The sequence below is a fragment of the Alexandromys fortis genome, unplaced genomic scaffold, assembly GCF_014885135.2.
Source record: "Alexandromys fortis isolate MF-2015 unplaced genomic scaffold, M_Fortis_MF-2015_v1.1 scaffold_146, whole genome shotgun sequence".
Lineage (NCBI taxonomy): Eukaryota > Metazoa > Chordata > Mammalia > Rodentia > Cricetidae > Alexandromys > Alexandromys fortis.
In genome coordinates this window covers 1,262,912-1,317,848 of record NW_026068042.1, presented here as the reverse complement: position 1 = coordinate 1,317,848, position 54,937 = coordinate 1,262,912, and the positions used below count along the sequence as shown (strand labels likewise).

Below are 54,937 nucleotides of genomic sequence, written 5' to 3'. Positions count from 1 at the left end.
TATTTTTTTTGGTTTTTCGAGACAGGGTTTCTCTGTGGTTTTGGAGCCTGTCCTGGAACTAGCTCTGTAGACCAGGCTGGTCTCGAACTCACAGAGATCCACCTGCCTCTGCCTCCCAAGTGCTGGGATTAAAGGCATGCGCCACCACCGCCCGGCTTGATATGTCTGTTTTGAGGCTGACTTTGAACTCATCCTCCTACCAACAACTATGCCTACAGATGAGCCACAGCTGACAATACCACGTCTTCCCAAACCTCCCCTCTCTGATTCCTTTTTCTATGTAACAATTACCACCATTTAATACGTAATGCATTTGACTTGTTGGTTTATTTTCTGTTAGAATATGAATTTTGTTCCATGCTTGTCTCTGACTTACAGTGTAGACCACTCTATCATGCTCAATTACTATTCCAAAAATGAATAAAGGCAGAGACGAACTCGTTCTCATTTGGACTATCAGATTCAACCAGTTTTGCTCAGGGTTGAGCTAACTTTACTCTTTCCTCGCTCGACAGTTATCTCACTCAGTCAAGAGTTTCTATTTTAAATTCTCAGTTTCCTCTTTGGAGGATCTTTGCTACTTTCATAGTCTTTGAATGCTGCTGTTTCAGGCAGGTTGTAACCCTGCCCCTCTTTGAAGTGTTCTTTACCAGGCAACTGAAAAGTCCAGGGAAGGTTTAGTTCTCCCATTCTCATTATCTCTAAGTCTCGAACAACCTCGCTGATATTTTGGAGGGATCGGATTTGACCTGACGTTTGTAACAGGAAGGGTGGAGGGCGAATGTATATTTGGAGCTGGTCATCCAAACCACAAGCAGTTTCGTTAAGGTTCAAAAACTAACATCCAAAATTTTTATCTCGTCTAGAATTTCCATCACTGTCAAGTTGAGGCAAAAGAGTCTAGATTTGATTCATCTATAGGAGTGTGTATCCAGGGCCATAAGGGGACAGAAGTGGACTAGGTCTGTCTTTTGATCCATGAAAGAGACGTTGATTGTGTTAAGAATTGTGTTAAGTACAAGACAGAGCAAGAAGCCATGTCTAAGGGAGGGGGACTAGGGAACCAGTGTTGCTGCTTCTGAAACTAAACCAAGTTCCTGGGGCTCAGAGAAGAGGTCCCGATCTGTACCCTGGGAAAGTCTCCCAACAGTTAGTGATACATCCACAAATGTGCAATGGCTCACACCTGTAACCCCAGAACTCAGGAAGCTGAGGTAGGAAGAGAGCCTCAAGTTTGAGGCTACCCTGGTCTAGAAAGTGAGAAAAGCTCTGGGAGTGGTGGCACACACCTTTGGGGGTTTGTTGGTGTTGCTGGTTGGTTCGTTGGTTGGTTTTTTGTCAGGGGAACGATTGGGATTTGTTTGTTTGTTTGTTTGTTTTGGTTGTTTTTGATTTTTCAAAACAGGGTTTCTCTGTGTAGCCTGGCTGTCCTAAAACTCTCTCTGTAGACCAGGCTGGCCTCGAACTCAGAGAGATCCACTTGCCTCTGCCTCCAATGTTCTGGGATTAAAGACTTGTACTATCATACCCAAAAGTGGCATACGCCTTTAATCCCATCACTTGGAAAGCATTCAGATCTCTGAATCTGAAGCCAGTTTAGTCTACATAATGAGCTCCAGTACATCTAGAGCTACATAGGGAGACACTGTCTCAGATAGATAGATAGATGATAGAGAGATAGAGATAGAGATGATAGATAGATAGATAGATAGATAGATAGATAGATAGATAGATAGATGATAGATAGATAGATAGATAGATAGATAGATAGATAGATAATAGATGATAGATGTATGGATGAATGCAAGATGCTATCTCAAAAACAAACAAAAAGGAGCCAGTTTAGTCTACATAACGAATTCCAAAACAGCCAGAACGACATAGTGAGAGTGTCTCTCAGTAATTAAGGAGTTAATTAATTTAAGATGCTATCTCAGAAACAAGCAAATAAATGCACGAACAGTGCTCATTCCTTCCTTATGACTGAATATGTGCAAAGAGAAGCACAGCTCCCAGCAGGCTGCTACCGATGCACGCCCGTCCTAACCCTGATATCACTAACTCACTCTGAGCACCCTGGGAAAATCACCCATGTCAATGAGCTTCAGCATCTTCAGCCACAACAGCAGAATGTGGCCATGGTCCTGGGGATATCATGATTAAAGAGGCCAAATAAGTCAGCGGTGGTGGTGCTCATCTTTAATCCCACAAGTGGATCTCTGTGAGTTCGGGGCCAGCCTGGTCTACAGAGAGTTCTAGGACAGCCAGGACTGTTACACAGAGAAACCCTGTCTCAGATAGGTAGGTAGGTAGGTAGGTAGGTAGGTAGGTAGGTAGGTAGACAGACAGACAGATAGACAGATAAACATAAAAAAGAAAAAGTAAACAGACATATTATTATATTATAAAAACAATAGAGACATGGAGGATCCAGGGGGAAACCAAGGAAAATCCATTTTGCCCAGAAAATAAAAATAGCAGGGAAGGGCAGGATGAGAACAGAAATTAAACAAATGCATGATGATACCCTAGGTTCAACCACAGCTTTAAAAAGAAGACGGGAGCTAGACTATGAGCCATCGGCCCTAGGCTAAGTGCTCTTGGGCATCCCACCTGGGTGCCCTTTCCCTCAAAGAGAAGCACAGAATTGACAGGTATGGAGGATCGCAGCCTAAAGAGAGTTGACATTACTTAGAAAAGGTGACTTTCTAAAGACGGTGTATTTATTTATCTGTGTGCATTGGTGCTGTGCCTGCATGGATGCCTGGGTGAGGATGCCCTGGAACTGGAGTTACAGACAGTTGTGAGCTGCCCTGTGGGTGCTGGGGACTGAACCTGGGTCCTCTGAAGAGCAGCCAGTGATCTTAACCGCCAAGCCATCATTTCTCCAGCCCAAGAAGGTGACTTCTCCTGTCAAAGGACAGGCTCTGCAAAGAGAACAGAAGAGACGAGAACCCGAGCAGAATAAGTGCTCTACCATAATCTGAAAGCCAGCGAGACAGAAGAACCACAGAAGCTAACACAGGCTCTCAAAGGCCAAGCCAGGGAGCCTGGACTTGCTTCTGAGGAGCCTGGTGAATCACAAGAGTAGAGAGGGGCAAGATCCTTTGTGGAGGTTAGGAAGATGTGTCCTTTTGGTGGTAATGAGCTGAAATTTTTTGGAAGAATAGGGATTAACAAGGAGCCATAGGAAGCTTTATGAGTCAGGGACACTAGTTGTCCCACGATGGTTGCTACTGGAACACCATGCCTCAGGATGGAGACGCTAATCCACAACTTAACAGTGTTAAGAGGTAGAACTTTGCCCGTCCTGGTGGTGCACACCTTGATCCCAGCACCCGAGAGGCAGAGACAGGTGAATCTCTGAGTTCTAGGACAGCCAGGGGGGCGAGTCTTAGGCCAGATGTGGTAGAGTACACCTGCAATTCCAATTCCAGTCATCATGAGACTGAGCAAAAGGACCATGAGTTCAAAACTAGCTTAGGTTACACACCTAGACCTTATCTAAAATAAATAGGCACATCCTTAGGTAATGTCTCTGTGGCCTGCCCTTGGCACAGTCCCCAGCATTGTAGCAACCTCCCCCAAAAGAAATCCCAAGAGCTACAAATAAGTAACTCTGTTAACTAGCAGTAGCTTGTAGTATCGTCTGGATGGGTAGATGGGGAGGGACTCTTAAGCCTGGTGGATGAAGAAAATGTTTAATAAGTATGCCTGAAACGCTTCCTTTTTTCTGTGGCATTAGGGGGCTTAGTGTTCTAGCTGTTACAATTCTAATATACTATGGCATGTGAGAGGATCCTAAGATCTGGGAAAGTGAGATTTTGAGTGTCTAGATTTCCAAGATTTTATATATATATATCCAGTAGTAAATTCAGAATAAACAGAAACAGGTTGCTGTTCAGCGCCAGCTTGTTTACAAGCAAGAACTCCTGAACATCTCCCAAAAAAAGCCAGAGAATAGCAATTTACTCCACCCCCCCCATCCCCATTCCACCACCTCCAACACACCTCCCCCGTCTCCCTCTGCTGCCTAGCCAAGAGTGGAGTCTCAAGTCTTAGCGCGGGAACCAAAACTTGCAAGCTGGGGAAAGAGAGGGAGCAGTAACTGGAAGAGGGTGGGGGAGTCTCGGCCCGCCCATCCGGATGCCTAGGCTGCTGACTTCCTGGTCTCAGCGGCCACGGCACGGGTAGCAGGCCACCGCGGCTGCGAATCCGAGAACCATGGGGCTGGCGCGGGATGCCATCCTGGACGCTCTTGAAAACTTGACAGCGGATGAGCTCAAAAAGTTCAAGATGAAGCTGCTGTCGGTGCCGCTGCGCGAGGGCTATGGACGCATCCCACGGGGGATCCTGCTGCCGATGGACGCCATAGACCTCACCGACAAGCTCGTCAGCTTCTACCTGGAGTCTTACGGCACGGAGCTCACAATGACTGTGCTTAGAGACATGGGCATGCAGGAGCTGGCTGAGAAACTGCAGACAGTCTTTGAGAAATGTGAGTGCGGCTGCGCCTGTCTGGCTTCAACTTCCTGCACCCCTCCAGAAGGCCTGCCTCTTTGGCTCTTGGTTTTCTTCTCCTCCTACAAAAGCAAAGAAATCTTCCCTTTGTAGCCTTGAACTTAGCACCCTGGGTGGAGGGGGAGCCTGCTCCAGACTGTTGATAACTGAAAAGAACCACCCGACATTTCTTTACAGCCTCCGGAGCCATGGCAGCTGCAAAGAGTGCCCCTCTTCCAAAGGGAGCCCGAACAGGTGAGGCCTCCCCACCCTACCACACCCTTGCACAGCCTATCTGTTGTGCCAAGGCCAGAGCCAAAACTAACCCTACCTACTACCCACGCATTCCGGGGCAGGAAAATAGTTCACCTATGTAGTCTTGATTCCCCCACCCTCACCCCTAAAACTACATTTACTAAAATTTGAAGCAGTGCTCAACATTGTTCTGACTTCTGTCCCCAGCACATTTCATTGACCAGCACAGGCAAGCCCTCATTGCCAGGGTCACAGACGTTGACGGTGTCCTTGATATCCTGTATGGCAAAGTGCTGAATGAGGAACAGTATCAGGCAGTTCGAGCAGAGACCACCAGTCCAAACAAGATGCGGAAGCTCTTCAGCTTCGCTCCATCCTGGGACCTGACCTGCAAGAACCTGCTCCTCAACGCCCTGAGGGAAACACAGCCCTACTTGGTGTCGGACCTGGAGAAGAGCTGAGGTATTTTCTCCAGCTACAGCCCCTGCCCATCTAGTTTCCTAACTTTGTATACACAATTTAGAAAAAAAAAGTTTGTACTTGTGTTTTCTCTGCTCCCTTGGATGTTCATGCCTAGTTAAGGTTTCTAAAGGTCAAATGGGCTAAAGGGCGGGTTCAGTGGCAGATCATGGTCCTACCATGCACAAACCCCTGGGCTCAACCTCTAGCCCCAAAATTTCAGAGTTCTAGTTTCACTGTTCTAGTGTGTAAGACTTCTCAAATGATTCCTGATTCCCCATTTGGGAGCTCTTCCCAAGGAACTACTCATGGGAACACATCTATCCAGACCAGGTGCTGCTCTTCCAGAGGAACCAGGTTCAGTTTAGAATGTCCACAAGAAGGCTCAGTCTTTAATACCTGTTTCAGGGAATGTGATGCCCTCTTCTGGCCTTCTCAGGTACTGCATGCACATGGTGCATAGACTTGGAAAAAAACGCAATCCTAATAATAAACTATTTTTTTTCTTTTTTTTTAAGATTTTATTTTGTACACAGTATTTTGCCTGCCTGTATTTCTGCAGGCCAGAAGAGGGCACCAGATCTCATTACAGATGGTTGTGAGCCACCATGTGGTTGCTGGAAATTGAACTCAGGACCTCTGGAAGAGCAGACAGTGTTCTTAACGGCTGAGCCATCTCTCCATCCCATAACTATTTTTAAAGACAAGCTTGGCCATGGCCCCTGATACAACTAAAGGCCATACAATTACCCAGGGTCTGGGCTATCACCTGAGCCCAGAGTGGGCCCATGTTGCAGCTAGGGCCATAAAGACCTGAGTGGCCTATACTGCCACAAAGTGCCATGGTGACATCTGAGACTGAGCCATACATGGTGAGGACCATGTGTGGGTCTTTGTTGATGTTCGTGATCCATGGTACAACCAAAAGCCACAGATACCTGGGGTCTGTGGCCATGATGGCAACCAAAGCCATGCTACCACTAGGGCCACATCTATCTGAGTGGCTGGCATTGTCACCTGGAATAATGGTGTCATCCAGGCCAGGGCTGTTGCTGAGAGCCATATCTGGGTCCATGATCCTACCGCTGCCAAGATATATGTTGATGTTTGTGGCTCCTGATACCATTGAAAGCCATGCCAATGCCAGAGCTCTGGGCTACCACCTGGGGACGTTGGTGTCTAAGTGCCACTTTCCTGCTGGATCATGCCATCCTGAGTGACCTGCACTGCCACCTGGGGTCATGGTGACATCAGAGCCCAGGCTACTGCTGGGGACCATGTCTAGATTCATGGTCCTACCACAGCCAGGATCTGTGTTGATGTCCATAGTCTATGATGCCACCAAAGGCCACACAGATCCTGTGGTCATGTTGGGGTCTAAAGACTTTCACCAACAAGGCCATGCCAATGTGGCCTGCACTGTTACCTGGGGTGGTAACTAAAGCTAACCCACAAAAAGCCCCACACATGCCCAGCGCCTTGGAGCACATCTCAAAACTAGACGTTTGGTGGAACACTGTGAAGAACTAGGATCAGTCCTGTAAAGACAAACAAGCCGCTTTTGGAGGCAATGGACAAAGTGACAGAACTCAATGTTCATTAGTAGTCCCAACCAGGAGTCCCAACCAGGAGTCCCAAGGAAATTTCCAACATCATACTTATGCCAAACTCTCTAAGACCCACCCCACTCCAATAGTGTTTCTCTGTATTGCCCTGGAACTCACTCTAAACCAGGTTGGCCTCAAACTCAAGATATTCGTCTGCTTCTACCAACATGCTAGTGTTGGGTTTAAAGATCTTTGCTACCCGTCTGACTATGCCGAACTTTTAATGATGCCCAACCCAAACTATTTTTAGTTTTTTGGGGGTACCAAGTTGGCTTTATTGAGACAGAGTTCTATGTAGAGCAGGCTGGCCTCCAACTCAGCGATCTGCCTCTGCCTGAGTGCTGAGATTAAAGATGTACCAGGGTAAAAAAAAGCTTTTCTTTAAAGATTTATTTAGGGGCTGGAGAGATGGCTCAGAGGTTAAGAGCACTGGCTGCTCTTCCCGAAGCCCTGAGTTCAATTCCTAGCAACCGCATGGTGGCTCACAACCATCTGTAATGAGATCTGGTGCCCTCTTCTGGCCTGCGGACATACATGCAGACAGAATACTGAGAATACTGTATACATAATAAATATTTTTAAAAAATTAGCCAGGCAGTTGTGGCATGTGTCTTTAATCCCAGCACTCACGAAACAGAGGCAGGGAGATCTGAGTTCGAGGTCAGCCTGGTCTACAGAGCTAGTTTCAGGACAACTAGACAACTAGGGTTGTTACAGAGAAACCCTGTCTCAAAAAAACCAATATAGTCACATGTGTATACATATATATACCATTATATAATAAGTGTTCTGCCTACATACCAGAAGAGGGCACCAGATCTCATCACTTATGGTTGTGAGTTACCATGTAGTTGCTGGGAATTTAAACTCAGGAACTCTGAAATAATCCTGTACTCCACCTCTCCAGCCCCAGGCTCTAAAGTTTTTAAGAGGACTCAGTGCATCACACTAGTGATTTTTCCCGTGTCTCCCACCCAAGTGTTAGGACTAGAGGTGGGCACCATCCCCAATTCAAAATGATAAACCTTCTCAAATCTGTTCAAGCTTCAGTTTCTGAACAATAGAAGCCAGCCCAAGCTAGATTTGTGGTATTTACAAAAATCTATATACAGGCTGGGCATGATAGCCTATAAAATCCCAGCAATTGGGAGGCAAAGGCCTAGTCTACAGTGTCTCAGGACAGTCAGAGTTCAAGTAATAACACACATACAGAAGAGATAACCCAGGAATTCTCTGCCTAACTTCCTCTTCCTAAGAGTTTTTTTTTTTTAATTTTTCGAGACTTTTTCTGTAGCTTTTTTGGTTCCTGTCCTGGAACTAGCTCTTGTAGACCAGGCTGGCCTCGAACTCACAGAGATCCGCCTGCCTCTGCCTCCCGAGTGCTGGGATTAAAGGCGTGCGCCACCACCGCCCGGCTTGAGTTTTGTATTTTTTATATATATATATATATATACACATACATATATATACACACACACACACACACACGTCTGGAGGGCTGTGCATGTATGTGGACAGAGGCTTTGAGCTGTTTGATTTTGGTACAAGGGACCAAACTTATCTCTGCAAGATCAATGTGTGTAAATCTTGCTTAGCTTTTTTTAAAAAAAAAAAAAAAAAAAAGGAGGGGGTGAGGAAGTGGAGACAATTCAGCAGGTAAGCATCTAGATTTGGTTTCCAACATCCACACGTTGTCTTGCAACCATTCATAGGCACATACACTTAAACACTTGGGCTGGAGAGATGGCTCAGAGGTTAAGAGCACAGGTTGCTTCAAGAGGTCCTGAGTTACCACATGGTGGCTCAGCAGATCTGGTGCCCTCTTCTGGTCAGCAAGCATACAGACAGAACACTGTATACATATTTTAAAAAATATGTAAATCTTAAAAAAAAAAGATTTATTGGCAGAGACAACATAATATAGTGAGGCGCTGAAGGAAGTACAACCTGAGGCAGGGATGGGAACCACGGAAGAATTGTGGAGCTGTCACAGTCGGGGCTGGAGAGATGAGTCAGTGGTTCGGAGCACACACTGATCTTGCAGATTTGTTTGGTCACCTGTACCCACATCACAACTTAAAACCACCTGTAACTCCACCTCCAGTGTGATCCAAAGCCTCTGGCCACATAAAGGTACACTCCTCAGACACACATGTATATACATAATTAAAAATAAATCTTAGGGGCTGGAGAGATGGCTCAGTGGTTAAGAGCATTGCCTGCTCTTCCAAAGGTCCTGAGTTCAATTCCCAACAACCACGTGGTGGCTCACAGCCATCTGTAATGTAATGAGACCTGGTGCCTTCTTTGCCAGCAGTACATTGTATGCTTAGTAAATAAATAAATCTCTTAAAAAAATAAATAATCTTAAAGTCAGGCAGAAAATATGACTGGGTCATCTCTTCTTTATGTTAACTGGTATCCTAGTTAGGTTTTTTTTTTTTTTTTTTTAATTTTTGAGACAGGGTTTCTCTATAGTTTTTGGTTCCTGTCCTGAAACTAGCTCTTGCAGACCAGGCTGGCCTCGAACTCACAGAGATCCGCCTGCCTCTGCCTCCCTGAGATTAAAGGTGTGCACCACCACCGTCTTTGGGTTTCTATTATCTGCGATAAACACCTTGATCAAAAGCAACTTGTGGAGAGGCTTTATTTGGCCTATACGTACTACTCTTAGTCCATCATGATAAGCAAGAAATAAAGGTAGAAACAAGGTAGAATATGGAGGTAGGAACTGAAGCAGAGCACCTGGGATGCAGGAAACTCCCAATCTGACTAAAAGCAATGGTATGGTAGTGGGCCCAACAGGCAGCAATATCACAAGTTCAAGGCCATCCTGTGCTACATACAGTAAGTGTCCATTTTAACACCTGATCTCACACTGGCAAGTCACCATCAAAGCCCAAGAACACTATGAATGCACAAAATTACCTTTCATGAAATTATATACCTAAGGTACATATGGAACAAGAAATTTCACATTTCCAACCCCACGAAACAATATGAACATTCCCAAACTTAAAAATACCAGAAATTGCTGGGCGGTGGTGGCTTACACCTTTAATCCCAGCACTCAGAAGGCAGAGGCAGAGGCAGGTGAATCTGAGGCTGACCTGGTCCACAAGAGCAGGTTACAGGACAGGCTCCAAAGCTATGGAGAAACCCAGTCTCAAAATACAAACAGCGAAACATTCCTGATCCTATTATGGATCTTGGTTATTAAACTGATAATCCATACATTAAAGTGAGGATTATTCAGTCTGAACTATGCCAAAAGTTTAGAGGGTTTCCTGTCGCAGGAGGTCCTTCCGCTCCTCCAACCAATAGCTGCTGAGATACCAGCCCATTGCAGGCGTGGTCTCTCTCCCTTTAAAAAAGGGCTACTTCCCTCTGCTTGCTCTCTCTTCACTTCCTGCTCCGCAGGTGACTAGAATCCCTTCCTGGTTGGGCAGAGGGCTGTTGTCTGGGACCGTGATCTGTAAGTTTTTCCCTCTTTAAATAAATACCACCCTATTAATCATAATTCCAAACTGGCGTGGCATTGTTTGTGACTTACGCCTTCAGTTTCCCACCATGAGAATTCCGCTTTTATAGTTTGGAGATCAGCAGTTTTGATGAGGAAGGCTCCCAGTTAGAACTATTTGAGAAAGATTAGTTGTCTTTGAGGCTCCAGACTTGTGCCATTCCCAGTGTGTTGACCTTTTTTTTTTTTTTTTTTTGGTCTTTTCAAGAGACAGGGTTTCTCTGTATAGCCCTGGCTGTCCTGGAACTCACTCTGTAGGCCAGGCTGGCCTCAAACTCAAAAGATAAACACCTGCTTCTGCATCTGTCTGCTGGGATTAAATGCATGCACTGCCACCATCTGGCAGAACTAAAGTTTTTAAAGGATGCCCAGCTTGGCTTTCCACTACAGCACCAGCACATTTCTGTGTTTATCCCAACAAGCTGGATAGCCCAATGGGTTCCTAAAATCCCTTCTCTTCCCTGGCACACACAATACACCAATACTCAAGACCAACACCATGAGAGTTCTGAGCACACTGCACATATAAGAGCTGTATCTACAAAATCCCTTTTATCCCAGATTTCATCAATTCTAAACAACTTTAGATTCAATTATTTCCCATCTAACCTCTGCCAATATGCTCTTAGTTGTCTATTCTTTGTATGCCTGGAACTTGTGGTCCTCCTGCTTTGGCTTCTAAATACCAAGATGACAGGCATGGGCTTACAACTGGTCTCCAAAAGCTCAATAAAGGCATTACAACTAAATGTCATGGCAGTATAACTTCTGGGCACACAACACACACACACCAAAAAAAAGGAGCATACAAAACCATGTCCACTCTCCACTCTTTGCACTACTGCTGTAAGACACCAACTAATAAGTTTGTCTGGAGTGTTCTGAACACATACAGGAACCACTATGCTCACCCAGAAGCTGAGCTGCATGTGATTTACTAACGTGTGCACAGCCCTCTGCAGGGCCAGATAGTACCACCAGTTCTTCTTTAACAGTTCTGGAACTCTAGGCCATCCTCAGAAACTAACAAACTCAAGACTAGCCTGGGATACCTAAAACCATATCTAGGCTATAAACAAAAACAAATTTGTCAATGATAGTTTTGCCATCAATGATGACCTACCTGGGCACCAGAACCAACTGTCTTCATCTACCTATATTCTATACACTATACCTAACCACTACTGGGCACCTGGTAATAAAAAGCTTCAACCTCAGGGCTGGAAAGATAGTTTCAAGGTCAAGTTGCCAAATATGGAGATTACGATGTTTTAAATCCTGACTCCACCCCTGCTTCTTTGGTCTTTAGAGTTTCTCTACAAACAGTTGTAGCTCTCCTGAAACTCACTATGCAGAGACCAGGCTGGCCCAAGAGATGCACGTGCCTCTGCTCCTTTTGTTATTCAACTTTCCTTAAAGGGAGGAACTGTAGCCAGGAATACCACACATCTTTAATCCTAGCACCCAGGAGGCAGTTTAGGTGAGCCATAGTCATAGCAAACAGCTGAAATTGGACTAAGTTCAAAGCATCAAATTTCAAAATACCAATGACCTACAGATGTCAGGGTTCAGGCAGAATGTAAAAGTGAATCACCCAGAGCACTGTATCCATGGTCCTCTTCCTGAAATCTAGGTACCAAACATTCACTGCTTTCCTAGAAACCAAGAATTCATTCCTGTGCTAGATAGAAACAAGTTATTCAAATTCCTGCTATGCAAGATGATCTGAGAGGAGTATTTCCTCACATTCTTAACACAGACCCCACCTCCAGAAAGTAAACTGGGGGCAGCAACAGAATTTAACTAAAATGATGTTTTTTAATGAGAACCAAAGATATGGTTACAATTACGGTCGTCTGACACACACACACACACTCACACACACACACACACAAAAAAAAATCCATGGGCAATTCTGAATTGAAAGTTTACAAAATAACAAGGGTAACACTGGGTACAGGAAGAAGAGCTGTTCCAGAACTTCAGAAGCCAAGCTAATATGGCCTCTCCCTGCGATCCTGTCTGTGCTCACCCCTGAAAGAAGAATTATCAGATATGAGTTACCAGATTATTCAATATTCTACTTGTCCCCTGTTACCCAATAAATGACTTTTCTTAAGTAAAACAACCTTAAGACTTGGTTCTTAATTCTACTCCCCCTTCCCAATAAGGTGACCAGCTATGTCTTTATCCTAGGAAATCACTCAGTAAAACCTTTTTTCCTCCCAACCTCTGACCAATTTATTTGTTTTGATTTAGACTTACCTGGAGTCCATCTTGCCAGGGCCAAAACCGCCTCTGTCCCCACCACCCCGGCCCCCTCGGAAGCCCCCACGGTCCCCGCCTCGGCCCCGGTAGCCGCCCCGATCATAGCCTCCTCTGCCACGGCGATCATCTCCGTAGTTACCCCCTAGAAAAGAAATGACAATATCATCCTCATTCTTCTACTTTCCCACCCACTACCCTTCTAAATCAAAAGCAGAGTTCTTTTGGGACTTCCATATAACCAGTTCTGCTCCCTTCTTACCCATATGAGAGCCTCCTGGTCCCCCTCCTGGGCCATCTGGCTTAGGGGCCTTACACTGGTTGCATTCATTTCTCCAAGAGAAGTTCATGTTCTCACATGTACTAAAAAAATGAAAGGCGAATTAATTTGGAGGAGTACAGTCCAAAACATTGAATTCACAAGACTCTGAAGGCTTGTTTCTCAGCAGAAGCTTAACAAAAGTATTAGTAAGCCTAGACCACTACAGCCTCCTTTTCTGTAGTTAAGTTTATCACAGCTCAGTTTGAAACACATTTCAATACTTCATATTTGAAATCTTAATCTCACTTCAGTATGTCTGAACATGAATCATAATCACCTTTCTGTTCAGCATATTCATATTATCCTACAATATCCGACCCACTTAGAATCTCAGTTCTAAGTCTCATTTTATACCCAGTACTTTAGAGTACATAAGTGTAGCAGTTTGAATGAGAATGGGCCCCCCTTAGGCTCATGTTTGAATACTTGGTCCCCAGTTGATGTAAAGGTGAAAATGGGCAGGGCATGGACAAGAATGAAATTTCAAAAGCCCAGTTAGTATTCTCTTATCTCATAGAAGTTTTTGTCTCATGCCATGCCTGCCTGTTAATATGGTCCCTACCATGATGTTTATCACAGCAACACGAATATAACTAAGATAAATAGAATTCTGTACTCTCCAAAATACTGTAGTTATTCAGATTCACTCTAATCTTCCCTAAAATAAACTATTAACTCAATCTTCCATCTACAGTATTTTAATTAAAAGAAAACATCTTCCTAACTCTTAACGTAGTATCAAGGACCAAACACATTATTTAAAAAAAAAAAGACAAATTCACTCACGGATTAGGACACTTCCAATCCCCAGCTCGTTGCTGTCCACCACCTCCCCCACCTCCACTGGGGAATCCTCCACGGCCACCGCCACCACTGCCACCTCCTCCATAGCCTCCACGGCCCATGGGTCCTAAAATACAAACAGAATTATGAATCTACTTCCTTCATGTGGTTAGCCTACTTTTTTCAAACTTCTTTTCTTCATCTTCCACACTGTGCTTCATGACCTCTTTAAACCAAAATAAATACATGGCTCACCTCCTCGCCCTCGGCCTCCACGACCATTTCCACCACCCCGATTGAAGTCAGCTCGGCGAGTAGCAAATGAAACCTTTATAGGATTTCCAGAGAATTCTTTACCTAAAGAAACAAAGGTAGGTGAATTAACCAAAATAAAATATATTTTAATTTGAAAGCCCTACGTTGGAATCTATTACACTTATTAAGATTTTGTTCTGGAGTTTGACACAAGATCTCACTATGTAGCTATGGCTGTCCTGGAACTATGTAGACGAGGCTGACCTCAAAAATTCTATGATTTACCTGCCTCTGCCTCCCAAGTATTGGGATTAAAAACATGCTTCACCTACCTAGCTCCATTACAAAGTAATTATTTCAAAGTCAGCTTATTAAAAAAAAAAAGTAGATATAAAAAGATTTTGAGAGAGCTGGAGAGATAGCTCACAGCCATCTGTAATGAAATCTGGTGCCCTCTTCTGGCCTGCAGACAGAACACTTTATACATAATAAATAAATCTTTGGGGGGAGGGGATTTGGAGAGTTAGAGATGGCTGATGGCCGAGTATTAAAAGCACTGGTTCAATTCCCAGCAAACACCTGGTGGGGCTCAGTCATCTATGAGATCTAGTGCCCTCTTCTGGCATACATGGAGGTAGAATGTTGTACACATAATAAATTTTTTAAAATATATTTGGGAGTGGAAATATAGAATGTAGTGGTTCAGATCCCCAGCACCATAAAAATAATCAGGAAGAAGTCAAGTGTTGGTGGTACACGCCTTTAATCCCACCACTCGGGAGGGATCTCTGTGAGTTCGAGGCCAGCCTAGTGTAGAGTTCGAGAACACAGAGAAACTGGGGGGGAGTGGGGGGACACGACACGACAAGAGGAAGATGGCTTGGTGGGTGAGAATGCTTGCCACCAAGCATTATGACCTAAATTCAATCCCATGAGCACACACGGTGGAAGGTGAGAATTAACTTCACATGGTTTTTTGCTCACTGACCTCTATGCCTATACCATAGCATGTACAGGCCCTATCTAGATATACAGAAAATCTTGATTAGTTCAAGACTACAGAGCTAAAACATTTTTAGAATTTAAGAGAAATGGGCTGGAGACATGGCTCAGTGGTTAAGATCACTGGCTACTGTCTGAGTTCAATCCCCAGCACCCAAAAGGCAGCTTTAACTCCTGGTTCCAAGGGATCTAAAACCCTCAGACATATATGCAAGCAAAACACCAATGTACAAAAAATAAAAATAAACACAGGGAAAATAATTTTAAAAAAACTAAGAGTGGATTGCCTTCTTAAAATGATTTATAAACTAATGGACATGAACAAAGGAGACTACACTGAAATTACAGATAAATAAGTGCCAAAGGCCTACAAGATGGCTCAGCAGGTAAAGCTAATTGCTGGCCAACCAACCGGGACCAACCCAAGTTCCATTCTCATGGCCCATGTTACAAGAACCAAACTGATCACTCCAAGTTGTTCTCTAAAGCTGCAAGTTTTTCCATACACAGTATTAAAGACTCAGTACCAATAAGACCCAAACTCCTCAAACAGACCCTGTCTCCGTAGCCCCACCCCTACCACCACCACCGTGGTTTCTTATACATACCATCAAACCAATCGATAGCTGCTTTAGCAGAAGGTGGGTCATCAAATGAGACTGTTGCCTCACCCTTCAGCTTGCCAGTTTCCCTGTCCGTATACAAATTAATCATAGGCTGTCCAGTTTTCTTATTTGTCTAAACAAAATAAAAGAAATCATCACTTTTTAGAAGATACAAGCTGGTTTGGCTTAGTGTTTATATATAACCTGCACACACCCTGTACATCCCTATAGGTTGAGTGTTTTATACATAGGTTCAGTGGTTACAGTACTTTCTTAGCAAAAACAATGGTATAGGGCTCAATCTTCATCATGGCAGCGAAAACTCCACATTACTTGCAATACCTAAATAATGTTAGTTATATTGTACTGTTAGAACATGGTTCTATAGTTGTTAAGTTGTACCATTTTAGTCTAGCCAAGTTCAAAATTAAACACAATCTAAAGTTGGTACAATCTACTAATATAGTGCCTATAGAAACTTCCATCATTACCAAGACTTAGTTCCAAACTTTGACTCTTTCCCAGTCTCACAGAAGCCCTGCCCTGGTTTACACTGTGCCCTTGAGTACCACCTTATCAGACCAATTTTTTTTGTGTGGTTTCTTTTAGAAAAGTGAAACCATGAACTGCTCTCTGCTCAATGTAAGTTGAAGTGGCAACACCCATTAGACTTTGGCTCTGCCAGATATTAGAGGCTCATACTTGCAATCCCAATATTCAACTGAATTTTATTTTTTGAGACATGGTCTTTACAAAATCCTGGCTGTCCTGGAAGATCACTTGTTTCTGTGGGGAATAAGGGTGTGCAACCTACATTCAACTGAAATTTAAAACAGTTTAAGTATACAAAACACAAAACAAAACCCAAGGATTATGCCAAGTTTAAAGCCAGCCTGGGCTGCACAGTGTACACCCTAATCTTAAAAAAAAAAGATTGCTTTCACTACTAACAATAAACAAGACCTTTATTTTTCTTTTCCTTCATCTCTCTTTAGAGTCTTGACTGTTCTGCAACTCACTCTGTAGACCAGGCTGGCACTGGAACTCAAGAGATCCATAGTGCTGGGATTTAAAGGCATGTGCTGTCGCTACCACCCAGCACCCAAGACTGTTGTTTTTATTAACATGTAAAATCTGAGAGCCTGTAAAGAAGCGCTTATTATTTCACAAGTACCTTAATAATTCCAATCTGCTTGAAGTAATCAGCCACAGATTCTATTGTAACATTCTCGCCCAGGCCTTGCACAAAGATGGTGTTGTTGTCTGAATTATCCTGTTCTGTTTGTTCAAAACGGGGCAAAAGGAAAATTGAAGAGCACAGGAAAGACAAAGGTAAGTATTAGGTATATCAACAGTGAAGATTTCAAGCAAATGCTCAGAATTCTGACCAACTAGTCATTCAATTATTATATAAACCAATGGTACTCAACGGTCATGCTCCTTTGGGGAATCAAGCAACCCCTTCACAGGAGTCTCCTATGGCCATAGGAAAATAGATATATACCATTTATAACACTAGCAAAATTACAGTTATGAAGTTGTAGTAAGAGTAACTATGGTTGGGAAACGGTTTTAAAGAATCACATAGTATTGGGAACGTTAAAAAACCACTGAAATAAGCAATCCAATCCATCCTTATTCTAATATTTGAATATTCATCTACCTCCTTTAAAAAAGTTACATCTCACAACTATCCTTGAAATATTTGACACCTGATACAATACAGAAACCAGTTTCCCAACTTTCACTTCAAGGTGCATAATGGAACATGCCTCTAATCCCAGCACTCAGAAGGCAGAGGCAGGTAATCTCTGAATTCTAGGACAGCCTGGTCTATTATACAAATTAAGAATATCAAAAGAGATACTGCTTCCCTTACACATCTTGCAATCTGGTCTTTTATTCACTGAATATTGTTTGCTCAACAATTTAGGTGTGTGTCCTTTTTTCTTGAGTTTAAGACAGTCCCCTGTGTAGCCCCTGGCTATCTTGGAACTAGCTCTGTAGAACAGACTAACCCAGATCTGAATTCAAGAGATCAGCCTGCTAGGAACAAAGGTGTGCATCATCACACCTGGGTTAATTATGCGTGCATTTTAAAACCACCACCACTAGTGAGGGCAGTGGTGGTCCACACCTTTAATCCCAACACTTGGGAGGCAGAGGCAAGTGGATCTCTGTGAATTTGAGGCCAGCCTGGTCTATAGAGCGAGTGCCAGTGCAGGTTCCAAAAGTACAGAGAAACCCTGTCTAGGGAGGGGGAGGAGTGGGGAGAGGAAGGAAGTGGGAGGAAGAGAGGAGGTGGAAATTTTTAGTAATTTTTAATAAAATTTTTAATTAAAAAAAGCAAACAAAACACCACTACTAATCTTAAATGAACACTGCGACTTACTAGAAATAATAATTACCAGACTCACCCTAGACCTCTGGATCCAGTATTCCTAGTATTTATAGACCACTGCTGCTGACCGGGTACAACTAAACCCCCTTCCCTTCTCTCTACTCTTTCAGCTGTGTGTTTCAAAGACTACCAAGGTGAACACTTCATGAAAACGTGAACTCACCAGAATCATGGCGTGATCCTTGATCCCGAGGGCCTTAGTTACATGAAAAAAAAGAAAACAAAAACAAGGAAAGGGTGCCATTAGCTAACAGGAAAGGACAGTTAAGGCAACAAATTCACATCTAATCCAAATTCTTGCTTCCAGCCTCTCTCCAAACCCTATCCTGGGGCCTGCCCAGTAGAGAAAATTCTAGGCAGGTCTCAGGGAGACACAACACAGGCCCTTTTCTTAAGAACTGTTATTTTGAGTCCCCAGAGATAATGCCACACTTCAAGAAAATGCTCTCTCCCCCAGCTAGAGCTGGGAAATGTCCTCAGCACAGATGGGGGGTAGGGGCAGTTCAAACTCAGTAACTCATTTATATTAACAAACCAACTCATACATTAACTTGGTCCTGGTTCTCCCACCAGAGACAGAAGCTCAACACCAGCAATGTGATGTGCATCCATCCAGTTTCTCCAAACTTTTAACACCAAAGACAACCCTTGTAGAAATTTTTAATTTCATCATGAAAACCATTCTTACCCATACTGTTTCCCCAAAGCAACATGAAATAAAAACATACATAGTAGCTATTTTAGTTTAAAAGCATGTCCCAGGGAATAGACCAGAAATCTTGTTTTCATAATACAGTCTCTATTTTTTCCCAGATACCATCTTTAACCAATGTTTATCTAAATTCATCATATATAAATATTGTACCTGTACACAATGACACCTAAGTCATGAACCCAAGCCTTTGGCTTTACGTGTTTAGATAAATCAAAAAACCATTTTGTTTAACAACCAGAAAAGTTCCAGCTTACTGGGAGACTTCTCAAATTTGACGTTTTTCCATGAATTCAAGTTTGTGCTGTTTTAAACCTGGTTATTTCCCATGAGCAAACACATACTCTCAAGATCTTTCTTGAAGCAGTCCATACCACACCTTCCTTTCCAGATCTAGTTTCTAGGTGCTTGACTGAGTACATATGTAGAATTGCATTGACATCACTTGGTATTTAATATAAACATATATACCAACTTTACCAGCCTCAGGGTAGGGCAATAATTCATGTCCCTCTCCCTGATTAAAACATTTGGGAGGTTGTGTACATAAACATACATACACACATACACACACACTCTCTTCTCTCTCCTTGGACACACTGATCAAAAGGATCCTAAAGTCAAGTTGGCACCACATGTTCCAGAACATTTTCCAGTTGCTCATGATGGTGTGGTCACTAAGTGCTAGAAGTGGCAACACTCATCAAGAGGCTTAAATACTTGAGTAAAACCAATTCAGTTGCAAGGCTGCTGAGAAGTTATCCCTGCCTGCCTCCAGGTTAGCACAGATCTGGCAGCAGGAGGCATTCTACCCCACCCCCTTCCTGGAGGTGGTTACAGACACTTTAGAAACCTTTGACACTTAACAAGCTAAGACATCTGCAAATGAACAATCAGACAAAGCATTGCTGGGAGTTGGGAATTTTGGAAACTCTGTTCACTTACCACCAAATTTATTGAAGCCACCACGGTCACTTCCGCTGGAGAAGACAAGTTAGAAGAAAGGACATGAAGCTTCCAACAGCTACAAAAGGGTTTTGTTTTGGTTTTTTTGTTTCAACGTTCCCCAAACATGGGTAGGTGTTTTGGGAAAAAGATTCAAGTGGCTACTAAAATATACCCCTTCCTGACCACCCTTTGTCTGATCTTTGAGCTTATCACACACGTGTGCAACTTCTCAGACACGGTTAAGGATTTTGCTTTAAAAAGTTGTATCTATATATCCCCTGGAAAAATAAAAAAGCTCATTTTTCCTTGGTTGTTTTGTTCTTCTGACGTAGATTTTTTTCCTCTTGTTCCAAGTGGTGGATAACCCAGCAGTTGGTTTAAAAGATCTACCCCAAATTACCCAGAAGACATTTCACACCAGGCCCCTGGGATAGCCCTGAACACATTTTGTGTGTGTGGTTTTTGCTTTGAAAGCAGCAAGCAGACTCAACCCAATTCCATAAAAAGTCATAACCAAAGGCAATTTCCCCTTAGAGCAAGACACTCACAGCTAAGCCCTGCCCTAACTACTGAGCTGTTTTTGATCACCCTTCACCCCCGGGGTCACCCCTTCTACGCTTTGAGAAGAGCGAAGTATTTTGCAATGTCACCTTTCATACCTGTGGCACATAAAATGCAGAGCAAGTTAACAGTCACATAACAGTTCTTTGCTTTTTAAAGTTTTGCATTAAACACACGCACACAACTAGAGTTTTCCATACTTTCGCGTTTTTTGAGATTACCCCCACCCACCTCTGAATACTTACCATGTACAAACTCAAAAAAACCTACTTTTTGCAAAAAAAGGAACATCACTGACAATTCTCCCCTTTTCAAAGATAACAGGGTCCTTCAAAGTCACCAAGAGATTTGACAAACTGTTTTAACATCAAATCTAAGGTTTTACTTGAACAAGAGATTCAGTTGGACAAGCGGATTTTAACTGACCCAAGAAAAGACGGACAGTGGAGTAAGAAAGCGGAACACCACTGTCAAGTGTATTTTTCTTGCCCCGAAAGTTTGTACACTTCAGTCAGAAGACCCCATAAATAAACCAAGTCACACACAAAATCATAGTCAAATTAGTGCAAATCAGGCTCATAATTCAAGTAACTACAGAATATAGTTGAGTAAATGCCAATTCCTAGAAGCTGAGGTCAAGTTTACCATTATTACCAATTCCCCTGGAGGACACATGGGAATACACAGAACAAGTTTCCCCAGATATTTCCCAGGAATGGGATTAATAAATTTCCCTTGCAGAGATGTCTTTACTCCCAAGTTTCTTGCCTGAGATAACAATGACTCCAATCCACATGTATCTATGTATATTCTTTTTGAAAATAAATGCACCAATATTCAAATCTCTACTCAAGAGCTGTAAAAGGGTTTGGGCTCCCACGTTCTCACAAAGACATAATAGGAATATACAAAGAAACACTACTGCCCACAAACTGAAGCCTTTACATACCCCAGAGAACAATACTAACCATGCACTAGGAACTGACTTCAAAGGAGATCCATGCAACACTCCCCCACTGAAGGTACTCCCTGACTCATGAAACACCTACCCCATGCCGCCTCTGCCTCCTCGGCCACCTCCACGGCCTCTGGGTTCATAGCCACCACTGCTTCTGTTGTAACCACCTCCACCGCCCCTGCCACGGCCCCCACGGTCCTGTTGGCCTCCCCCGTAGCCACCACCGCCGCCACCACTCTGGTCCTGATTGCCATAACCACCGCCACCGCCACCACTCATGGAGGACTGATCTTGGCCATAGTTGCCTATAAAAAATAATAAAAAACGGAGCGTGTGCTTAATAGTTACATATGCTTAGCATACACAAATTTGTTACAATTCCCAGCAAAAGTAAGAGAATATAAAGTATTGTGGAAATGGTCAATGGTCCCACTATAAAGGACAGTAAGAATTAGAAACTTGATAAACAAGAAGGTAAGGGCAAATTCAGAGAATAAAGAGACAAAACTGAAGACTCATTCTCACCTCCACCACCCCCTCCACCACCTCCACTGCTGCTGTTGTACTGGTTCTGTTGTCCATAACCTTGAGGTGGGTTATAGGAGCTTTGTTGTTGTCCATAGCTTTGTTGCTGTCCACCATAGCCAGACTGCTGGCCATAGCCTCCACTCTGGGGCTGCCCATAGCTGCTGCTCTGAGAACTGCCACCGTAACTAAGCCGAAAACAAAACATTTTTTGTAGAATTATGCTACAAAATGATCAAAAGCTTGCTTCACTTTTAGTCCATTCCCTTTCTTTACTCATCAGAAATTCAACAATTTACCAAGAGTTTCTGGCCTTACCCCACTCCCATACTACTTACCTTCCCGAGGTGCTGCTAGGAGCTGGCTGTTGGCCATAGCCAGGGTAGGAGGACTGCTGCCCATAAGAAGATTGGGAACTCTGGCTGCTGCCATAGCCTCCAGTGGAACCATATCCCTGGGGAGCTGACTGAGTGCCATAGCCTGCTATAAAGAAAAAATGAGTTACACGAGGCCAGGTGTAGTTGTGCTCATCTTTAACCCCAGCATTTGGAAGGCAGAGGCAGATACCTCCACCGATCAAGGCCAAACTGGTCTATATAACCAGTTCTAGGTAAACCAGGGCTACATAAGATCAGCTGAAGAAAAAAAAGGAACTGGGTTAAAGAATAGCTTGAAGAAAATACTGTATACTTCCCAGTACTCACCCATTACCTGGGTGGAAAGTCATCTTAGAGACTACTATTAAGTTTACTGACAAGGCCAGCTGCCTGGAGACTGGGGCAGGAAGGTCACAGTTTAAGGCCAATCTGGGTATCTTAATGAAACTATTTCCAATTACTTTTTAAAGAAAAATTAACTGGACTTGCTGTGAACGTCTTTATCAACCTAGGTTCAATCACCAGCCCCATCATCTAGGTAAGGAACAATTGATACTAGGTTGTCCTCTGACGTCCACACACACATGCATCACGTAACAATCATGCACATACTCACACAAAATAAAAATACAGTAATCACCATGCCTGCCCAGTTTTTTAAAAAAACCTCTGGACCAGGCTGTGGTGGCACACGCCTTTAATCCCAGCACTCACTCGGGAGGCAGAGGCAGGTGAATCCCTTTGAGTTCGAGGCCAGCCTAGCCTACAAGAGCTAGTTCCAGGACAGCTAGGACTGTTACACAGGGAAACCCGGTGGGGGGTGGGGGGGACAACTCTGTAGAGTGGAGCGGTAGTGGCACTTGCTTTTAATCCCAGCTCTTAGAATGCAATTGAGTCTGAGTATGATCTACAGAGTTAGTTCTAGGACAGACAAGACTACAGATAAACCCTATCCTTAAAAAACAAAAAAAATTGGGGGCTGGAGAGATGGCTCAGTGGTTAAGAGCATTGCCTGCTCTTCCAAAGGTCCTGAGTTCAATTCCCAGCAACCACATGGTGGCTCACACCCATCTGTAAAGAGGTCCGGCGCCCTCTTCTGGCCTTCAGGCATACACACAGACAGAATATTGTATACATAATAAAAATAAATAAATATAAAAAAAATTAATAAACCATCTCTGTAAATCTTGAAACACACCAAGCCCAGCATTTTACGCCTACAGTCCTAGAACTCAGAAAGCTGTCTCAAGCAAAGGAGGAGTAAACTAGGGACATAGCTCAGCTAACAGAGTACTTATTTAGCACGCACAAGCTCTGGGTTTGGTCTTTAGCACCATATAAACCAAGTATACACACCTTTGATCCCAGCACTCAAAGCAAGATCAGTAGGTTCAAGGCCATCCTCAAATACACAGCAAGTATCTGGCCAGCCTAGCCAACTTGACATTTTGTCTCAAAACAGAAATTTTATTATTACTTTTATTTATTTTTATTTTGTGTGCATTGGTGTTTTGCTTGCATGTATGTCTATATGAGAGCCCCTGGAACTGAGTTACAGAGTTCTGAGTTACCATGTGGGTGCTGGGAATTGAACCCAGGTCCTCTTGAAAAACAGCCAGTGCTCTTTAACCACTGAGCCATCTCTCCAGACCCTATTATTACTCTTAAATATTACTATTAAAGCTTTGACTTTAACTATCTTTTTTTGTTGCTGAATTTTTTTTTCTTTTAAACAGGATCTATGTAGCTCAGGCTGGCCTCCACCTCAGACTGGCCCATTTCTGCTTCCCAAATGCTGGGATTAAATGTATGGGCGCCTCCGTGTGGTACCCAACCTTTGCTGGGGCTATGCATAAGGGTGTTTTGCCTGCCTGGTGCCATCAGTGTCCAGATGATGGCATCAGATTCCTTGATATGGAGTTAGACAGTTGTGTGCCACTGTGTAGGTGCTGGAACACTGGCTCCACTTCTAGAGGATGTGTTCAATTAACTTTGCTGAGCCACCTCTCCACGCACCTGTCCCCACCCTTTTTGTAATTTGATTTTTTTTGATATAAGGCTTCTCTGTGTAAACCTGGCTGTCCTGGAACTCTGTAGGCCAAATTGGCCTCAAACTCAAGAGATTCTCACTTGTCTCCACCTCCTGTGTGCTGGGATTAAAGATATACACTACCACCGCCTGGCACTTTACTGTTTAATATAAGTTCAGTTTCATTCTATCTCTCCCAAATCCAGGTTTCCCTATGCCATTACTAACTGAATTTTCATGTATAGCTATAGAGTATTTTTTGCCCTTTTGGACGTAAGGGCAAATCCCCCCTCTCTGTCCATCACATCTATTAGCCCAATTCCAAAAGTTTTCAAGTAAACCATTTTCTTCTATCCTAAAAATGGTTCTCTTTAGGAAACATGCTTTCTACAAAATGAAAATATGGAGAAATTCATCCAATAAAGGAGCAATTATAAATCATTTTCTTAAAAGACTGACCACTAAATTTTAACAATCACAGATTGATAAGGGAAAATACGGGATTTTCAGTACTGCTCTGGTTTAAGAAGGTATTAACATTCAGTAACAGTGTGTGAAGATGTGTTCCACTATGAGACTCACTGTTTTGGGTCTGTCCATAAGAAGAGCCATAGCTGCTCTGGCCATATCCTGAAGTGTCAGCTGATTGGCCATAACCACTGTAACTCTGCTGGCCATAGGGTTGATTGCTCTGTTGGGAGTAGCCCTGCCCAGGCTGGGTAGGATAGGCCCCATAGCTAGGACAGAGGAAAAAAAAAAAACAGATCAGTAAAGTTATCTTAAAATAAAAAATGCATACAAAAACAGATAACTAAAATTATACTGATCACCCTTATTATCTATCACAAAAGCCAGCCCAGAAACACTCACCTTTGAGTTGCTTGTTGTGTATAGTCTGTAAAAGTGGGAAAGGAAAAAGAAATCATGTTAATTTCAGTTAAGACTGGAATACAATGAAATTCAACAAGTACTAGGCACTCGTAAGAAGGGCGGTGGTGGTGCAATCCCTTACTTAATCCCAGCAGTTAGGAGGCAGAGGCAGGTCGATCTCTGAGTTGGGGGCCAGCCTGGTCTACAGGGATAGTTCCAGGACAGCCAAAGCTACACAAAGCTTGTCTCGAAAACAAGAACAAAAGTAAAAGGCATTCCAGAGCAAATAAATCTACAACAATTATAAGTAAAGCGAGCTGGAAATAGGCAAGTTTTAATACAGGCAGCGAAAGAACGCAAATTCCTAGACACCAATAATTCTTCGATTTTTGTTTGGTTCTGAGTTAGTCAGGCCCTGGCCATGCTTAGCTGTATGTAACACAGCCCGAGGCATCATACCAAGGGGGGGGGAACCAAAAGTTTCTGTGGGTAACTACTATTATCTGAAACACTGTCAAGGGACTGGTCCTGTACTTTTCAAATTTTTCTCGTTTTTGTTTTTTGCCGACAGGGGTCTCTATGTACCTCCAACATCTCCGAACTCACTATGTAAGCCAAGCTTAAATTTTTTCTTCTTTAAAGTCTCAAAAATACAGCACAGACGATCTCTGAACTTTAAAAAATGTTCTCTCGGGCCTCTCCAAGGCCTGCAACACACCATACCAACTAAATACCTTTAAAAACACTTTTTCACCCCGTGACCAACCTTGGAGACCGTAAGGCCAAGTGGCGTTTTAGCACAAAGCCAAACAATCAAGGCGGCAAAGCTCTTTGGCCCCGAGTAGCCTCGAGACTCCCGGCGATCGCGTTCCCGCCTATCGAGCGCACGAGAAGCAGAGAGCTCTTTAAACGCGCTAAGCAGCGTGGCTCAGCTCCGTGCAGGAAACCCTGGGCCTGCCCCCGCACAAGGAAAAAAAAATGACAGCCGCGAGGGTGTGGCCTCGGAAAGCGACTCCTTCGGTTTCCTTCCTGCCTCGGGAAGGCTAAATCCCGAAGTGGGAAAAGCGTCCGGCCGGATCCGGGAGGCCGTTGGTCATTCCCCGCAACCTCGCGGACACGCGGGCCAGTTCCGGGCGTCCCTGCTCCCGCCGGGCGGCCACGGAGGCGGGAAAAGGGCAGCCCCACCCCTTCCCGAGGGACCCGGGGAGCAGGACGAGGCCACCACCGGACAGGCAATCTTCCGCCGAGGGTCTCGCGACAAAAAAAAAAAAAAAAAAAAAAAGAAAAAAAACAACCCCAACCAACTCGAGGCGGGCGGGGGGGGGGCGAAACGCGCCGAGAAAGGGGGAGGGGCCAGAGGAGCGCGTGCGCGCGCCGAGTGCCCGGATGCAGCACTGCGACAAAGCGAGGCCCCGCACGCCGGGAGGGGGTAGGGCGAGGCTACAACGAGCCAGGGCCTCCGCGCCCCTCACTCCCGGTCGCCAGGCCGCGTCCCTCACCACGGCCCCCTCCCCGAGTGACCGGGCCCGGGGAGAAAGCCCTCAGGCGCCGCGTCAAAGGCACCGGAGGAGCCAAACAAAATGGCGACACCGCCCTCCCCTTCCCTCTTCCCGCCGCTTCCCGCCACAGAGGTGCGGGAGCCCACCCTCGCCCGCCACCACGGGCCCCGCCGAGAAACCCCAAGTCTGGCCGGGAAGGGATGAGGCTTCCCCGGGACGCGCCATCGCCGTCTCGCGCCCCCACGTACCGTTTGAAGCCATGTCCGCGCACGCGCGCACAGGCCACTAAGCAGCCGAATTCCAGGCGACTGCGAAGAGGCGCCGCGAGGACTGAGCGGCCCCGCCTCCCGCGGCCGCCTTAAGTACGCCTCCCGCCTGCGCGCCCCGCGCACGTACCAAGTCGGGCCGCGCGAGGGGGGAGCACGTCCGGGCTCCCAGCCCTTCCCGAGGATGCAGAGAATCCCGGGAGGCAGGAGGAAAACGGATCGATCTCACAATGATGTCCTCGTGTGTGCTGCCATCTTAGGGATAATTAACTCGCCTTCGGCCCCCCGGGACCCGGCGCCGTCACGCTTCTACCCCTCGGAGGCAGAATGGTACGACCCAGCCTCCCGCTGTGGGCGGTGCCAGGGCTCTGAGCTGGAGAGCGGATCTCGAGTCAAGGCCTGGAATCCGCGGGTGTGGGAACCGAGATTCGCCCGGCCGGCCCCTCGCTGGGCCCCACTTTCACTGGGGAGGGCGTGCTTCCGCCTGCCCTGGCATCTGGCCCTCCACCTTCTCTCCAGAAAGCATCATCTGTCTCGGTCCCTTACTCTCTCGGTTTTCACTTAGTCGTGCCTCAGCTTGCTGTTCCTTAGACCTTACTAAGATTTGTAGATTGTGACGTTTGACATGAAAGAAGATGGGCTTTTAGCCTGAACCCCGTGGCCCTAGTTTGTCTCAACACTAACACACGGCTACAGCTTAAAGCTGGAAGCAATTTCTCACTTTTTTTTTTTTTTTTTTTTTTTTTTTTTTGACCTCTCGGTGCAGCCCAGCTAACCTCGAGTTCATGATCCTATTTGCTGTAGAGCAACGCATTCTGGAATTGCAGTCAGCCTGGCTTTCTCCCTCGTCTTGTAAAGAAAATGACTGTATCTGCCTGCCACAAATAAAGTCTGAGGATGTAGATTAATGACAGAGCGATTGCTTAGTCTGGATGTCCCTGAGTAAATCTCCAGTCCCAGAGCTACACCGCGGTGCGGGGGAGTAAGGTTGGGTCTCACAAATGAGAGCAGTAGACGAAGAACATTCCGTGAGTAAGGCAGTTCAGGGTCAGACCTTCTGATCTTTAAAATCGAAATCTATGAAACAAATTGCTTCTTGATTACATGAAATGATTTAGAGTGTTTAAAAGCCTGGACACGTTTTGTAAGGGCAACTACAAATATGAAATTCAAGGGGAATTTGGAAAGATGGCTCAGCGATTAAGAGCGCTGACTGCTCGCCCAGAGGACTTAAGTTCAATTCCTAGCACTCACATGGCAGCTAACAACCATCTGTAACTCCAGTGCCGTAGGATCCAATGCCCTCTTCTGGCCTCCATGGGCACCAATATGTACGTGGTGTACATACATGCAGACAAAACATTCATACAAATAAATATTTTATTTTATTTATTTATTTATTTTTGGATTTTCGAAACAGGGTTTCTCTGTAGCTTTTGGTTCCTGTCCTGGAACTAGCTCTTGTAGACCGGGCTGGCCTCAAACTCACAGAGATCTGCCTGCCTCTGCCTCCCGAGTGCTGGGATTAAAGGCGTGCGCCACCACCGCCCGGCTACAAATAAATATTTTAATGGAATACAGGAGACCGGAGAGATGGCTGCTCTATAGAGGACACAGGGTCAGTTTTAGTGCCCACCTGGGGGCTCACAACCATCTCTGACTCCAGTTCCAGGTAATCTGACGACCTCATCTGAACTCCAAGATCAATGGAGACACATCTGGTGCATAATCATAACAAGCAAAGCATTCATACACATAAAATTTTGTTTAAGCCAGGCGGTAGTGGTACAGGCCTTTAATCCCAGCACTCGGGAGGCCAAGGCAGGTGGATCTCTGTGAGTTTGAGGCCAGCCTGGTCTACAAGAGCTAGTTCCAGGATAGGTTCCAAAGCTACAGAGAAACCCTGTCTCGAAAAAAAAAAAAAAAAACTTATTTTTTTTGTTAAAATAATACTGCTGTCAGAATAGTATTTGCATATCAATTTTTTATTTTGCTTTTTAAAATTTTATTAGTTTTCGAGACAGGTTTCACTGTTTAGCTCTGGCTGTCCTGGAACTGGCTTTGTAGACCAAGCTGCTCCTAACTCACAGAAATCCTTATGCCTCTCAAGGGCTGGGATTAAAACCGCCTGGCTATTTTGTTTTGAGACAGAATCTCACTATGTAGCCCTGGCTACACTGGAACTCACTGTTTATCAGGCTGGCCTTGAGTTTACAAGGATTCCCCCTGAGTTTGTCTCCAAAGTACTGGCATTAAAGACGTGCACCACCAAAATTTCTAAAAATTCAAAATTTTAGGAACAACCTAAATGATCATTAAAAGATCTGGAAACCAGCCATGTTTGGAGGCACACCTTTAATCCCAGCAGAGGCAGATGGATCTCCCTGAATTCAAAGCCAGCCTGATCTACAGAGCGAGTTCCAGGACAACCAGGGCTACACAGAGAAACCCTGTCTTGAAAAACAAAAGCAAAAGAAAAAAATCTGGAAATCAGATAGTAAGCACTCTGTAATCCCAGCCAGTCAAGAGTCTGAGACAAAAGAAGAAAGCAGTAAACTGCACAGCAACCCGTGTTAGCAATTGAGAATCCTAGTTCTGTGGAGCTAAGGTAAGGCAAGAGGATCAGGATCCTAGGATATGTGAGATAATGCCTCAAAAAAAAAAAAAAGAGATAGAAGCTGATAGGGCAGTGGTGGTGCACGCCTTTAATCCCAGCACTTGGGAGACAGAGGCAGGTGGATCTCTGTGATTTCGAGGCCAGCCTGGTCTATAAGAGCTAGTTCCGGGGCTGGAGAGATGGCTCAGTGGTTAAGAGCATTGCCTGCTCTTCCAAAGGTCCTGAGTTCAATTCCAGGCAACCACATGGTGGCTCACAACCATCTGGAATGAGGTCTGGTACCCTCTTCTGGCCTGCAGACATACACACAGACATAATGTTGTATACATAATAAATAAATATTAAAAAAAAAAAAAGAGCTAGTTCCAAGACAGGCTCTAAAACTATAGTGAAGCCCTGTCTCAGGGGTGGGGGGAAAAAGAGCGGTTAGATTTCTTATGAGATTTGCATACGGTGAGTTGCTCCCCTTCCTTCCATCATATCTGTGCCACGCCCGGCCCAGTCAAGACCTTAGTGCTACTGTCAGCCCGTTGAATTCTTATCTCAAGGGACGATGGAACATGCAATTTCTTAATTTACTGTGTCCATTGAGATGAATGAGACTCTTGTTCCTCCCACTTCCATAGATTCTCTAACTAAGGGCTTCTTTACAGCCTAGGCTTGCTGAAAAGCTGGTCTGGGACTTTCGCCCTAGGAACTCCTGTAGCTGGAGGGTTTTTAGTGCTCTGCTTCTACAACAGGTGGCAGCAGCGGCAGCAGCAGCAGCAGGGATTTAATATTGCTACTAAGCAATTGATGCTGGCCCAAGTAAACTGGCTTCCTCCGAGCGCAGTATGGGTGTTATGAAAAGACCAGTGAGCTAGAGAGAGGTTAGCCAAGAGCCTATCACAATCAACCTAAACAGAGGCCTTGCGTGCTGAGGCAAGTGTTCTTGATGACAGGTAAGGTGTGAATTTGTGCTTCTGCAACCTAAGACAGGCCCGGTCTAATTATATAGAAAAGGGGGAGCTGTTAGGGGCTGCAGACCCTCAGACCCTGAACTTTGTATGACCTCTTCCTGCCGGAGTAAACTACTTGTTTTCCTGTGCTTGCAGCTGCTCTGAGCTCGAGACCCTCATGAGTGCCTGGTTACAAGGAAGTGGTTTCTGGTGGGCTTGCAGTAGAAAACTCCGAGAGCTAGGGCATGGCCACTAGTCAAGGAGAGCACTTGAACTCTCTGCCCTGGAACACAATAAAGTTGACATTCTTGATCCAAGAGCGACCCACATATCTGTGTGTTTTTTACTCCCCAGACCCTTGCCCAACCGTGGTTCCAGGTGGTACAGGTCACACAATGTTTCCTTTTCTAATTTGCCTTTGTCCTGCTCTCTCTCTCTCTCTCTCTCTCTCTCTCTCTCTCTTTTTATTTTTGAGACAGGGTTTCTCCGTAGCTTTTGGTTCCTGTCCTGGAACTAGCTCTTGTACACCAGGCTGGCCTCGAACTCACAGAGATCCGCCTGCCTCTGCTTCCGGAGTGCTGGGCTTAAGGCTTGCGCCACCACTGTCCGGCTTGTCCTGGTCTCTTCATAGCAATAGAAAAGTAGCTAAAGGAAGGGAAAAGGTGGGGTGCTGGAGACGACGCTCAGGAGGTAGAGTGCCTAGACTACACAAAGCCCTGGGTTTGATCCCCAGCACAGTGCAAGTGCAACTCTCATGGTGGCCTTTGCCTATAATCCTAGCACTCAGGAGGTAGAGTCAGGAGAATCAGAAACTCAAGGTTATCCTTACCTACATAGGTAGTTCAGGTGGGCCTGGAACACGTGAGACATAGACATGGTGAAACATACCCGGAACCCTAGAACTGGAGAGGCTGAAGCTGAATGTTTGCTTTCTAGGCTATCTAGAAGCACATAACGAAATCATACACCAAAAACCAAAACACACACACACACACAATATCTAATGAGAGAGACCAAGAATTGTGTAATAGTTTCTTGCTAGATTAAAATAGTTCACCATACAGGGAAGCTCCTAAAAATAGAAAATTAACTACTCAAAATAGCTTCAGGAAATAACTAAAACTGACCAGATTCACTAGGCCCCTCCCTCACAAGAATAAGCAATAAAGACTAAGAGTCCCTCTCAGACAAGCCAAGAGGCGAGGAAGGAAGCAGAGCCCCACTGAGCAGCCTGGAAGGGACACTCTCCAACCTGCTGAGCCATCTGCAGGCTGTGGGCCGTGCTCCAGGTTTTCAGCTTTGGTGAGCTATTGCCTGTGCTAGGGTAACACAGCTGTCTGTGGCTCATTTCTACTCCTGTACGTAACCCCTCACTCACATCCCGATAGTTAACCCCAATAAAATTCATTAGTTCACCAACTTGGACTTTGGTGGTGTCCGTACTTTGATCTGTTGTGGGCTCCCTATCTGGGGCTAGTAGACACGTGTGTTTCATCTTCCCAGGAAAAGTCTGTCTGTCACACAAAAAGACATAGGTATGTAGCACACAGCTATAATTCCAGCACTTGGGAAGCTAAGGCAGGAGGATCTCCTTCGGTTCAAAGCCAGGCTAGGCTACAGAGTGAGGCCCTAAATTTTTTTTAATAAAATTTTTTTATTGATATTTATTGAGCTCTACATTTTTCTCTGCTCCCCTCCCTGCCTCTTCCCTTCCCCCTTCAATCCTCCCTCAAGGCCTGCATACTCCCAATTTACTCAGGAGATCTTTTTATACTTTCTACTTCCCATGTGGATCAGATCTATTAAGTCTCTCTTAGTGTCCTCATTGTTGTCTAAGTTTTCTGGGATTGTGGTTTGTAGGCTGGCTTTCTTTGCTTTATGTTTAAAAACCACCTATGAGTGAGTACATGTGATAACTGTCTTTCTGTGTCTGGGTTACCTCACTCAAAATGATGTTTTCTAGTTCCATCCATTTTCCTGCAAAATTCAAGATGTTGTTATTTTTTCTGCTGTGTAGTACTCCATTGTGTAAATGTACCACATTTTTTTTATCCATTTTTCAATTGATGGACATTTAGGTTGTTTTCAGGTTCTGGCTATGACAAATAAAGCTGCTATGAACATAGTTGAGCACATGTCCTTGTGGCACGATTGAGCATCCTTTGGATATATACCCAAAAGTGGTATTACTGGGTCTTGAGGAACGTTGTTTCCTAATTTTCTGAGAAATCACTACACTGACATCCAAAGGGGTTGTATCAGCTTGCATTCCCACCAGCAATGCAGAAGTGTTCCCTTTTCCCCCAGAACCTCTCCAGCATAAGTTGTCATCAGTGTTTTTGATCTTGGCCATTCTTACAGGTGTTAGATGGAATCTCAGAGTTGTTTTTATTTGCAATTCTCTGATGACAGAGAATGTTGAACATTTCCTTAAATGTCTTTCAGGCATTTTAGATTGCTCTGTTGAGAGTTCTCTGTTTAGGTTTGTACTCCATTTTTTTTATTGGATTATGTGATCTTTTGGTGTCCAATTTTTGAGTTCTTATATTTTGGAAATCAGACCTCTGTCTGATGTGGGGTTAGTGAAGATCTTTTCCCATTCTGTAGGCTGTTGTTTTGTCTTGTTGACTGTGTCCTTTGCTTTACAGAAGCTTTTCAGTTTCAGGAGGTCCCATTTATTAATTGTTTCTCTCAGTGTCTGTGCTGCTGGGGTTATATTTAGGAAGTGGTTCCCTGTGCCAATGCATTCAAGTGTACTTCCCACTTTCTCTTCTATAAGGTTCAGTGTGGCTGGCTTTATGTTGAGGTCTTTGATCCATTTGGACTTGAGTTTTGTACATGGTGATAGATATGGGTCTATTTTCATTTTTCTACATGTTGATATCCAGTTATGCCAGCACCACTTGTTAAATATGCTTTCTTTCTTCCATTTGATTTTTTTTTTGCTTCTTTATCAAATATCAGGTGTTTGAAGATGTGTGGATTGACATCTGGGTCTTCTATTCAGTTCGATTGATCCTCCTGTCTGTTTTTATGCCAGTACCAGGCTGTTTTCAGTACTGTAGCTCTGTAATAGAGTTTGAAATCAGGGATTGTGATGCCTCCAGAAGTTCTTTTATTGTACAGGATTGTTTTGGCTCTCCTGTTTTTTCTTTTTCTTTTTCTTTTCCAAATAACGTTGAGTACCGTTTTTTTTTCGAGGTCTTTGAAGAATTTTGCTGGGATTTTGATGGGCATTGCGTTGAATCTGTAGATTGCTTTCGGTAGGATTGCCATTTTTACTATATTAATTCTGCCTACCCAAGAGCATGGGAAGTCTTTCTATTTTCTTGTGTCTTCTTCAATTTCTTTCTTCAAAGATTTAAAGTTCTTGTCATGCAAGTCTTTCACTTGTTTGGTTAGAGTTACTCTGAGATATTTTATGCTATTTGTGGCTATTGTGAAGGGTGTTGATTCTCTGATTTCTTCCCCAGTCCTTTTATTATCTGTGTACAGGAGGAAGCCCTCGTTTTTAAAGTCTCTTTGGTTTGCTTGTGGAATTTTTTTTTCTAAATTTTTTCCATCTTTTTTAGACAAACTCTTGCTATGTTGCCCAAGCTGGTTCAACTGCTAAACTTAATTCTTCTGCTTCAGCTTTCTGAATAACTGGGATTGTTGTCCTGAACCACTGAACTCTGCCACATTTGGGGAAGGGCAATGAGTTGTTTTGTTAGAGATAGCAGCTATCTCGGTAACCAGGCAAGCCTCCACCCAGAGGTCCTCCAGGGTGCTGGGATTGCAAAATTGCCACCACACCTGGCCTGCATAAATTATCATTACACTGTGCATAGATTGCCTAATCCAAAAAGCAAATTGATTTCACAAATTGTAGGGAGAATCCCTACTTAGCTGCAGCATGCTCCAGCCTCAAACTGCCTTGTCTTCAGCACCTTCTGAATCATGCTAGGTGGTGGTGGCGGCGGCGGCGCACGCCTTTAATCCCAGCGGAAGCAGGCGGATCTCCATGAGTTCCAGGCCAGCCTGGTTTACAAGAGCTAGTTCCAGGATAGGCACCAAAAAACTACAGAGAAACCCTGTCTCAAAAATCAAAGAACAGCCGGATGGTGGTGGCGCACGCCTTTAATCCCAGCGGAAGCAGGCGGATCTCCATGAGTTCCAGGCCAGCCTGGTTTACAAGAGCTAGTTCCAGGATAGGCACCAAAAAACTACAGAGAAACCCTGTCTCAAAAATCAAAGAACAGCCGGATGGTGGTGGCGCACGCCTTTAATCCCAGCACTCGGGAGGCAGAGGCAGGCAGATCTCTGTGAGTTCGAGACCAGCCTGGTCTACAGAGCTAGTTCCAGGACAGGCTCCAAAACCACAGAGAAACCCTGTCTCGAAAAACCAAAAAAAAAAAAAAAATCAAAGAATAAATAAACAAACATGTGAATCATGTCTAAGAGTTTCCCAAGGATACAATGCCTATGTAACACTTGGTTGGGAAAAATTCAGCACACTGTGATATTCCTTAATCGAGAATTTGCATTTGGCGTTGTCCCTTTGGAAGCTTAGTTAAGATTTTTCGGGGATATGAAAATCAGCTTGTTAAAGGTGCAAATTAGAGAAAAGTTTTTAAAAAGGCCCTTGACTAAGGAGGAGGAGGATTTCAATCAGTGAGAGGGTGAGCCCCCCCACAGCTGGAAAGGGTAGATACATCCTGCAGGTGCCCTGTGTCTTCTTCCATAGACTGCGTGAACCCACACCCAATCTACAACAACGAATGTTTTCAGTAGGTTGGTTAGTGGAAGCAATGATCAAGGATTTCTACAGTAGCCTTGGCTTCATGACACGTTTGAGGATAGCTTGTGCTAAGTAAAACTGGCGAAATGGCTAGGCAAGAAACAGATTTGCAGCACAGGCCTGATCCCAGATCTCTATAAGTGTGCTGAGACTCTCTAGAGTTCACACACACACACACACACACACACACAATAATATTAAAGAAACAATTTCAAAATGAGATGTAGGCAATAGTATGTCAAAGGGGTGTCACAGAGGTCAGGTGATTGATTCATTTTGCAATGAGTAGGTTAGGTTGTATCGGAGGAGATGACATTTCCACTAGGAGTTCACCAAGTGAATGAGGCATTTGTCTGCTATGGGATGGTCTGTCTATATGCTGTGAATATCTGTTGCTCTCATTGGGTAATAAAAAAAAGTCGCTTTGGTCATGGCAAGGCAGGATAGAGGCAGATAGGAAATCCAAGCAGAAATACAGGAGAAAAAGGGTGGAGTCTGGGAGACACAAGCCAGCTGCCAAGGAAGCAAGACTGTAGAAAATGAAGTAACACCATGGCCACGTGGCAATACATGGTTGACAGAAATGGATTAATTTTTTTTTAGAAATATACATTTATTTATTTATTATGTATACGATATTCTGTCTGTGTCTATGTCTGCAGGCCAGAAGAGGGCACCAGACCCCATTACAGATAGTTGTGAGCCACCATGTGGTTGCTGGGAATTGAACTCAGGACCTTTGGAAGAGCAGACAATGCTCTTAACCTCTGAGCCATCTCTCCAGCCCGGATTAATTTAAATGTAAGACCTAGCTAGTAATATGCCTGAGCCATCAACCAAACACTTATGAATAATAATAAGCCTCTGACTGGTTATTTGGGAACTGTCGGGTAGGAGCGACACGTCCAATTACAAATGGTACCCAAGTTTGGAGCCAGATGAAGCATAATCCTAACTAGTCTTAATAATAAAAACCCAGAGTCAGATAACTTGGTAAAAGCTAAAAGATCAGCCGGGCAGTGGTGGCGCACACCTTTAATTCCAGCACTTGGAAGGCAGAGGCAGGCGGATCTCTGTAAGTTCGAGACCGGCCTGGTCTGCAAGAGCTAGTTCCAGGACAGGCTCCAAAGCCACAGAGAAACCCTGTCTTGAAAAAACAAAAACAAAAAAAAAAACCCAAAACAAAAAACTGAAAGATCAGAGAAGTAAAGGACCAGCCATAGTCACCTCTTACCTCTCCAACTTCTCAGAGTGAAAAAGCAGCCTAGCTCCTGTCTCCATCCCATCCCTGTCTGTCTATAATCAGACTTCCAGACCTCTATGGTTAACAAGTGGCTAGCTCCGCCCTCTGATATCTAGGGAAGCTTTATTTGTCAGAACACAAACAAAATATCACCACCTTTGTCAGCCGAACACGGTAAGACCCAAGAGGACCAAGCTTGACTGAGAGCCTGCTCTGTGAAGCCATTTTAGCTGTGTCCTGGGAGGGGACGCCAGAGAAAAGATAGGCATATTCTCTTCTTAGGAATCTTCACTGGCCTGAGAAACAGTATGGAGCAAGAGGCAGGCAGGCCCAGACCTCCTCTAGACAGCAGCATGTCTAAGGAATCCCTTCCTCCCAGATCAAGGAAGCAGAGGGAATTGCATTTTACTCAGCCACATGCAGGGACCCTGCACTATTGGACAGCCCTGCTATCTTACATCTCTAAAACACGAGTAAGCCAGGCGTGCGGCTTGGCTGGAGGCTGAAGTAGGAAGCACCGTGAGCTCTAAGCTTTTTTTGTTTTGTTTTGTTTTGTTTTGAGACAGGGTTTCTCTGTAGCTTTGGAGTCTTTCTTGGAACTAGGTCTTGTAGACCAGGCTGTCCTCGAAGTCACAGAGATCCGCCTGCCTCTGCCTCCCGAGTGCTGGGATTAAAGGCGGAGTTCTAGGTTTTAAAATGAGCTCTCTGGCCACTCTGGGCTACAGTGTGAGGCCCTTGAAAAACCTAAAAGTGAGAAAGAGAGAGAGAGAGAGAGAAGTACAGCATAGAACTATTGGGAGTATTAAGTGGTTTTTCCATCTGTAAATCATCTTTAGCTGGGCCTGGCACATGATAAGTATAAACAGTGTTCTTTAAAAGAAAATTTTAAAGCCGGGCGGTGGTGGCTCATGCCTTTAATCCCAGCACTTGGGAGGCAGAGGCAGGTGGATCTCTGTGAGTTTGAGGCCAGCCTGGTCTACAAGACCTAGTTCCAAGAAAGACTCCAAAGCTACAAAGAAACCCTGTTTTGAAAAACAAAAAAAAGATTAATAATTAATATTATTTTACATGCATTTGTGTTTTGCCTGCATGTTTGTCTGAACTTGGAATTACAGACAGTTGTTAGCTGCCATGTGGGTGCTAGGAATTGAACCTGGGTCCTCTGGAAGAACAGATAGTGCTCTTAACTGCTGAGCCATCTATCCTGCCCCTAAAAATGTTTTTATACTTAATTATGTAAATATTTTATTTTTTTAAAGTTTTTTTTTTTATTTATTATATATACAGTGTTATGTCTGCATGTATCCCTGCAGGCCAGAAGAGGGCACCAGATCGCATTACAGATAGTTGTGAGCCACCATGTAGTTGCTGGGAATTGAACTCACTGACCTGTGGAAGACCAGAGGTTAAGACCAGTGCTCTTAACCTCTGAGCCATCTCTCCAGCCCGTAATTATTTTATTTTACTGAGTGTTTTGCCTACATGTATACATGTGCACCACATGTGTTCTTGGTGCAGGCAGAGGTCAGAAGAGGGTGTCAGATTCCTTGGAATTGGAGTTACCTTGGAACTGGAAGTATGGATAGTTAAGAGCCACTACATGAGTACTAAAAATTGAATCTGAACCCTCAGCAAAAGGAGCAAGTGCTCTTACCAATAAGCCAACTCTCCAGCCCCAAGTAAATGTTCTTTACTGGAGAGATGGCTCAGCAGTTAAGAGCACTGACTGCTCTTCCAGAGGTCCTCAGATCAATTTGCAGCCACCGCATGGTGGCTCACAGTCATCTGTAATGAGATCTGGCGCCCTCTTCTGGCCTGCAGGTGTACACAGGCAGAGCACTGTACTCAAATAAAACTTTGAAAAATGTTCTTTACCGTCTTATTCTTTGTTTAAGATGTGTAGCTTTAACCCACCATGGTGGTGCGTCTTTAATCCCAGCTCTGAGGAGGCAAAGGCACAAGGGTCGCTATGAGTTTGAGGCCAGCCTGGTCTACAAACTGAGTTCTAGGAAAGCCAGGGCTAAGAGAGAGCCTGTCTCAAAACAAAAACAAAAGGAAGCAAAATAATAATAATTACTTTATTATTTCCTCAGGCAGCGCCCAGAACAGAAAATGCCCCTGCAGGGTTGGGCCCAGTCGGGTCTCCTTTGTCCTGGCAAACACACCTGAAAATGCGATCACAGATTACTGACCACGGATTTAAAGGAGAGGCAGGGGTGGTGGAACATGTCCTTGATCCCAGCACTCAAGAGGCAGGTGAATCTCTGAGTTAGGGGTTCAAGGCCTGCATTCCAGGACAGCCGAGGTGAAAACGGTGCTGGAGAGATCTGGTGCCCTCGTGTGCCTTGCAGGCACACGTGCAAGCAGAACACTGCGTACATAATAAATGAAATCTTTAGGAAAGAGAGCCAGAGACTGTCTTTAATGTCAGCACTCAGGTGACAGAGGCTGTAGGATCTCTGTGAGTTTCAGACCAGCCATGTCTACATGGGGAGAGAGATCCTGTCTCTCAAGTGGGAAAAAGAAAGGAATAAAAGAAGGAAAGCCAGCCTTGAAATCAGCGTATGGACGTGGTTTACTTCAGTCCACAGGCGGGAGTAGTGGAGCTTTGTGCACAACGAAATTATCAAGTGACACTTGTTCTGTGGTTGACAATAGACTAACTCTGTAGGACGTTCCCAAATAGTGCAGAAATATTCTGATAATCACAGCAAAATACATCTAGCTATGGAGAGATTGTGAAACCATAGTTTGCCAGAAGTTTTCAAGTTCAGAAGTCATAACGACATTGAAATGGTTCAAATAATTTTTAGCCAGGGATGACATCGCATGCCCATTAGCTCAACACTTGGGAGGCAGAGGCAGGAGGATCACAGCAAGTTCAAGGCCAGCCAGTGCTACATAACAAGACCCTATCTCAAAACACCAGAAACAAAACCATGCGTACCACGTCCACTCTCTGGCTGAGAGCTTTCCCGTGTGATTTCTCAGTACTGGGCATGGATTTCAGGCAGGCGTCCTATCACCGAGGGCCTCCAGCCCTTCCCTGTGCAGCCCTTTTACACATACATCTACTTCTTGTTATTTTACATTTGTTCATTTAGTGTTGGGACGTGTTTTATGAGTGTGTGTGGGGGTGTGGAGTGTGTATATGTATATATGTGTTTGTATAGTATGTTCGGTGTGTGGTGTATATGGGATATTTGTTGTATGTATGGTATAAGTGTTGTGGGTGGTGTATATGTGTGTGTGTGTGTGGTGTCTATGGTATGTATGGTTTATGTGTTATATGTATGGAATATGTGCTGTGGGTAGTGTGTATGTGTGTGGTGTTTATGGTGTGTTTGGTGTGTGCTGTGTATGGTATATGTGTTGTGGGAGGTGTATATGTGTGTGTGTGTGGTTGGTGTATATATGTGTGTTGGTGTCTATGGTGTGTTTGGTGTGTGCATGGTATATGTGTTGTGAATGATATAAGGGGGTGGTGTGTATATGTATCTGTTTATGTATGTGTACATGTGTGTACTTAGTCAGAAGCCAGTTTGCAGCTGTTGGTTCTCTTTTCCACCATTTGGGTCCCATCCCTGGAACGCAGGTTGTCAAACTTGGCTGCAGGCAGCTTTGCTCAGTGAGCCGCATTGCCAGCCCGTCTGTGTGCTCATAAAGTCACTGCTGTAGTGCTTTCCAGAAGGATCGTTTAGGGGGCACGCTGAACCCTTAGCTATACACACACACACACACACACACACACACACACACACACACAAACCCACAAATACGCTGGAGAGCTTCAAGATCTAGGGAACTTCACTCTGGCTTTGCCCTAAGCTATTTTCGAAAGCAAAAGGACATAAGATTTTAGTTTGCTTTCTAAGGCTGTGATTCAACACCATGACCAATGCTGTGTGGGAAGGGAAAAGTTCACTGGGCTTACACTTCCACATTACAGAGCATTCCCAACACAAGCCGAGGCAGGAATAGGGAAGTCAGAGCGGAAGGCCATGGAGGAACACTGCTTACTGGCTTGCCCTCCATGGCTTGTTCAGCCTGCTTTCATATAAAACCCCAGACCATCTGCCCAGAGGTCTCACCACCAAGAGCGGGCTGAGGCTTCCCACATGAATCACTAAGAAAATGCTCTACAGGCCAATCTCATGGGGCGTGGAGCATTTTCTCAGTTATAGGTTCTGTTATCCCAGATGCGAGACAGGGTTTCTCTGGGTAACCCTGGCTGTCCTGGAACTCGCTCTCTAGACCAGGCTGGCCTCAAACTCATAGAACTCTGCCTGCCTTTGCCAGCCTGGTCTACAAGAGCTAGTTCCAGGATAGGCTCCAAAGCTACAGAGAAGCCCTATCCCGAAAGCAAGATCTTCCTATGTTGCTGAGTCTGGCCTGGTTCTTAAGGAAGTCATCCTGCCTCTGCCTCTTGAGTGCTGAAATTACACACATGAACCACTATTGCCAGATTACACATAAACTTTGATATAATACTTGTTATGCCCAGCATGGTGGCACAGTCTTTCAATCCCAGCATTTAGGAGGCAGAGGGAAGCAGATCTCTGAGTTCCATGTAGTCCTGGTCTACAGAATAAGTCCAGGAATGTAAAGACTACATAGAGAAACTCTGTCTCAAAAAAAAAAAAGACTTGTTATAAAACAAATATTGTAGAAAAACCATCTAATTCCCATATGGCTTAAAGTACAAATTCATACCTCTTTACCACCACTAGGGGGCAACAAATTCAGTCCTGTCCAACCCTACTCGTGCCTGGAAGGCGAGAAGCTGGAAAAGCTTCTTTGGGGTTACTCACAGAATCGTGACTACATATAAGAACTCCTCATTTTTCTGTCTTCGTATATGCATATGCCACCCACTGTTGTAGGAGGCCACTTGTTTGTTTCCCTGGCCACCCAGACTCCCGAAATAATCACGCAGAAACTGTATTATTTGCAGTATTGTTTGGCCAGTAGATTAAGTGTATTTCTGGCTAACTCATATCTTAAATGAACCCATCTCCAGTAACCTGTGTATTGCCACAAGGCTGTGGCTTATCAGGTAAAGCATTTGCCTCTGGCTAGGCTACATGGCTTCTCCTGACTCCGCCTTCTTTCTCCAGCATTCAGTTTAGTTTTCCCCGCCTACCTATATTCTGCCCTGCACAGGCCTAAGACAGTTTCTTTATTATCTGATGGTGTTCACAGCATACAGAAGGACTGAGCCCAGGGCCTGATGTATGCGAGGCGACCACTACATCACTGAACTACTTGCCCCAGCCACGTTCCTCTATGTATTTAAGTTTTATTTTTATTTGTATTTTATGTATGTATTTTGCCTGCATATATGTAAGTGCACTGTTTGCATTCAGTGTCTGTGGAAACCAAAGGTGGGGGAGGGTCAGATCCCCTGGAACTGTACCTGGAGTTACAGGTAACTATGAGTGCTCGGAATCAAACCTGGGCCTCTGGACTAGCAAGAAGAGCCTTAACTACTGAGCCATCTCTCCAGAGACCAAAGGTAAACCTTTCTAAACTCGATTCAATTCCTATGTTGGTTAATTTTATTTTATGTTTTTCATATGTGAACCAGGGTCTCACCTTGGAGTTCAGGAGGCTTCAATTCACACAGACAACCTACAGGAGAAATATCTGCTACTTAAGGACCCACAATACCCCGTTCGCCACGTTATTTCTTTAAGATTTATTTATTTATTACATATATAATATGCATGTCTGCCTTCAGGCCAGAAGAGGACGCCAGATCTCATTGCAGATGGTTGTGAGCCATTATATGGATGCTGGGATTTGAACCCAGGTCCTCTGGAAGAACAGCCAGTGCTCTTAACCACTAAGCCATCTCTCCAGCCCCCATTTACCACATTTACCATAAGAGTTTAGAAAATTTTCTGCCTGGGCCACAGAGTTATACAGATTTGTGGTCTCAGGCCACAGTGTTGCCAACAACCTCACCCTCTTCTGGCATCCTATCGACTCTAAGGGCTGCAACAAGGCCCATCTTATTTGCCAGGGAAGCATCTACAAAGGCAAAGGGTCTTTCTCCCAGTGAGCTAACAGCTCCTCAAACTCCAGCCCAGTTATTCTTTATCTACTAGGAACCATCCTCCAAATGCCATCCTATGCATTCACTTAAAGGGAAATACACTTGCAGTAATGCAGTTCATTTAAGACCAAAGTGCCACTTGGGAGGCAGAGGCAGGTGGATCTCTGTGAGTTCGAGGCCAGCCTGGTCTACAAGAGCTAGTTCCAGGACAAGCTCCAAAGCTACAGAGAAACCCTGTCTCGAAAAACCAAAAAAAAACCAAAAAAAAAAAAAAAGACCAAAGTGCTAGGGTCTGTAGGTCAGGTGCTTCCAGGGTGTGTTGGGGGGGGGGAAGATGAAAGGTGGAGCTGGTGACCTGGGGCAGTCCCTGGAGAACACGTTGTTATCATTTTACAACACGCTGCGAAGTCACACCACACGATAGCGAAGGGAACAGGAAAAGGAGTGAGGGGAGGAAGGAGACCAGCCTCTGGGGACAGGAGAGTCAAAAGAGAAAGAGAGAGAGAGAGAGAGACAGAGAGACAGAGAGACAGAGAGAGAGAGAGACAGAGAGGCAGGCAGAGAAGCAGAGACATGCAGAGAGAGATGGGAGGTGACCAAGGTCCACCTTTTTAAAGGGCTTTTTAAGTGGCTGCAACTGAGGACATATTCTGTCAGGACCCCAGGGGCAGCCAGTGCAGTTGCCTGATTACTAACACATGTGACTAGATTAGGAGATGGACGGTTCTGGTCCAGCGAAATGGAAAGAGAAACAGTCACTCTTCTCACCACAAGAGGATCTCCAAAGGAATGGATGCCAGTCAAGAGTAGAGTCCGAGCTGGTGGCTCGGGTCTGTAATCTTACCACCTGGGAGGTAAAGGAAGGCAGATCCCTATGAGTTCAAGGTCAGCCTGGTCTGCAGAGTGAGTTCTAGGATAGCCAGAGCTACACAGAGAAACCCTTTCTCAAAATAAACAAACATATGAACAAAAACATTAGCAAGAAATATTCAAACTCAGAGCTGAAATCAGTTTTGAAATAGAAACAACAAAACCCAAAGAATCAATACAAAGAAGAGGTAGTTCTTTGAGAAAATCAGTAAGATTGATAAAATCTTAGTCAAATCAACTAAAAGACAGCAAAGATCTAAATAAAATTAGAGATGAAAGGGAACATCACAGCAGACAAGAAGGAAATAGAGAATCATAAGGACATACTTTAAAAATCTGTACTCCAGGCTGGGTGATGGTGGCACACACCTTTAATCCTAGCACTGTGACTGAGTTCTGGGCCAGCCTGATCTATAGAGAGAGTTCCAGGGCTATGCAGGGAAACCCTGCCTTGAGAAAAACAACAAAACCAAAAAAAAGGGTGTACTCCACCAAACTTAAAAATCTGAAAGAAGCCCGCTTTGCAGACGCCACTGTCCCCTCTCGCCGCTTGCTGCAGCCATGGTCAACCCCACCGTGTTCTGTGTTCTTCGACATCGCGGCCGATGGCGAGCCCTTGGGCCACGTCTCCTTCGAGCTGTTTGCAGACAAAGTTCCAAAGACAGCAGAAAACTTTCGTGCTCTGAGCACTGGAGGGAAAGGATTTGGATATAAGGGTTCTTCCTTTCACAGGATTATTCCAGGATTCATGTGCCAGGGTGGTGACTTCACACGCCATAATGGCACTGGCGGCAGATCCATCTACGGAGAAAAATTTGAGGATAAGAACTTCATCCTGAAGCATACAGGTCCTGGCATCTTGTCCATGGCAAATGCTGGACCAAACACAAACAGTTCCCTGTTTTTTATCTGCACCACCAAGACTGAGTGGCTGGATGGCAAATATGTGGTCTTTGGGAAGGTGAAAGAAGGCATGAACATTGTGGAGGCCATGGAGCGTTTTGGGTCCAGGAATGGCAAGACCAGCAAGAAGATCACCATTTCCGACTGTGGACAACTCTAATTCTTTTGACTTGCGGGCTTCTTACCCACCAGACCATTCCTTCTGTAGCTCAGGAGAGCACTCCAGTCCCCATCTGCTCGCAGTACCCTGTAATCTCTGCTCTCACTGAAGTTCTTTGGGTTCCATATTTTCCTCATTCCCCTTCAAGTCTAGCTGGATTGCAGAGTTAAGTTTATGATTATGAATAAAAACTAAGTAAGAAAAAAATCTGAAAGAAATGGATGAATTTTTTGATATATATTACCTACTGTATAAACAATGGCATAAGTGTTCCACAGTGTGGTTAAAGGTGAAGGGTTTTTTGTTTTTGTTGTTGTTGTTATTGTTTTGTTTTCTTTTTTTAAATATTTATTTATTTATTATGTATACAGTGTTCTGTCTGTGTGTATGTCTGCAGGCCAGAAATGGGCACCAGACCTTATTACAGATTGTTATTACAGGTGGTTGTGAGCCACCATGTGGTTGCCGGGAATTGAACTCAGGACCTTTGGAAGAGCAGGCAATGCTCTTAACCACTGAGCCATCTCTCCAGCCCTATTGTTTTGTTTTCTGAGACAGGGTTTCTCTGTGTATTCCTGGCTGTCTTGGAACTCGCTCTATAGACCAGGTTGACCTCAAACTCACAGAGATCCACCCTGCCTCCACCTCAGAGTGCTGGGCACCACTGTGTGCGCCACCGCACCCTGACAAGGGGAAGGCTTTATTGTAGATATGAGAGAGAACAGTCAGAGGCATCTAGAAGAGTCCAGAGCAGAGAGAGAAAAAAGTAGACTGAACATAACCAGCAGATCAGACATGGCCAGGGCTCTCTGCATAAAAGGGGAGGGAGGACAGAGAAAACACGGTAAGAGAAAAGGAGCAAATGAGAGAGGGGGAGGGAGGGAGGGAGGGAGGGAGGGAGGGAGGGAGGGAGGGAGAGAGAGAGCGCGCGCACACATAGCAAGAATAGCAGGGTTATAAGAAGGATGCATAGCTAGGCAGAGGGAAGCTGGGCAGAGCTTAGGGATGTGCTGATAGATGCCACAGGTGGCCGTGTGTCTCTTCTGCCAGAGGTAAGAGAAATGACTCCTTTGGGTAGACAGGATTCTGTTTCACAAGTTCTTGAGGAATACTGGCTTGTATCTTACCACCAGAAATCCTCTTGTAGCCTAGGTTGACCCCATTTCTCGATCTTTGGACTGCCTTTTTAGGTGGTGGTACAGACCTAAAAAAGACCCGGGTTCTTTTCTGAGGTTTGGCCAGCCCTACCCGAAGTGGAGTGACTCGCAGATCCTGAACACGATTTTTTCTTAAGGAAAGGTCTTACATAGCCCATGCTGGCCTCGATCTTGCCATGTAGATGCCTCAGCCTCCCAAGGGCTGGGGTTGTTGGTATGAGGTGTTCTGTTTGCCTGTGGTTTTAACATCAGCACCTTGACTGGGCCTAACCTACTGCTATTTCGGTCAGCAAGCGTGACACCACCGTTACCAGCCTGCTTCTGTGGCAGCGGCCCAGTCACTCACGCTACAGCCTGGCAGGAATTCTGTTCCCACAGGCATCCGCCCTGTTGTTGCCACTAAAGGTAGCTTTAACTAAATCTCTGTCATTCTATTTATAAATAAGACTTGAACTTCAAAAGCTGGGGGGAAAACCTGTTAGCTCAGAGAGACGGGGTAGTAACAAGCTAACTTCTCTTGCTGGCATCTCTGGAAAAAGTGTCCTTCTGTTCTGTCCCAAACAAAAAAGCAGAGCCACTCTAAATCCCTCCCTACTACTTCCTGTGTCTCTCATCTCTCAAATGCCCTCTGATGCTCTGATGTGGGACTCCCCCCTGTATGCTGTGAATATGTTTTATTACCATTGTAATAAAGAAGCAAGGCAGGAATTCCAAGCAGAGATAGATAGAGGAGAAAAGAAGGCAGAGTCAGAGCTGCCATGTAGCTGTGGAAGGAGACAGACACCCCGGAACCTTACCGGTAAACCACGAGCCTTCTGGAAAAATACAAAATAATAGGAATGGATTAATTAAGATGTAAGAGTCAATTAGTAAGAAGCCTGAGATAATAGGCCAAGCACTGTTTTAATTAATAATGTTTCTGTGTGATTGGTTTGGGTCTGGGCAGCCGGGAAACAAACAAGCAGCCTCCATTTATAATGCTCTATAACTACTTTCTGTCAGCTAGTTGCTAACTTAGCCTCCTGACCCAAGGTTAATTTTATTTAACCAATACTAATACAAACTCGGGGCTGACAATGATTGAACAGCAGCCCCACCACTTGCCCAAACACATTCTTCACAGAAGATTCAGCTCTGCCTGGTGGAGCTGATCTTGACTGTGCTCAGGTCTGCTAACCTGGTGACGTCTCCTCTTTACCATTCTTCCCTGTAGTCGTGCACTACACAGGTGCTGCGCCACTGTGTTACACCCCAACCAGTTTTATTTATTTAATTTATTATTTATGTTGGTGGAGAGAGAGAGAGAGGTTTGAGACCGGGGGCTCCTGCAAGCCCTGGCTTGCCTTGAACTAGCCATGTAGCCAAAGCTAGCCTTGAACTCCTAATCCCACCTCTACCTTCCAAGTGCCAGCATTGCAGGTGTGCGCCACCAGGACCAGCCTATTCTATTTCATTTTCCTGTCGTCTGTATCATTGTGTACTGACCATGCCCTTGACCACTGAGCCAGCTCCCCAGTCCAGAAGTGGAACAAAGGAATTGAGGATCATCTACGGAATGCTTTTTGCTTTGCTTTTTTTTTTTTTCTGGCAGTGACAATCATCAACTTTCTTTGTTATTGTTTTTATTCTTTGTTTTCTTTTATTTGTTTGTGGTTATTCTCTGAAGTCAGTTCAGAAGTAAATAAATAAGTGACCTGGAACCTTTTTCTTGAAAGAAACCATCTCTCTTATCAGGAAATGTAATATCAAGAGCTCGGCTTCAGAATGCCTCTGTTTTCCCCAGTGCTGAAAGGTCTCTCTATCCTCCAGGCACCTTGAGAAGCCGCATAGCACAAATACCGAGCTGTATCTGATGTAATAGGGCACCTTTTACCAACATCTTCAGTCAAGAAAGTCACTTTTGGAGTTGGTTCACTTGTGTTCCCTTAACTGACCCTCGAGTCCACGTAGAATCTCCTATGTATCTCCTTAACTCAGGAGTAAGAGATGTGTTGTAAAGCTCAGAGCACATGCTTGCCTAGAGCACAGACCACTGAAAGACCCATTTCTACACACACACACACACACACACACACACACACACACACACACACACATACACACAGTCAAGATGTCAGCTTTCCTATGCTCTTTGCAGTCTAGGTATTGTCACCAGAAAGGATTTCCCTTCCCTGGCTTCTAGCGCCATCTGTCAGTTTGTCTTATTCCGAAATTGTATGTGAGTAGCCAACTATGATGGCTTACCTCTGTGATTTCAACCCTCAGGAAGCCGAGGCAAGAAAGCTGCGGCCAGTTTGAGGTCATTTGAAGCTACACAGTAAGATTCTGTCTTAAAAAAATAAATAGAGCCAGGCTGTGCTCCTTTAATCCCAGCACGTGGGAGTTACACACAGGGGGTTTTCTGTGAGTTCTAGGCCAGCCTGGTCTACAAAGTGAGCTCCAGGACAGGCAGGGATACACACAGCGAAACCCTTTCTTGAAAAACAAAAACAAACAGGGCTGGAGAGATGGATCAGCTTAAGAGCACTGCCTGCTCTTCCAAAGGTCTGGAGTTCAACTCCCAGTCACTACATGGTAGCTCACAACCATCAGTAGTGAGATCTGGTGCCCTCTTCTGGCCTGCAGGCATACATGCAAGCAGAATGCTGTATACATAATAAATAAATCTTTTTAAATGATAAAAAATAAAATAAATAAATAAAAAAAAGATGGCTGGAGACATGACTCAGGGGTTAAGAATTAATGCTTGCTCATCCAGAGAACCCAGTTCAATTCCCAGTACCTACAGGGTTGCTCACAAACATCTTGTAACTCCAGGTCTAAAGTAGTCTGATGCCCTCTTCTGGACTCTGTGGGTACTGCACACACATTGTGCACAGACATTTATGCAGATAAAAGACAAACATAATAATAATAATAATAATAATAATAATAATAATAATAATAAATATGTTTTAAAACAAAGTTCTTGGGAAATGGCTTGATTGGCAAAATGGTTGCCTTACACTTGGAAAGTCCTGAGTCCTATCTCCAGTACCAGATAAAATAGGTGTGATGGGTTGGGTGGTGGCACTCGCCTTTAAACCCAGCACTTGGGGGGCAGAGGCAGGCAGTTCTCTATGACTTTGAGGCCAGCCTGGTTTACAGAGTGAGTTTCAGGACAGGCAGGGCTGCACAGAGAACCAGGGCTGCACAGGGACCAGCCCGGACCTAAATTATTTCTCATTCCTGAGTGGAGGTGTGGGAATAAAGACACAACTCACATGACTTTATCGGGAGGGAGCTTTTAAGGATCCTTCATGAAATCCTGGATTCACAGCCTGAAAATCGCCCACATTTATTCTCCAAACAGCTTTTATAACAAAACATAAACTGAGGGGGAAGTTCATTAGCGTTCTGTCTCCTAGGTAGCGGGGAGAATGACTGTGGTCACGTCCACACTTTAAGCTTCTGCCTGCTCTGTCAGGTAGACTGAAAACACCTCTTGCCCCTCCTAAATTACAACAGAAGGAGCAGAACGGCATTAGCATATCCTGCCTCTTTGCTTAGGATGACGTCAGGCGGTCTCACTATCAAAAACCAGGCGACCACCCTCTGTGTGGAAGGTGCAAACTGTGCCTTGCCAGGTCACTCAGAATTCTGGCCTCCATACACTGTAGAAATATGGGCCTGTATAATCTGGCCCCTGTACTCCTCCACAAAAATCTTTGTTTTTCTCTGTTAGGAGCTGAGTCCCGTACCTCACACACCCGGCTGTTCTTTGTGAAGACGGGGTCTCACTCTGTCTACTTCAGCCTTCACAGTGCTGGGATCGCACCTGGGCCCCACCATGCCCAGCGCCTTACGTCTCTTAAAACGCTTCTAATGATAAGCTGTACGCCAAGAGGCTGAGTGGTTTTCCCAAGTCATCTAAAGAGCGAACAACAGTACTGAGAGTCTACCACCCTAGCACAGAGGTCATCAGAATGTTCCAGCCAGGCTGCTCAGTCCTCTCCAGCAGGCCCAAGTCTGTGATCCCTTTGTTAGGATGGAATCGAATTCCCTGGAGTTCCTGCCCCAGCCCTGGCCAGTAACTCCAGTAACTAGAGCTGTGTGAGAAGAAAAGGCCAAGCCACTGGGGAAGCCACACCCCAATCAAAGGTGAGGTCTCCGGTGAGTCATGCCAAGGGCTACGGCTCAGCTTGGTCCTGCTCTTCCAAGGGCCCTGTGCATATGCGTCCACCACGGTCATCTGACTTGGTTTTGACACAGAGAGCTCTCTGCTCATCTCGCCCACATCCAGGTGTCCTGGAGCTGGGACACCTCCCTTACTTCCATTCCGAGCCTCCAGATATGTGAGATGCACCGGAGCCTGGGGTGGGGCCTTTGAACCCCCTACTTTCCCCCTTCAGCCCCAGATCCTCTCAGATTCCTCCTGTAAATGGGCTCTAGCCAGGAAGGGTGGGGCTACTCCTGGGACCATCGGGAGGGACCAGACACAGTCAGTGACAGTCTGGTGGCAGGAAGCAGCCTTTCAACTGTCTGTCTCTGTGCCTCCCGCTGCCCCGCCGACTCTAGTGAACCATGTCCCAGCACCTGTTCGTCCCAGTTGTAATGATGGGTAAGTTCAGAGGCTAGGGCTTCAGGAGGCCTGGATGGCACCACCTAGAGAGCTGAAAAGCAGAATATAGTTCCTGCAGCCTTTAGAGGCAGTGAGATGTCAAAAGAGACAGAGAAGGGCCATACCAAGAACCTGGGGGGTTTGGGGGAAGGGGAAGGGGAAAGGGAGGCCCGGCTGGCTGTCGGGGCGAGGTGGAACATTGTAGACCTGGGCAGAAGGAGCGAGAGCCTCACCTAGGTGCATCGTCTCTCCAGCCTTTCCCTGCCTCCCTCTTGTCTTCCCAGTGGTCAGCCCCATCCCAGGAGCCTTCCAGGACTCAGGTAAGTCGGCTAGTCAGGGGAAAGTGAGGTGCCGTGGTGCAGGCAGGTCAAGGGGCTGAAACAATAACAAGGGGATGGGACGGGGGAGGCAAATGTGGGGTTAGAGCAGGAAGATGGGGGCGAGGCAACGTCGGGGTTGAAGTCACAGGGTGTCTCCTCTCTTTACCTTCTGTCTTCCAGCTGTCAGTCCTACCCAAGGAGAATTTGAAGACTTGGGTACGAGAAAGGCATGAGTTGCCTTGGATCTTGGGGGTTTTTTGTTTGTTTGGTTGGTTATTTTTGTTTTGGTTTGGTGGTTTGGCTTGGATTGGTTTGGATTTTCGAGATAAGGTTTCTCTGTATAGCCCTGGCTGTCCTGGAACTCTCTCTGTAATCCATGCTGGCCTCGAACTCCACAGCGATCTCCTTGCAGCCCCCCCCCCCCCAGTGCAGGAATTAAGGGCGTACATCAATTCGCCGCCTGGCCTTTTGGTTTTTTTGGTTTTTGTTTGTTTGTTATTTTGGGGTTCTTTTTGGTTTTTTGTTTTGTTGTTGTTTTGAGCCAAGGTGTCTTTCTATAGTCCTAGCTGTCGTGACTCGCTCTGTAGACCAAGCTGGCTTTATACCCTCAGAGATCTGCCTCCCTCTGCTGGGATTAGCTGGGATTAAAGGCGCACACCATCACACCTGGCTGCCTTGACTCTTAAAGACTTTTCAGGCTAAATTATGAGTGAACTGGAAGAGCCCAGGGACTCTGTCATGCCTTGGTCATGTTCAGAAGGGCAAATTAAAGGAGTGGATGAAGATTCCGGCTTTCTCCCGAGTTATCAGGGTGTCTGGAGTCTGAGGGTCAGAAGGGGAGGAGAACCCTAACAGGGCTCTGACTTCCATGGGTCTCCATTCCAGACTGCGGTCGCCCTGAGCCCTCTTCCCGTATTGTGGGGGGCTCCGATGCACAACCTGGCACTTGGCCATGGCAGGTGAGCCTGCACCAAGGTGGGGGCCACATCTGCGGGGGCTCTCTCATCGCCCCTTCCTGGGTCCTCTCCGCTGCTCACTGTTTCGTGACGTGAGTACAGTCTCTCTCCTTCAAAGTGTCCAGTTCTCTCCTTCAACGGCTAACTAAAGGTGGCTCTGCAGCTCCGCCTTCCCTGCTTACCCTTCCTGCCAATCAATGTCATGCTGTCCATGCTGAGCACCCTGGAATAGGAACTATCCTTCCATTGACATCTCCAAATCCTATTTGACCCTTTCAACCACGCCGTCTCAGCCCCTAATCTGGATCTGATGCTCACTTCCTGGGTTCCTACTGACCCTAACGATCCCTCGGCTCTGAGTCCTGAGCTCCAAAGTGATCTGCTGATTCCGTGGGGCCAACCTAGTCCCCTTCCCTCCCCGGCACTGGAGCAGGAACGGAACCTTGGAGCCCGCGGACGAATGGTCTGTCCTGTTGGGCGTTCACTCCCAGGACGGACCCCTGGACGGCGCGCACTTGCGCTCGGTGGCCGCCATCCTGGTGCCGCACAACTACAGCAGAGTGGAACTGGGCGCCGACTTGGCTCTGCTGCGCCTAGCCTCGCCCGCCAGGCTAAGCCCCTGGGTGCGGCCGGTCTGCCTGCCTCGTGCCTCGCACCGCTTCGCTCATGGCACCGCCTGCTGGGCCACGGGCTGGGGAGACGTCCAGGAGGCTGGTGAGTGGGGCGGGCGACGGCCCTTGCAGGTGTGGGTCCCGGGGCACCCTAAAAGTTGGGACCTCCGGTGGGTGGCTCCTCAGAAGCTGGGCCTAAAGAGAAGGACCCAGGCAGAGCTTGGGAGACTTAGTTCTGATCCACGGAAAATTCCTAACCTCCCTCTATGTACCTTCCTCTGCCCCAGAGGTTGCCCCACCTCTGGCCTCACCTTTTCTCCCAGTTTTTGTTTTTGTTCTCTCTTCTGGATTTAGGCCGGACTCGGGTTCCATCCCAGCTCTTTCAGACAAAGCATTACCCCTGCACACTTCCTCCTGCGGAAAGGAGAAAAACAGCCCCAGTGGGTATTGGGTGGTTCAGCCGGGCACAGCCGAACTTAATGGGTTGTGGTTACCTTCTGTAATAGGTGTTCAAGTACTGATGCTTAGACCCTCTTGTTCTTCCATATTCCTCCCTTCCTACCTATCCACCTCTCCTCAGTCTCTTCTCTGCTTTCGCGTCTCCCTGCTCAGAACATTCATTGGCTCACGCTTTTGTCGAGGATGTTTCTATGTGCCAGGCACTGTGTTAGACAAGCCCTGAAAGAGATACACCAGTGAACATAGCAAGCGTTCATTTACTGTTCTTGGTTTAAAACACACACACACACACACACACACACACAGAGCTGTACTGTAGAAACATTGCTCCTGGAAGTAGCAGGTACAGACTGAATTAGGAAGCCGACCAGTCAGGAGGCTGTGTTGCTCCCTTAGGCCCAGGATTGTGCTGCCTGCACTGGGGAGTTACAGTGGAATACAGAGATGTCACAACTGACTTGGGAACTACCTGGGGAAGGTGAGCTAAGGCTCAGCTGTTATAAAGCAACTGTTGCTTGGACAGAGGACCCAGGTTTGATTCCCAGCACCCACATGGTAGTTCACAACCAAATGTAATTCCAGATACCTCCATTTCCAGGATGTCCTATGCCCTTTTCTGAACTTTGGGGATACCAGGCACACATGCTATATGCATACAGACAATCAGGCAAAAACAAAACAAAACCAAAAAAAACTCATATTCATAAAATAATCTTTTAAAAGGGGAGAGGGGCCAGGTGGTGGTGGTACACACCTTTGGTCCCAGCACTTGGGAGGTAGAGGCAGGCAGATCTCTGAGTTCAAGGCCAGCTTGGACTATAGAGTGAGTTCCAGGACAGCCAGGGCCACACAGAGAAACTCTGTCTTGAAAAACCAACAAAATAACAGATGGACAGGGATGACACCCAGATTCTTTTTGTTGCTGTTGTTGTTTTGTGTTCATTTTTTTTAAAGATTTATTTATTATATATAGTGTCCTGCCTGAATGTTTGCCTACAGGCCAGAAGAGGGCACCAGATCTCATTATAGATGGTTGTGAGCCACCATGTGGTTGCTGGGAAGAGCAGGTAGTAGTACTCTTAACAACTGAGCCCTATCTCCGGCCCCCCTTCATTTATTTTTTTGAGACAGGATTTCTTGGTATAGCCCTTACTGTCCTGGAATTCATTCTGTACTTCAGGCTGGCCTCAAACTCAGAGATTTGCCTGCCTCCCAGGGCTGGAGTTAGAGGCATGTGCCATAACGCCCAGATGCTTATCCTAAACTCCAGTTTCTGTGTTTGGCAAGACCGTATTTAATCACATGATATCTTTGTGAAAAAGATGCTCTTTTCGGGACAAACACAATTCTGCATAAGGGCCGAGAGCTTACTGATTTTGGCTCCTCCAGAAGTACATTATTGTCTGGGGACCTTGTATGGTCCACGATCTCTACCATCATCTGTGGCGGCTCTCCTGGCTGCTTACAGGGGCTAAGCCTGAGACGGGGCCGTAGAGAGAAGATAAGAGCAGCAGACAATGTGATGAGGGTGGTAGGCCAAGGTGCCATCTTTTTTTTTCCCCCTAAGGCAGGATCTCAATATAAGCCAAGATGGCATCAGACTTGCTCTGTAGCTGCTGATGACCTCGAATTTCTGAGTCTCCAGTTCCACTTCCCAAGTTCTGGGATTTCCAGCACGTGCGGCCACACCTGGATGACTCAGTTCTGGGGACTGAACACAGGCCTTCACGCATGCTAGCAAGCAGCCTACCAACTGAGCTACACCTGCAGACCCACTGGGGACGTGTTGACGGAGATGTCCAGGAAGCAGCTGACAGGGACAAAGTTAAGGCCTGGGGAGATGAGTGTTTCATACCTGACTCATCGTATCTGCTCTCTGGTTCTGCCCCCAGACCCTCTGCCTTTCCCCTGGGTGCTACAGGAAGTGGAGCTAAGGTTGCTGGGAGAAGCTGCCTGTCAGTGTCTCTACAGCCGGCCTGGCCCTTTCAACCTGACTTTCCAGCTACTGCCAGGGATGCTGTGTGCTGGCTATCCGGAGGGACGCAAGGACACCTGCCAGGTGAGGAGAGGTCTCCTAACCCAGAGGAAGCAGCTAAGGAACAGACAAATGTTGGAGCCTCATCTTCAGTGGAATTTGGTCTGGGGAGTACGGCTCATGGGTACAGTATGTGCCTAGAACCTAGGAGGCTCCGGGTTCAATCTCTGGCAACAAACCAAAAACCAAAGACAGGGCTGGAGAAGTGGATCAGAGGGTAAGAGCACTGGCTGCTCTTCTAGAGGCCCTGAGTTCAATTCCTAGCAACCGCATGGTGACTCACAACCATCTGTAATACTAACTGGTTCCCTCTTCTGGGACAAACACAATTCTGCATAAGGGCCGAGAGCTTACTGATTTTGGCTCCTCCAGAAGTACATTATTGTCTGGGGACCTTGTATGGTCCACGATCTCTACCATCATCTGTGGCGGCTCTCCTGGCTGCTTACAGGGGCTAAGCCTGAGACGGGGCCGTAGAGAGAAGATAAGAGCAGCAGACAATGTGATGAGG

At 45.5% G+C, this 54,937-nt stretch overlaps 4 protein-coding genes across 5 annotated transcripts in view; 3 read left to right on the top strand and 1 right to left on the bottom strand.

The window, feature by feature from the left end:
- Positions 1–4,136: 4,136 nt before the first annotated feature.
- Positions 4,137–5,303, top strand: LOC126515933 (apoptosis-associated speck-like protein containing a CARD). The gene is made up of 3 exons (XM_050165986.1): positions 4,137–4,498; positions 4,699–4,755; positions 4,963–5,303. Exons 1-3 carry the CDS (start codon positions 4,225–4,227, stop codon positions 5,214–5,216), a joined length of 585 nt encoding a protein of 194 aa, XP_050021943.1. The 5' UTR covers positions 4,137–4,224; the 3' UTR covers positions 5,217–5,303.
- Positions 5,304–12,139: 6,836 nt separating this feature from the next.
- Fus (FUS RNA binding protein) lies at positions 12,140–26,789 on the bottom strand. 2 transcript variants are annotated; one of them, XM_050165983.1, is made up of 15 exons: positions 26,702–26,789; positions 24,955–24,979; positions 24,667–24,821; positions 22,017–22,161; positions 21,679–21,866; positions 21,245–21,458; positions 19,632–19,666; positions 18,138–18,170; positions 16,748–16,851; positions 15,577–15,706; positions 13,967–14,068; positions 13,715–13,838; positions 12,869–12,969; positions 12,607–12,751; positions 12,140–12,375 (listed from the first exon to the last, which is right to left on the bottom strand). In XM_050165983.1, exons 1-15 carry the CDS (start codon positions 26,712–26,714, stop codon positions 12,336–12,338), a joined length of 1,554 nt encoding a protein of 517 aa, XP_050021940.1. In that variant the 5' UTR covers positions 26,715–26,789; the 3' UTR covers positions 12,140–12,335. The 2 variants fall into 2 exon arrangements, with proteins under 2 accessions (XP_050021940.1, XP_050021942.1); XM_050165985.1 differs by having other exon boundaries at positions 22,017–22,158.
- Positions 26,790–26,903: 114 nt separating this feature from the next.
- On the top strand, positions 26,904–44,489 carry LOC126515913 (peptidyl-prolyl cis-trans isomerase A-like). Its single transcript, XM_050165952.1, has 2 exons — positions 26,904–27,131; positions 43,785–44,489. The coding sequence occupies exons 1-2, from the start codon at positions 26,904–26,906 to the stop codon at positions 44,286–44,288; spliced, it is 732 nt and encodes a 243-aa protein (XP_050021909.1). The 3' UTR covers positions 44,289–44,489.
- A 5,519-nt stretch (positions 44,490–50,008) lies between these two features.
- Positions 50,009–54,937, top strand: part of Prss36 (serine protease 36) — a 15,057-nt gene continuing 10,128 nt past the window's right edge. Inside the window, exons 1-6 of the mRNA XM_050166101.1 lie at positions 50,009–50,045; positions 50,330–50,365; positions 50,546–50,581; positions 51,251–51,413; positions 51,755–52,035; positions 54,284–54,450. Of these exons, the coding sequence (XP_050022058.1) occupies positions 50,009–50,045; positions 50,330–50,365; positions 50,546–50,581; positions 51,251–51,413; positions 51,755–52,035; positions 54,284–54,450 (720 nt within the window). The remainder of the gene's footprint in view (positions 50,046–50,329; positions 50,366–50,545; positions 50,582–51,250; positions 51,414–51,754; positions 52,036–54,283; positions 54,451–54,937) is intronic.

Bases quoted from the DNA above. Each gene is read 5' to 3' on its own strand.
- LOC126515933 (XM_050165986.1), top strand. From the start codon at position 4,225: ATGGGGCTGGCGCGGGATGCCATCCTGGACGCTCTTGAAAACTTGACA. The intron at 4,499-4,698 runs GTGAGTGCGGCT...ATTTCTTTACAG, and splicing joins GCAGACAGTCTTTGAGAAAT to CCTCCGGAGCCATGGCAGCT. The intron at 4,756-4,962 runs GTGAGGCCTCCC...TTCTGTCCCCAG, and splicing joins TCCAAAGGGAGCCCGAACAG to CACATTTCATTGACCAGCAC.
- Fus (XM_050165983.1), bottom strand. The intron at 21,459-21,678 runs GTGAGAATGAGT...TATTTTTTATAG, and splicing joins TGGTGGAGGGGGTGGTGGAG to GCAACTATGGCCAAGATCAG. The intron at 12,376-12,606 runs GTAAGTCTAAAT...TTCTTCTTTCAG, and splicing joins CCTGGCAAGATGGACTCCAG to GGGTGAGCACAGACAGGATC.
- LOC126515913 (XM_050165952.1), top strand. From the start codon at position 26,904: ATGCAGAGAATCCCGGGAGGCAGGAGGAAAACGGATCGATCTCACAAT. The intron at 27,132-43,784 runs GTGTGGGAACCG...CGCTTGCTGCAG, and splicing joins TCAAGGCCTGGAATCCGCGG to CCATGGTCAACCCCACCGTG.